Here is a 71,677-nt window from a genome sequence, read left to right as displayed (position 1 = left end):
TCCCGGCCGGCCCATCTTTCTCCGGTCGCCCAACTGGCCCTTTGACTTCGACGGGGCGTTGACCCCTCAAAATAGGGGTCCCCTGTTCTAACCACCGGATCACTTGCCTCCCCCCCGAGTCTAGTCGAAGGAGGCGAAGTCCGACTGACTGGACTGTCGATCTGACTGAGTAACGACCGCTATCTTAATCCGCTCAGCCAGACTTAGGGATGCTCATCCGTTCGGCGGTATCTTGTCCATGCCTTGTATTCTCTTGGAACCCATGCCCGCTTCTCTCCCCTGCTGCCCATCACGTGTGCTGCGCATGATAAGGGGCGCTCATTAAATGCGACCAGTGTTCTGCTGACACGTGGCGATCGTACGTTTGTCAGCGTATGGCGGTGGCGTCACTTCCGATTGGACAGCCGCCGTTTGAAATAAACGACTGGATGATGGCCTCGTTTTTCACGACCTGGATCGGACGGTGGAGGTTGCTCCCGGACTGCGATATAAGGCTCGCGACTCATTTTCCGCAGCACTGTTGCTTCATCCTCCTTCGTCTTCGCGCTGCTGTTGCTTTTGCTCCGGCGATCGTTATTCCTCGCCTGTTTGGCGCGCTCGCCCTCTTCCTCCTTTCCTTGATCTTTCTCGTACCCGTAAGCCTTCCTTTTTAGCTCCCCTTCTCCTGCATTGCTTTCTTTTACATTCGCGCGACATTTTCTTTTAGTTTTTCTGTCGATATCTCTTCTGTTTCGATCATGGCGAGTACTTCTACGCCCACAGTCGGAACTCCTAGTCTTTGGTATACGACTATGGAGAGCCGATTCGATGAAGAAGACGCCTTGCGTCTCATTCGGACGTATGAAATTCCGGCCGACCACGAGATAGTTGTAGCCACTCCTTCCGATCGGCCCAATGATCCGCCGCCCGACACCATTTGCTTCTTCCGTGATCAATTTTTGGCCGGGCTGCGCTTTCCTCCACATCCGTTCATCATCAAAATATGCAACCACTTTCGCCTCCCGCTCGGCCAATTAGTCCCGAACTCGATTAGGTTGCTGAGCGGGGTGATAGTCCTTTTCAAATTGAACGATATCCCCTTGGACCCCCAAATCTTCCACTATTTCTTCTACCCAAAACAATCCGAGTGGGGAACCTTCATATTTCAATCCAGGTCGGGTTTCATTCTATTTAGCAACATGTCGAGCTCCAATAAGCATTGGAAGGAGCACTTCTTTTTCATGCGCCTCCCCGAGCGGCCAGCCTTCCGAACGAAATGGCAGACGGCGGTGCCGAATCAACCGGGCCTTGGCAAATTCAAGAGCCATCCGATGTATCTTCATGCGGCAAACCAGCTGGTCGGCCAACGTTACGATATTGACAAGTTACTCCTTCTTGGAGTAATGTACATATTTGACTTGTCTCCCATTGAAGTCGATCTGCCTTGTAGCATGAGTAAGCGATTCTTATCCCCCCCTTTTCTTTTGTTCTAACTGATTTATTCTTTGTTTCTGCAGCTGAAGTTATGTGGCGTGCTAAGGCAACCGAAAAGCTCAAGCTGAAAGCCGCCAATATTGAGGCGGTAAAGGACAAAGAGGTAGCCGAACGGGGTTTGGTTCCGACCGGCGCTGCAACTGAAGGGAGCGAGGGAACTCAAGTTGCTCCTGAGGCATCGGCTGCCCGCGTCTCCACTGACGAGGCTGCGATCAATATCACAACCTCTGCCCAGGGCGAGGAGGAAGGCCGATCGGCTGACGAGACACCTTTGGTGACTCGAAAGCGTCGTCGGCTAGAGCAAGCCGCTCAACAGCCTTCACTAAGGGAACAGCTTGCCGAGCGGAGTGATGAGGCTCAAGCGATTTTGGAGGCGGTCTCCTCGGAGCACACTCCGACTCAACTTGACTTGCCGCCGACCATCCCTGAGGCGCAACCTTCCACCTCTCGGACTATACATCGCCTTAGGCGACTGGGCGACCGTCCGGTCCCGATCGGCGAGTCTTCTGGCCATACCGCTGCATCTCAAGATGATTCGAGCGGCCCGAGGGTGATTAAAACCGTCCTAAGATTTCCCTCAGAGGAATACCTTCAAGCCGCCGATCGGCCATCAGCTCCCGAACAGCAGATCACCCTCACCGGTCCGCTAGCCAAAGTTTGGGAGGACGCGCGCTTACGCGTCGCGCTCATGTCCCCCAGTCAGTTAGGGGACAGTAACCTGCAGCAGGCGACCGGGGTATGTCTTTCTGCTTTACTGATGCTTTTTGTTTTAGCTTTTAGCCTAACTGCCTTTGTTCGCAGAGTTGGGTAGAGCAGATTGTGGTCAGCAATCGACTGGCCGAGCTGGAGGAAGAAATGAAAAAACTCAAGCTTTCCGAGGCGAACCAGGGGCAATCCACGGCTGCTCTGGAGAAAAGTAAAAAGCTTCTGGAAGCCGAACGAAAACGCGCTTCCGATCTGGCAAACGAGGTCGCTCGGCTTGAAGCTGTGGTCAAACAACGGGATAAAGAGATCAAGACGGCGACCACTCGGAAGCGCAAGGCCATCGACGACATGAACCATATGAAGGTGGAGATCAGAGGGCTAGAGCAACGCATCAAGGATCTGGATGCCCTTCTGGCCACTGAGAAGGAGAGTCGCTCGGCCGATCTGCTCAAATTTGAAGGGGATTTAAAGGATCTCCAGGCTGTTAACGATGCTTCCCTAGCCGCGCTCAAAGAGTATCAGGATGGGGAGTCGGCTCGCTCTAACGAAGTGAGGAAGGCGTTTGTCCGCTCGGACGAATTCAGAGAGAAATTCACCGACAAAATTTTCCTCACTTTCGAAGAGGCGATCAAGGCGGCAGTGGATTACTTGAAGACTAAAAGCCACCTTCCCGCCGAGCTGACCATCCCTCCAGAGGATCTGGCTACCGTGATGGGCACCATTCCTGATGCTCTTTTTGATTTTGACGCGTGAGGAGGGTTTTTTATCAACTTTTTTATACCCTCACCGTTCGGCCAAACTTATTTCTGCTGTAACATCTTTTGTTTGCCCAGTGTTTGCCTTAAATAGATCATCTTTCCGTTCTCGCAACTTTTGTTTTGGCAAGAAATTTTTCTTTCGTCATGTTTGAAGTGTTCTTTAAAACTCCTTCGCTCGGCTTCGTACGTTAACATGAGCTCGAGCCGGTTGTTTTCAAAAAACGCCTTTCGCCATGCGATTGCACTGCCGCTCGACGCGCGAGCATTATTCTCTCACGCGCTCCCATCTTTAATTCGTATCAACCATCTTTTGCTTTGCTCCTTATCTCAAAGGGGTTTTTCATCTATTTTTGCTAAGCGAGCAGATCGGCCGTATGTTGGCCTTAAAGGATTGGATCTGTCGTCGATCAACTCTTACCGCCGGAATGTATTACTTGGATGGCTGTCTGCTCGGACGTTTATAGACGCCGGCTCGTCTCTCGATATTTAACGTCGGAGCTCGACGGTCTTCCGCTCGAACGTTTATAGACGCCGGCTCGTCTCTCGATATTTAACGTCGGAGCTCGACGGTCTTCCGCTCGGACGTTTATAGACGCCGGCTCGTCTCTCGATATTTAACGTCGGAGCTTGACGGTCTTCCGCTCGGACGTTTATAGAGGCCGTCTCTCGATATTTAACGTCGTAGCTCGACGGTCTTCCGCTCGGACGTTTATAGACGCCGACTCGTCTCTCGATATTTAACGTCGGAGCTCGACGGTCGGACATTTATAGACACCGCTCGTCTCTCGATATTTAACGTCGGAGCTCGGCGGTCTTCCGCCCGGACGTTTATAGCCGCTCTCTCGATATTAAACGTTCGAGCTCGACGGTCTTCCGCTCGGACGTTTATAGACGCCGGCTCGTCTCTCGATATTTAACGTCGGAGCTCGACGGTCTTCCGCTCGGACGTTTATAGACGCCGGCTCGTCTCTCGATATTTAACGTCGGAGCTCGACGGTCTTCCGCTCGGACGTTTATAGACGCCGGCTCGTCTCTCGATATTTAACGTCGGAGCTCGACGGCCTTAACGGCTAATCTTTAACACAGTCGCTCGGCGGGCATACTAGCCATCCTTTTAATTCATTTCTGCTTCCTGCATTACAAGGACATGGACGATTAGAATATACACAAAAATGAATTACATCAGTGCACCTTTCACCCAGCTCAATAAGGTTGGAGATGATTTGCGCTCCAAGGTCGGTCCAGCTGTCGTCCGTCTTCATCCTCCAAATAGTAAGCGCCCGAGCGGAGCTTTTCGATGATTTTGAAGGGACCCGCCCACGGAGCTTCAAGCTTGCCGACGTCGTCGACCGGCTTGACTTTCTTCCAGACAAGATCGCCGACCTGGAATGATCTGGGGATTACGCGGCGGTTGTAGTTTTGCTTCATCCGCTGCCGGTACGCCATCAGCCGAACGGACGCCTTGGCTCTTTCTTCTTCGACCAAATCCAGCTCCAGGTTCCTCCGCTCGGCGTTGTCCTCATCGTAATTTTGGATCCGAGCGGACTCGACGCCGACTTCAACAGTAATGACCGCTTCGCCGCCATACACCATGTGGAAAGGCGTGACGCCCGTCCCTTCCTTTGGAGTCGTTCGGATGGCCCATAAGACGCCCGACACTTCATCCACCCAACTTCCTCCCGAATGGTCGAGCCGAACGCGCAGAATACGAAGAATTTTCCGATTAGCTACTTCAGCTTGACCATTGCTTTGGGGGTATGCTACGGACGTGAAGTGTTGCTCGATGCCATAGCTTTGGCACCAATCTTCGAGCAACTTTCCAGTGAATTGTCGTCCGTTGTCGGAAACAAGTCGGCGAGGGATGCCAAACCGACAGATGATGTTCTGCCAGATGAACTTTTTGACCATCTGTTCGGTGATCTTGGCTAGCGGCTCGGCCTCCACCCACTTGGAAAAATAATCCACCGCTACTAACAGAAATTTCCGTTGCCCGGTCGCCATAGGAAATGGACCAACGATATCCATTCCCCACTGATCGAACGGACATGAGACTGTGGATGCCTTCATTTCCTCTGCCGGTCGGTGGTAGAAGTTATGGTACTTCTGGCACGAAAGGCACGTCGACACGGTCCGAGCGGCGTCCGCTTGTAAAGTTGGCCAAAAGTATCCAGCTAGCAGGATCTTCTTAGCTAGTGATCGTCCGCCCGGATGCCCTCCGCACGATCCTTGATGTACTTCTTGGAGGATGTAAGCCGAGTCCTCCGAGCTCACGCATTTCAACAGCGGGCGCGAGAAAGCCTTTTTGTAAAGCTGATCGCCGATGAGTGTGAACCGACCGGCTCTCCTCCTTAGCAGCTGGGCTTCATTCTCATTGGATGGTGTGGCGCCCGAGCGGAGGAACTCTATGATGGGTGTCCGCCAGTCGCTTGGAAACGTGAGGCCTTCCATCCGGTCGACGTGCGCCACCAACAATACTTGTTCAATTGGCTGCTGAATAGCGACAGACGTTATTGAGCTCGCGAGTTTGGCTAACTCATCGGCCGCTTGATTTTCTGCTCTGGGTATCTTCTGGACAATAACTTCTCTAAAATTGGCTTTAAGTTTCTCAAACGCTTCAGCGTAGAGCTTGAGCCGAGCGTTGTTAATTTCAAAAGTGCCAGAGAGCTGCTGCGCGGCCAACTGCGAATCTGAATGAAGCGTTACCCGACCGGCGCCAACATGCCGAGCTGCCTGCAAGCCTGCTATGAGGGCCTCATACTCTGCTTCATTGTTTGTAGCTTTATAATCCAGCCGGACAGATAAGTGCATCTTTTCTTCTTGAGGGGAGAGCAACAATATTCCGATCCCGCTTCCGAGCCGAGTGGACGACCCATCCACATATATTCTCCACATAGCTTCCGGCTCCGGCTTTTGCACGTCAGTCACAAAATCGGCCAAGGACTATGCTTTGATCGCCGAGCGAGGTTGGTATTGGATGTCAAATTCACTTAACTCCGTCGTCCATTTGATGAGCCGCCCGGATGCTTCTGGATTCAGTAATACATGCCCGAGCGGGCTATTGGTTTTGATAATGATGGTATGCGTCAGGAAGTACGGGCGAAGGCGCCGAGCGGCGAGGATCAGTGCAAAAGCCAGCTTTTCAAGCCGAGTGTAGCGAGATTCAGCATCTTTTAAAATATGACTAAGGAAATACACAGGCTCCTCTCCGCTCGCCCTCACTAGTGCCGAGCCGATTGCTTGCTCGGTGGAAGACAGGTAGATGCAAAGTGGCTCACCTACAGCCGGCTTGGCTAATACCGGGAGGGAATTCAGATATGCCTTCAAATCTTCGAATGCCCGATTACATTCTTCATCCCAGTGAAATTTAGTGGCCTTGCGCAAGATCTTGAAGAAAGGCAGGCTCCGGTCGGCGGTTTTGGATATGAATCTGGACAAAGCAGTTATCCGACCGGTCAAACGCTGCACTTCCCTCAGATTTCTCGGGGGCGGCATGTCTTGTAGGGCTTTTACTTTGCTGGGATTTGCTTCAATACCCCGCTCGGTCACTATGTACCCCAAGAAACGCCCTCCTTTTGCTCCGAACAGGCACTTCTGAGGATTTAGCTTGACTCCATATTTGCGTAGCGTTCAGAAAGTTTCTTCCATGTCCTTGAAGAGATTGCCCGCTCGGACGGACTTGATGAGAATGTCATCCACGTACACTTCCAGATTTCGCCCGATCTGCTCTCTGAATACTTTGTTCATCAAGCGCTGATATGTGGCCCCCGCATTCTTCAATCCGAACGACATCACATTATAGCAATAGGTGCCGTCGGCCGTCACGAAGCTGACTTTTTCTTGATCTTCGCGGGCGAGCGGCACTTGATGATATCCTTGGTAAGCATCAAGCATACATATTAATTCGCAGCCGGCCGTAGAGTCCACCAGCTGATCTATCCGGGGCAGAGGATAAAAGTCCTTCGGGCAAGCTTTGTTGAGATCCCGAAAATCTATGCATACTCTCCACTTGTTGCCCGGCTTGGAGACTAACACTACGTTAGCCAGCCAGCTCGGGAACTGCACCTCGCGTATATGGCCGGCCTCCAAAAGCTTCTCAACTTCCGCCCGGATGATGGCATTCTGCTCGGTGTTGAAATCTCTTTTTCTCTGCTTCACTGGCCGAGCGTCCGGCCGGACGTGGAGCTCATGCTGCGCTACACTTGGTGAAATTCCGAGCAGCTCATGGGTCGACGAGACAAAGACATCATGGTTTCTTTGGAGGCATTTGATCACTTCCTCCTTCTGGTTGGCCTCCAGATCGGACGCAATAAAGGTAGTGGCCTCCGATCGGGTTGGATGAATCTGCACTTCCTCCTTTTCTTCATAAATTAAAGAGGGTGGCTTTTCAGTTATGGCGTTTACCTCGATCCGGGGTGCCTTCCGAGCGGAGTTGGCTTTTGCTCGGATCATCTCGACGTAGCATCGTCGAGCCGCGAGTTGATCTCCTCGTACTTCACCCACTTTATCCTCCACGGGGAACTTGATCTTCTGATAGAAGGTGGAAACGGCTGCTCTGAACTCGCTGAGCGCCGGTCGTCCCAAAATGACGTTGTAGGACGAAGGAGAATCGACCACCACGAAGTTTGCTGTCTTCGTCCTCCTGAGCGGCTCTTCTCCCAATGAGATAGCCAGTTGGATCTGTCCGACCGGCTGAACTTCGTTACCCGTAAACCCGTATAGGGGGGTTGTCATGGGTAGCAGCTCGGCTTGATCAATTTGTAGCTGATCGAACGCCTTCTTGAATATGATGTTGACTGAGCTTCCTGTGTCAACAAATACGCGGTGAATAGTGTAATTGGCTATTACCGCTTTGATGAGGAGAGCGTCGTCATGTGGTACTTCAACTCCTTCCAAGTCCGAAGGTCCGAAACTGATTTCGAGTCCGCTCGCTCGCTCTTGGCTGCAGCCGACTGCATGGATTTGGAGCTGCCGGACGCTCGCCTTCCTTGCTCGGTTAGAGTCGCCTCCGGTCGGCCCGCCTGCTATGATATTGATCTCGCCCCGGGAAGCATTGCTTCTATTTTCTTCTTCCCGAGCGGACGATCGGGGGCGTTCCCTTGACATCCGGAGATTCTCCTGTCTCGGAGAGCGATGCCGCTCGGGAGTCTGTCGTTGTCTCCTGTCAGCTACCTTCCGCTCGGCTTCATGAGGCTTCTGTCGTCTGTCGGCTGATGGCGACCGACGACCGCCACCTCTAGGAGCGGGGTGGGTGATTAGTGGGAGGCTCCGACAATCCCTGGTGTTATGTGTGTCCGTCCGGTGAAAGGAGCAGAACATTGGAGTCCATCTCTTCCTTGTCCTTAGCCGCTCGGCTGCTACTTCTTGAACATGAGGTCTTGGATGAGCACGAATTGTTTCGGCCCGTGGTCCTCTGGGTGGCTGATGAATAGCGTGCGACTTCCGTTCGACAGGTGGAGCCCGCTCGGCTGGAGTTTCTTTTTTCCGGGCCGCTTGCGCTTCCTCCACGTTGATGTATTCGTTGGCCCGGTGTAGCATGTGATCGTAGTCTCGGGGCGGCTTCCGTATGAGCGATCGGAAGAAATCCCCGTCCACGAGGCCTTGTGTGAAGGCATTCATCATGGTCTCCGAGGTGGCCGTTGGAATATCCATGGCCACTTTGTTGAACCGCTGGATGTAAGCTCGGAGCGATTCGCGGGCTTCCTGTTTGATGGCAAACAGACTAACGCTAGTTTTCTAGTAGCGCCGACTGCTGGCGAAGTGGTGAAGGAAGGCCGTTCGTAAGTCTTTGAAGCTGGTGATGGATCCGTCCGGCAGTCTCCGAAACCACCGTTGAGCTGATCCTGAGAGAGTGGTAAGAAAAACCCGACACTTCACTCCATCTGTGTATTGATGCAGGGTTGCCGTGTTATCAAACTTGCCCAGATGATCATCTGGGTCAGTTGTCCCATTGTACTCGCCGATCGTCGGAGGTACGTAGTGCTTGGGCAGAGGGTCTCGTAGAATAGCCTCTGAAAATTGACGATTAATCCGCTCGGGCGATGAGTCCGTGCGGGGGGCTTTTCCTTTCTTGTCATCTCGTCTAGGCATTTCATCCGAAGAAGATCCCCGATCTCTATGAGTTGCTACGACTTCGGGGGTGCGGAATAGGGCTCGATGAAATGCAACGGTAGCCGGTTGTGCTTCCGCTCGACCACCAGACGCTGACGTTGCTTGCTGTTCCGGCCGCTCGGCTGCTGCTTTCTGTTTTTGCTCCACAAGCTTGGCAGCCCTCAATTCGACCAGAGCGTCGAGTTCCTCCGTCGAAAGCGTCGCCGTGTGTTGTCGTCCAGCCTCGTCCATTATTTCCGTTCGGATGCAGGAGCGTTCCCACAGACGGTGCCAAATTGATCCTGTCCGAATGCTGAATCAACGGACGCTGGGCACGTGGCGCTCCCGGCTGCTGACGTGGATCTTCGACTGGTTGCACGAACCTCCGGCGAACCTGCACAGAAGTCGGGCCGGGAAGGGGTTCCTGGCGACGACCCTCCGACGCTCAAGTCAGGCAAGCAAACAGTGGAGAAAGTGGCACCAGAGGTGTTGAACGCGTACCTCCGGCGAAGTATGCGACTCTTTATATAGAGCGGTGAAAGAGCTCCTGCACGTCCACCGAGGTGCATACGTGTCCGCAACCCATACCTCGGTATGTGTCTGTCAAAAAGCTTACCTGACGCCATACTGCTACATTCCGAGTATGTCCTTGATGGGACAACAGAACACCTCGTTGTCAGACTCGGAGCATGGCCCAGCCATAGGACTTGACGGCTGTCAGAAGGTGTTCTTGTCCATCTCTACCCACCACAGGTCGGGACGTCCGTCCGTCCGACTGGACGGGGAGTTCACGTGCCGGCCGGACGGACCTCATCTCACGCCCTGGCCGGACGGAACTCCCCTCCCGTCAGGACTGCCATTTACTTCGATATGCTGGGGAGAATTTCGGTAAGGTGCTATGTAAGGACTGTTAACAGTATATCACCTTCTCTTAAGTCTTTCGCTCGGCTCCTTGCTACTGTTCCACTGAGCGTCAGAACCCCGACTCCCGCCGGGGCACCTTTTACCGCCAGATATTCCTCGGTCGGCCGACCGGGAGGTCCCGGCCGGCCCATCTTTCTCCGGTCGCCCAACTAGCCCTTTGACTTCGGCGGGGCGTTGACCCCTCAAAATAGGGGTCCCCTGTTCTAACCACCGGATCAGATAGTAATTAGAACATGCATGGTTATCTTTCAATATCTCTATTTGTGTTTTTAATTTTTCATTTTCTAATATCAAATTATCAAACAATTCTAGTGGACATGCATGACTAATTAATTTTTTAAATTATTTTTTTTTCTAATTTGCACATATTTTTAGAGAGCACTTTGATAAACTCAAAAGATTTCTTAAGAGATAGTGTATGTACCTCACTTACCTCATGTTTTGATGCTTCCCCTTTGTCACTGCTTTCTTTAGAGGATCCTCTCCCTTCGTCGATGCTCATCTCTGAGGAACTTTCAATATCCCTCTGGTGCTCTGCCATCAAGGCTAGTCTGGCATAGGCTTCAATCTCGGACTCGGAGGATGATTCATCCCATGTGGCCTTCAAATTCTTGTGCTTTGATCTTGTTGGTTTTTTGCCCTCGTCATTCTCCTTTTTCTTTAGTTCTAGGTAGTTGTAATATCATATCTTTCTTTGCTCCGAAAGTGTTTCTTTACCTGTGACTTATTAAATTGATTAGTTTTAATAAATTTACCAAATTTTTTTTACCATTAGAGTCGCTTCGTCTTCATCAATTGATGCTTCAGACTTTGTATCATTCGTTCTTGTCTTTAAGACAATGTTCTGACTAGGCTCTCTTTTCATCTCTACACATCTAGATTCACGAAGTTCAAAGGTCAAAAAAAGATTTTCTAATGAACTAACTTCAAGGTCTTTAGATATATAAAATGAGTCGACTATAGAGGTCCATTCGGGCGTCCTAGGAAATGCATTTAAAGTATACTATAATGAATTTCGGTTCGTTATTTTTTCTTTGAGATTCATGAATCTAGTGATGAGTTCTTTGATCCTCAAGTGCAGATGTGCACTATTTCTCTTTCTTCCATTCGGAGGTTCATTAGTTGGTTCTGGAGCAGGTCCCATCTCGCAAGCTTTGCTTCGGAAGTTCCTTCATGAAGCTCCAAGAACTTCTCCTAAAGTTACCTTTGTTGATTTGTAATCTCTGATACGATTTACTTCTTGGGGTGAAAGTATGCTGAGTAGGTGAAACTCGGCTCATCCATTCATTATGAAGTCTGCTTGCTCCTTCTTGGTTCATTGGTATTCTTTCTTTTAATTTTCTTGTGGGTCTTTGGAAGCTACAAAACCATATTAAATTATCAAAAGAATTTCAAAATTAATTTTAAAAGATACCTCCATAACGTGAATTCTCCCTCGAACTTCGGTGAGTAGATGCTCGGTTCAGCCATTGTCTCGGTGCTTCAGTCGGTGGTTAGTCCTTCTAAGGTGTTCTGACTCTGATACCACTTGTTGGTGTAGCGGGGCCGACAAGAGGGGGGGGGGGTGAATTGCCTGTTAAAAATAAAGCAAACATATCTCATTCTTTCAACTCTAGTTAATAGCACAAGTATGCTAAACATAATAATAAAACTGAACAAAAAGTAAGAGGACAATCTACTTACTTAGTTATAACCTAGGTGGTTGTTAATCCAAGGCATTGAAGAAAGCTCCAATAGAAAAACTCCTTTGTTGAAGGTGGAGTAGCCTCTTACACACGTTTACAGCTCACAAAATGACTAGGAAGTAAATATAAGACTTATAGTCCAGTTGTTGTATTTTTTCTAAGTCCAGGGGTCTTTTTATAACCCTTGGAAAAACTTATCCGAGGCTGGAAGGCGCCTTTAATAGGGTAGAAGACACCTCCAGCATGGCAAATCCTATCCGTGTGAAGATAAGTTTATTTTCGCGACGGTCATTATTTGAAGGCATCTTCAACCCCTTGAAGGCGCCTTTCATAGAGGCATGAAGGCGCCTTCCTCCCGAAAGGCGCGAGGGCACCTTCAATACCATTGAAGGCGCCTTCAACATCTGCTACTGAGTTCCAAACTTCCCCTTTAGCTCTTCGTTGCTTCGCTTGCTTGGGTGATTTCGACCATCCGGAATAGTGCTCACCCGAATCCATTTTCTGACATTTTCCTCAAGCAGGCTTCCTCCCCGGCTTTTCATCCCTTAAATGTCGCGCATGTCTTTCTCGTTCACCAGTGTACTCTTCCGCAGCGCCTCGTCCCTCGGATGCACCGAATCTGTCGGCTCCTTTCCCATGCCATCTTTGTCACTAGCTGCGTCTTTCACTTGACTTCTTGTATTTCTAAACTCCTGCACACTTAGACACAGGGATTAAATATAACAGGACTTAACTGAACTTGGTTGACCACATCAAAACTACACAGGGTACTTACAACTTCAACACAAATTACAATAGTATTTACAGTGTGTATCAAAGTGATCATAGTGATGAGGATATATTGCAGCTTGCATATGAAAAATATCGTGAGGAAAATAATGTCACTACTTTTAATATTGAGCATGTGTAGAGAATCATCAAAGACTACTCAATGTTTACTCGACAATCCATTGATCACCTTATTGGCACGAAGAAGGCAAGGACCTCGGAGTCAGGGGTAAATAACATCACATCCAATAAAGATGCGAGTCTAGATATATATAGACCTAAATGAAAAAGACACTCGTCCAATGAGTCAGAAGACAACAAAAAGAAATGGGAAAGACACAACCAAATTGACCATGGAGGATATAACAACGAACTACAATAATATGTTTGCAAAGTTTATTGAATATACAAGCATAAAAAAGACCGAAGTTGAAGTCAAACAAAAATAACTCAAAATAGAGGAAGATAAAGCAAAAGAAATCTAAAGCTAACAATCACCAACTTAAGTTAAAGGAATATGCAACTCTTTCCAAGGATCACTTCACAAATACAGAGGAGCAACTTATCTTTCATGAACACTTATGTTAGGAGATTATGTAGAGTTAGAACATCTAAAATGTGGACTCAACCTTCAATTTTTAGTATTATTTCATTTTTAGTTAATGTAATGTTCAATTAATGTAATTCTCCTATCATTTAATGAAATTTTCATTGAAAAGTAACTATTGTAAAGTAGTCGTTAAAAATTAGCTGCTGGAAACTGACCGTTGCATGATAAAAACAATATACATAGACACCGTGTGTTATGCAATCCTTCATTCTAAAAATATAACATCGGCAAACATATATCCTTAATTCATTTCCTATATTTTATGGGATAATGGGGTAAGATATAAAGTCTATTTAGATTACCCAATTAAAGTGGAAGTTGATTAGGTATAATCTAAGGTTGGGCTATCAAACCCTAAGTTCATTTCTTCCGCTACTATTCATCTCTTTCACGCGACGCCAATGCGTTGCTCTTCGTCGCCGCCACGTGTTGACTGTCGCCCAATTAAAATCTCACCGTCGCCGCCCTCCTCAGATGCCTACGGTTATCTCGAAGGCTAGCCACCGCCCATCTTCTCTCGCACGCTGCGTGACCAATAACATCTAAGTTGCTGGTCCGATCTAGACGCCGATCGCTCCTCGCGAGTAACCGATGTCGGTGCGGCCTCCATCCAGGTGAGTAGACAATGTCGACAACTCTATCCGCTCCTCTCTTATGCGCACAGTAGTTGTCGTCGCCATTCCACTCGTCGCGCTCATCATCATCGCCTTATGCCGGCAAAGCTTTTGTTTGAGCATACCAACAGTCGCGTCTTCATTCGACAGCCATGCTAAGTGTGACACTTCATGAATATTGATAGCTTGCCATGCTTGCCTGCTGCTGCTACATTGCCACTGTTGTCATTGCGATAAAGCGTTTCTCCTACAATCAGTGCTTGTTATATACTTGCTATATGCCAGTTATGTATTTGTTCGTATAAGTTTAGATATACTATAAGTACTCTCGATTTACTGCCTATACCTAATTGAGCAGGTTAGAGAAGGGTTATGTAGTTGTGTATATTTTTTTTTAGCAGTTGATTATATTGACACTCTTACTTTTATAGTAAATATTTTACATAAGACCGCTTCATTTGATCTCCTTATATTTAGTATCATGCACTATTTTCTTATATCTACTGAGTATTTTGTACTCACTATCCCTTATTTTTTTTGACCTCCAGGTTAATAGTTAGAGGATGTGTTATGTTGCTCAGATGTCTTGGATGCTAATCCCACTCGAGTTTATTTCTTATTTTGGAGTTGATTTATTTTTTGGATCGTTGTCAATGTTTATTGTTTACTTTCCCTTGTCGAATTGTTGATGTTTTGTTATAATATTATAACTTTTATCAGGTGTAGTTTAGTATGATCACATGTACATGTATATATATACACAACAGTTTTTACAAATTTAGTGATTTTATATCACATTAGTATTTGTATTGACTTGAATTGATTTGATATCAATTATTTTTTATATTGTCACTAAAGGTACTATCCAATTTAACGGACAAGTATATCCTCAGGGCGTGTTTAAAGTAATAACTGTAGGACCGTGGCACATGAGAGACGGGAGTGTGAATTACGTGTATTTTAAAATATTTTCTTTTGAATTAAAATCAAGTGCGCAATGTAAATAATATAAACGAAAGAAAACACACAAAACATGATCGGTTACTTAGTTCGGAGCCTTTGGTGACTCTTACTTCAAGACCTAGGTCTCTTGGATCTATCGATAGATAATCTACTAAATTCTCTTCCGAAACTGCCAGAAGAGTAATCCGAATACAAATGATCGAAAAAAGTGTAACAATTCTACACTTTCTCTATTCAACTAGTAGTAAATGGAAGTTGAAGCTTGGAATTGTTGCTGCAGCGTCGTTGCGGTCGGGCGTAGTAGAGCAGTAGTGAAGCCACAGTGTGAAGATAAAGTCGCAGAATGATCGCTGGAGCTCATGTTTAAGTTTTATTGTGATTGTTGGTCGAAGACTCTTTTATAGCCATCTCCGGGTGCCTGGATCACCCCCAGACACTTGGATTGAGGTCTATCTGATCATGCTTCGTCGCTGACTTATCCATGTCCGGGTGTCCAGACCATTGACATGTTCGCGCTGTTAGGATATGTCTGATACAGTGTGCGCTAAAAATACGTTTCGTAAACATGCATAGCATAAGACTTAATAATAACTAAACTAATTTATTACATTACATACTGTTGGTGCAATATCCCTCAGGTCAAGGGTGACCTGGTTAACCAAGCTGAGTCTTGGTTAGGGTTTAGATGTTTGACAATAAGATATTGATTGAAGAAGAGTCAAGTAGGTCAAGGTTGACTGGATACTTGACTGGGAAGTCCTAACTGGAATGTCAGGCAGAAGGAAAGTCCTAGTGAGTGAAGCTAGGCAGAAGGAAACCCTAGTGAGTGAAGCTAGGTGAAAGTCCTGGTGAGTGAAGCCATGTGAAAGTCCTAGTGAGTGAAGCTAGGCAGAAGGAAATCCTGGTGAGTGAAGCCAGGTGAAAGTCCTAGTGAGTGAAGCTAGGCAGATGGAAAACCCTAGTGAGTGAAGCTAGGTGAAAGTCCTAGTGAGTGAAGCTAGGCAGAAGGAAATCCTGGTGAGTGAAGCCAGGTGAAAGTCCTAGTGAGTGAAGCTAGGCAGATGGAAAACCCTAGTGAGTGAAGCTAGGTGAAAGTCCTAGTGAGTGAAGCTAGGCGAAAACCCTAGTGAGTGAAGTTAGGTGAAAGTCCCGGTGAGTGAAGCCAGGCAAGGGAAAATCCGGATGGATCAAGGATGATCGGACATCCGGTGTTGGGAAGTCCAAGTAGGTCAAAGGATTGATTGGATACTTGGCAAGGAAGGAAGTCCAGATGGGTCAAGGTTGACCGGACATCTGTGGAAGTCAAGTAGGTCAATGGAGTGACCGGATACTTGGCACGACGAGTAAAAGTCCAAGTGGGTCAAAGGATTGACCGGACACTTGGTGGGGAGTCGCAGTCAAGGGAGTGACCAGATGCGAGGCATGATGTACCAACAGTCAAGGTTGACCGGATGTTGGTTAGGAGGTTTGGGACTTGGTTTTGGGCAAAATAGCGCCGGATCGATCCGTGGATCGATTCAGCCGTGGATCGATCGGTGGATCGATCCGCATTCTTCTCAGAAGCTCGGATCGATCCGTGGATCGATCCAGAGGTCCCGATCGATCAGCCGATCGATCGGGACGATGCTGCTTCGCGCGATAAGAGCTGGATCGATCCGTGGATCGATCCAGGCGCGTTTCCTGAGCATAGAGGCGCTTTGGATCGATCCGTGGATCGATCCAAAGCCTCCCCGATCGATTCGGAACATTCGAATCGATCGGGATCCGACCGTTGCGTCGGGTTTAAAGCCGCAGGCGAGCGTGGTCTTCGGCATCTCTTTACGAGCTCTTCTCAGATTCATTCCAGCTCCTCCACAGCTCTCTACAAGCACGTGATCGCCAGTTCTTGAAGGTTCTTGGAGGCTTTCCAAGTCAAGAGGCGGATCTATTGCAAGAGGAAGAAGTTAGGGTTAGGGTTTTTACTGCACATCTTGTAAGCTTTTGCTTAACTTGTATTTCCCTTTCTTCTTCTTGTATTGAGAGTGTTGTAGGGCTTTTCCGCCTTTGGTAGTTACCATAAAGGAGTGTTATTCATAGTGGAGGGTGTGTGCGTTGGTGTGGATCATTGGATTAGTCACCTCTTGTGAGGTGGATACCAAGTAAAATCCTAGTGTTAGCGTGTTTGTGTTTGTTTCTGTATTTTCCGCTGCACATCGAAGAAGAAACAAGCAACGCCAAGCAACGAAGCGCACCGAGCGACCCCCCCCTCTAGCTACTTTTGGTCCTAACAAGTGGTATCAGAGCGAGGCCGCTCTTCACCGGAATCATCGCCGGAAGGGTCAAGCGTAACAAGAAAAGCTAGAGGGTGAAGAAGTTGAAGCAATTTCTTCAAGTTCAAGATTTTATCAAGCTCAACTTCAAGATGCAATTCCAAGATGGACTTGGATTTGACACAAGGGTAGCTCCACCATACACATCGGCAAGCTTCGATTCTTGGAGATCAAGAATCGAAAATTTTCTTATGATGGAGATAGAGCAATGGTTTGCTCTAATGGAAGGCTTCAAAGCTCCAACGAACTCCAAGGGCAAGCTTCTAAAGAAAAGCAGATGGAGCTCGGAGCAAATTCAAAGGGGCGAGGCAAATGACAAAGTGACCAAGCTTTTGGTCAACTTATTGCCTAGCCACATCTTGGCTCAAGTTGGAGAATTCGAAGATGCCAAGGAGCTTTGGAGCAAATTGGCCAAGCTTCATGAAGAGATCCCCTCCACTGTACGAGATCAAGGAGAATCCAGAGAGGGTGACTCTTTGGAGCAAGACCAAGAGGAGGACTCCGAGGTTGAGAGATGTTCAACCTCCGAAGAAGAGGAAAACCAAGAAGCTTCATCCTCAAAGGAATGCAACGAAGGGAACAAGGAGAGAGCATACTCCTTGTTTCATATTCAAGATGATGAAGCCTCCACCTCTAGGATTGAGGGGGAGCAATCCTTGGTGACGCCGGATCAAGAAGAAGGAGAAGCTTCTACATCCGGGTCAAGAGACGAAGAGGAGGAAGAAGATTCTACCTCCACAAGTCAAGAAAAATCAAATGGAGGAGAATCAAGGTCCGATCAAGAGGAAGTCTCTACCTCCGGATCCAAAGGAAAAGATGCCACCCCTATAAGCGAAGGTAATAATATTTCAATTAAAAATAAAAATCATATAATATGTTTTGAGTGTAGGGAAAGCGGGCACTACAAGAGCAAGTGCCCTAAATTGGCCAAGAAGAAGGGCCAAGTGGCACAAAAGGGCAAGGTGAAACCCAAGGAGACCGTCCCTGGAACGAAGAAGAGCAAGGAGCATATAATATGCTTCTCTTGCAATCAAAAGGGGCATTACCGGAGTCAATGCCCTAAGGGGAAGAAGACGGTCAAGGCTCAAGGAGGAAGCTCATCTCAAGGGAGAGCCTCCAAGGTAAAAAGAAAGGTAACATTTATTGAGCCCACCCCTTTACATCATGGTAAAAAGCATGATAGTTCTAATTTTTATCATTTTAATGCTATTTACCATAAAAATAGAAAGCATGAGGGCTTTAAGGAAAAGCATGTGGCCCTACATGCCAAAACTACCCAACCTAAGGTTAGGAAGGTAGATAGACACTTGGGCGGGAACACTAAGGAAAATAGATACATGCCCAAGATCAAAAATGCTCATGGACCAAAACCTAAGGATTTAATGATAGAAAATCAAGTCTTGAGGTCAAGACTTGATAAAATGGAAAAGACCCTAAAAAGGATGGAAAATATCCTAAAAGGGCAAAATGAGCAATACCTAGGGCTAGGAGCACAAAGGTCATCCAATGGCCATAGAGGTTTGGGATACAAACCAAAGGTTAAGAAGGATGCTCCCTCTTATCATAGAGTTCCATACAGTTATGGAACAAACCCTAGGTCTAGTGGTCAAGTCAAAAATACTAGGGAGGTCATCCCTAAGAGTGTTTTTGCAATAAAAGTGACTAAGGCTTCTAAGAAGTCTAAGAAAGTCACCAACAAGGTCACAAGGGAGGCTATCCCTAGAGTTGACCTAGAAAAAGTGACCAAGGCTTATAAGAAGCCAAACAAGGTCACTAGGAAGGTATCTAGGGAAGTTATCCCTAGTGAATACCTAGAGCATCCAAGGAGCACCAATAGGTGTTGGGTTCCTAGGAGTATCTTCTCTACCCCATAGATGGGTTAGAGAGTGTCAACTCCGATTAGAAGGGTAGGTAACCCAACTTTGAGGAAATTGACACTCAAGGAGCATTTTCAAGGTTTTTGTTAACCTTTGAAAATGAAATGGAATTATTATTTACTCCTTGAAAGAGTAAAATGTGCCTAATGGTGGAAAATTGATTTTATCTTAAAATGGCACAAATTAGGAAAATCTTGAGAACTACCAAGTTGGGATTTTGGTATGTTCTTAGGAAATTTAAGGCAATCCGGGCCTTAAATTTAAAAGTGCTACTTTTGTGGAAAAATGAAATTTGCCAATATTTGAGGAATACACTTAATTTCAATTGGCATACATTAATCAAGGGAATTAGAAATGCCAATTTAGGCCTTGGGTATTTTCTTGAAGCACTTTAGGGCAATCTAGGTGTAAGTTGTAAGTTTAGCTAAGATTTTAAGGATGCTTAGATAGTTAATCTAGGTATATTTTATTTATGCTAAATCTTGTCATGATTGTTTGCCCATCATATGCCATGACATCATAACTATTTTGCATTCATATTTTATTATGAAAAATACAAAAATACCATGTCATGTCATGCATACATCATGTAGTTATAGGAATATTTCTTTTGAAAGTTATTTTATTTTGATGTATGCCATAACATTATCATGCATTAGTTTAATTCCTTGTAATTAAGGACAAAAGGCATTTAACAACAATTATTAACAAGTGACATCCTTGGTGGATGTCTAGTATATATCTAAAATGCCTAGATAGATATGCATGATCCCTAGAATACGACAAAACCAAAATCTTACATCTCACAAGGACTATAAGATGACGTGTATGTGTTTTAGTGCACATTAGATACAAGTGAGATGTTAGGAAGATGAACAAAACTCAAGATGTTGATTTAGTGTATTCTTTTGAGTTTTAGGTTCATCAAAACACATAGTTATGTGTTTTCCCATCATTGGGAAAGCTAATGTACAAGTCATGTGCATTAAGCCCAAGGAACATGGTGGGATATTGGTTTTGAAAATGTTTTCAAAATGATTTTGGAAAACATTGGTGAAGGCTATCTTTTGATAGTAATCACCATTGAATAGTTAGACACAAACTTGAAGAAAACAATACAGTTTTTGCAAGTTTTCAAGTTTGTGTCAATCTTTGAAAATATGATGTATTTTCATAGAAAACTATTTTTCCTTGATAGTATATACCCTAAACAAAGTCTACACAAAATTTCATGATTTTTGGATTTTTGTAGAATTTTCTGAAGTTGACTGAAATAGAATTTCAGCAACTATCAGAGCTCCGATCGATCCATGGATCGATTGGAGTGCCTGAATCGATCCGTGGATCGATTCAGAAGGCATTTCCCGCGAGCAGAAGCTCGCTGGATCGATCAGCCGATCGATCCAGGGTGTCTGAATCGATCAGTGGATCGATTCAGAGAGGTTCAATCGATTGGAACCCAACTCCAATCGATCCAAGTTGCTGATTTTGGCTGGGAAGACCTGATTTCAGCATCTTTGAACCAATTTTAGTCTAGGTAACCATTCCAAACCCATAAAATACATTTGTATACATAAAAAGGGTGTTTTCATGTGAAAACAAGGATGGATTGGTTAAGGAAGGCTAAGCTGAAGTTTAGGTTGAGGTTTGTTTCAAATTTTGAATATTTGAACCTCAAAACTTCTAAAATTGGTTTTCCTAATGGTTTAGGGATTCCAAGTCATTGTTGGTGCAATGACAGAAGTTACCACCATGTCTTTAGGGGGAGGGACTCTTTAAAGACATGAAAATTATTTTTCATGAACCTTGGAAGGTGGTTAACCTTCTGTTGTGAACTTGCTCAAGGTTGAGCATTTAAACTTGAAATGGGGATAAATGGGGAGTGGATATCCTCATCATTTCAAGTGGCAACTCAAGTGGTTGAAAATGCTCAAGGTTGGGTATTTGTCAACATTGAGGGAGAAGTTAAGGATAATGAAGGGTATGAGACCTTCAATATTGAGTTGATCACAATGAGTGAAATTGTGATCACGATGAGCAACTCTTCAGGGGGAGAGTCTTCAACAAATGGAGTTGTTGAAGTGTGCCCAAAATTGGAGCATAGGTTGATGTGTGTCCAAAGACGGGTTGATGTGTTTTATTAGTAGGGGGTTGATGTGTGCCAATAGGGGGAGAATGAAAGGAAGTAAGTTAGGTTTTCATTACCTAGAGGGAGTTTGCCCTCTTAGGGGGAGAATGAAAAGCTTAATTTATGGGTTCATTACCTAGTGGCATGAAGAAGGAGGCTATAGGATTAGCCTAACTTACATGTGGGATTGTAAGTGTTATTGTGGTATTGTCAAACATCAAAAAGGGGGAGATTGTTGGTGCAATATCCCTCAGGTCAAGGGTGACCTGGTTAACCAAGCTGAGTCTTGGTTAGGGTTTAGATGTTTGACAATAAGATATTGATTGAAGAAGAGTCAAGTAGGTCAAGGTTGACTGGATACTTGACTGGGAAGTCCTAACTGGAATGTCAGGCAGAAGGAAAGTCCTAGTGAGTGAAGCTAGGCAGAAGGAAACCCTAGTGAGTGAAGCTAGGTGAAAGTCCTGGTGAGTGAAGCCATGTGAAAGTCCTAGTGAGTGAAGCTAGGCAGAAGGAAATCCTGGTGAGTGAAGCCAGGTGAAAGTCCTAGTGAGTGAAGCTAGGCAGATGGAAAACCCTAGTGAGTGAAGCTAGGTGAAAGTCCTAGTGAGTGAAGCTAGGCAGAAGGAAATCCTGGTGAGTGAAGCCAGGTGAAAGTCCTAGTGAGTGAAGCTAGGCAGATGGAAAACCCTAGTGAGTGAAGCTAGGTGAAAGTCCTAGTGAGTGAAGCTAGGTGAAAACCCTAGTGAGTGAAGCTAGGTGAAAGTCCTGGTGAGTGAAGCCAGGCAAGGAAGGAAATCCAGATGGATCAAGGATGATCGGACATCTGGTGTTGGGAAGTCCAAGTAGGTCAAAGGATTGACTGGATACTTGGCAAGGAAGGAAGTCCAGATGGGTCAAGGTTGACCAGACATCTGGTGGAAGTCCAAGTAGGTCAATGGAGTGACCGGATACTTGGCACGACGAGTAAAAGTCCAAGTGGGTCAAAGGGATTGACCGGACACTTGGTGGGGAGTCCTGGCAGGTCAAGGGAGTGACCAGATGCGAGGCATGATGTACCAACAGGTCAAGGTTGACCGGATGTTGGTTAGGGAGGTTTGGGACTTGGTTTTGGGCAAAATAGCTTGGATCGATCCGTGGATCGATCAGCAGTGGATCGATCGCTGGATCGATCCGATTCTTCCGGTCAGAAGCTCGGATCGATCCGTGGATCGATCAGGTCCCGATCGATCGCCGATCGATCGGGACGATGCTGCTGCGGAAGAGCCGGATCGATCCGTGGATCGATCCAGCGCTTTCGCGATAGAGGCGCTTTGGATCGATCCGTGGATCGATCCAGCCTCCCGATCGATTCGAACATTCGAATCGATCGGGATCCGACCGCTGGCGCTGGTTAAAGCCGGCGAGCGTGGTCTTCGGCATCTCTTTACGAGCTCTTCTCAGATTCATTCCAGCTCCTCCACAGCTCTCTACAAGCACGTGATCGCCAGTTCTTGAAGGTTCTTGGAGGCTTTCCAAGTCAAGAGGCGGATCTATTGCAAGAGGAAGAAGTTAGGGTTAGGGTTTTTACTGCACATCTTGTAAGCTTTTGCTTAACTTGTATTTCCCTTTCTTCTTCTTGTATTGAGAGTGTTGTAGGGCTTTTCCGCCTTTGGTAGTTACCATAAAGGAGTGTTATTCATAGTGGAGGGTGTGTGCGTTGGTGTGGATCATTGGATTAGTCACCTCTTGTGAGGTGGATACCAAGTAAAATCCTAGTGTTAGCGTGTTTGTGTTTGTTTCTGTATTTTCCGCTGCACATCGAAGAAGAAACAAGCAACGCCAAGCAACGAAGCGCACCGAGCGAACGCGACGAGCTATTCACCCCCCCCCCCCTCTAGCTACTTTTGGTCCTAACAAGTGGTATCAGAGCGAGGCCGCTCTTCACCGGAATCATCGCCGGAAGGGTCAAGCGTAACAAGAAAAGCTAGAGGGTGAAGAAGTTGAAGCAATTTCTTCAAGTTCAAGATTTTATCAAGCTCAACTTCAAGATGCAATTCCAAGATGGACTTGGATTTGACACAAGGGTAGCTCCACCATACACATCGGCAAGCTTCGATTCTTGGAGATCAAGAATCGAAAATTTTCTTATGATGGAGATAGAGCAATGGTTTGCTCTAATGGAAGGCTTCAAAGCTCCAACGAACTCCAAGGGCAAGCTTCTAAAGAAAAGCAGATGGAGCTCGGAGCAAATTCAAAGGGGCGAGGCAAATGACAAAGTGACCAAGCTTTTGGTCAACTTATTGCCTAGCCACATCTTGGCTCAAGTTGGAGAATTCGAAGATGCCAAGGAGCTTTGGAGCAAATTGGCCAAGCTTCATGAAGAGATCCCCTCCACTGTACAAGATCAAGAAGAATCCAGAGAGGGTGACTCTTTGGAGCAAAACCAAGAGGAGGATTCCGAGGTTGAAAAATGCTCAACCTCCGAAGAAGAGGAAATCCAAGAAGCTTCATCCTCAAGGGAATGCAACGAAGGGAACAAGGAGAGAGCATACTCCTTGTTTCATATTCAAGATGATGAAGCCTCCACCTCTAGGATTGAGGGGAGCAATCCTTGGTGACGCCGGATCAAGAAGAAGGAGAAGCTTCTACATCCGGGTCAAGAGACGAAGAGGAGGAAGAAGATTCTACCTCCACAAGTCAAGAAAAATCAAATGGAGGAGAATCAAGGTCCGATCAAGAGGAAGTCTCTACCTCCGGATCCAAAGGAAAAGATGCCACCCCTATAAGCGAAGGTAATAATATTTCAATTAAAAATAAAAATCATATAATATGTTTTGAGTGTAGGGAAAGCGGGCACTACAAGAGCAAGTGCCCTAAATTGGCCAAGAAGAAGGGCCAAGTGGCACAAAAGGGCAAGGTGAAACCCAAGGAGACCGTCCCTGGAACGAAGAAGAGCAAGGAGCATATAATATGCTTCTCTTGCAATCAAAAGGGGCATTACCGGAGTCAATGCCCTAAGGGGAAGAAGACGGTCAAGGCTCAAGGAGGAAGCTCATCTCAAGGGAGAGCCTCCAAGGTAAAAAGAAAGGTAACATTTATTGAGCCCACCCCTTTACATCATGGTAAAAAGCATGATAGTTCTAATTTTTATCATTTTAATGCTATTTACCATAAAAATAGAAAGCATGAGGGCTTTAAGGAAAAGCATGTGGCCCTACATGCCAAAACTACCCAACCTAAGGTTAGGAAGGTAGATAGACACTTGGGCGGGAACACTAAGGAAAATAGATACATGCCCAAGATCAAAAATGCTCATGGACCAAAACCTAAGGATTTAATGATAGAAAATCAAGTCTTGAGGTCAAGACTTGATAAAATGGAAAAGACCCTAAAAAGGATGGAAAATATCCTAAAAGGGCAAAATGAGCAATACCTAGGGCTAGGAGCACAAAGGTCATCCAATGGCCATAGAGGTTTGGGATACAAACCAAAGGTTAAGAAGGATGCTCCCTCTTATCATAGAGTTCCATACAGTTATGGAACAAACCCTAGGTCTAGTGGTCAAGTCAAAAATACTAGGGAGGTCATCCCTAAGAGTGTTTTTGCAATAAAAGTGACTAAGGCTTCTAAGAAGTCTAAGAAAGTCACCAACAAGGTCACAAGGGAGGCTATCCCTAGAGTTGACCTAGAAAAAGTGACCAAGGCTTATAAGAAGCCAAACAAGGTCACTAGGAAGGTATCTAGGGAAGTTATCCCTAGTGAATACCTAGAGCATCCAAGGAGCACCAATAGGTGTTGGGTTCCTAGGAGTATCTTCTCTACCCCATAGATGGGTTAGAGAGTGTCAACTCCGATTAGAAGGGTAGGTAACCCAACTTTGAGGAAATTGACACTCAAGGAGCATTTTCAAGGTTTTTGTTAACCTTTGAAAATGAAATGGAATTATTATTTACTCCTTGAAAGAGTAAAATGTGCCTAATGGTGGAAAATTGATTTTATCTTAAAATGGCACAAATTAGGAAAATCTTGAGAACTACCAAGTTGGGATTTTGGTATGTTCTTAGGAAATTTAAGGCAATCCGGGCCTTAAATTTAAAAGTGCTACTTTTGTGGAAAAATGAAATTTGCCAATATTTGAGGAATACACTTAATTTCAATTGGCATACATTAATCAAGGGAATTAGAAATGCCAATTTAGGCCTTGGGTATTTTCTTGAAGCACTTTAGGGCAATCTAGGTGTAAGTTGTAAGTTTAGCTAAGATTTTAAGGATGCTTAGATAGTTAATCTAGGTATATTTTATTTATGCTAAATCTTGTCATGATTGTTTGCCCATCATATGCCATGACATCATAACTATTTTTGCATTCATATTTTATTATGAAAAATACAAAAATACCATGTCATGTCATGCATACATCATGTAGTTATAGGAATATTTCTTTTGAAAGTTATTTTATTTTGATGTATGCCATAACATTATCATGCATTAGTTTAATTCCTTGTAATTAAGGACAAAAGGCATTTAACAACAATTATTAACAAGTGACATCCTTGGTGGATGTCTAGTATATATCTAAAATGCCTAGATAGATATGCATGATCCCTAGAATACGACAAAACCAAAATCTTACATCTCACAAGGACTATAAGATGACGTGTATGTGTTTTAGTGCACATTAGATACAAGTGAGATGTTAGGAAGATGAACAAAACTCAAGATGTTGATTTAGTGTATTCTTTTGAGTTTTAGGTTCATCAAAACACATAGTTATGTGTTTTCCCATCATTGGGAAAGCTAATGTACAAGTCATGTGCATTAAGCCCAAGGAACATGGTGGGATATTGGTTTTGAAAATGTTTTCAAAATGATTTTGGAAAACATTGGTGAAGGCTATCTTTTGATAGTAATCACCATTGAATAGTTAGATACAAACTTGAAGAAAACAATACAGTTTTTGCAAGTTTTCAAGTTTGTGTCAATCTTTGAAAATATGATGTATTTTCATAGAAAACTATTTTTCCTTGATAGTATATACCCTAAACAAAGTCTACACAAAATTTCATGATTTTTGGATTTTTGTAGAATTTTCTAGGGGTTTCTGAAGTTGACTGAAATGGAATTTCAGCAACTATCAGAGCTCCGATCGATCCATGGATCGATTGGAGTGCCTGAATCGATCCGTGGATCGATTCAGAAGGCATTTCCCGCGAGCAGAAGCTCGCTGGATCGATCAGCCGATCGATCCAGGGTGTCTGAATCGATCAGTGGATCGATTCAGAGAGGTTCAATCGATTGGAACCCAACTCCAATCGATCCAAGTTGCTGATTTTGGCTGGGAAGGCCTGATTTCAGCATCTTTGAACCGATTTTAGTCTAGGTAACCATTCCAAACCCATAAAATACATTTGTATACATAAAAGGGTGTTTTCATGTGAAAACAAGGATGGATTGGTTAAGGAAGGCTAAGCTGAAGTTTAGGTTGAGGTTTGTTTCAAATTTTGAATATTTGAACCTCAAAACTTCTAAAATTGGTTTTCCTAATGGTTTAGGGATTCCAAGTCATTGTTGGTGCAATGACAGAAGTTACCACCATGTCTTTAGGGGGAGGGACTCTTTAAAGACATGAAAATTATTTTTCATGAACCTTGGAAGGTGGTTAACCTTCTGTTGTGAACTTGCTCAAGGTTGAGCATTTAAACTTGAAATGGGGATAAATGGGGAGTGGATATCCTCATCATTTCAAGTGGCAACTCAAGTGGTTGAAAATGCTCAAGGTTGGGTATTTGTCAACATTGAGGGAGAAGTTAAGGATAATGAAGGGTATGAGACCTTCAATATTGAGTTGATCACAATGAGTGAAATTGTGATCACGATGAGCAACTCTTCAGGGGGAGAGTCTTCAACAAATGGAGTTATTGAAGTGTGCCCAAAATTGGAGCATAGGTTGATGTGTGTCCAAAGACGGGTTGATGTGTTTTATTAGTAGGGGGTTGATGTGTGCCAATAGGGGGAGAATGAAAGGAAGTAAGTTAGGTTTTCATTACCTAGAGGGAGTTTGCCCTCTTAGGGGGAGAATGAAAAGCTTAATTTATGGGTTCATTACCTAGTGGCATGAAGAAGGAGGCTATAGGATTAGCCTAACTTACATGTGGGATTGTAAGTGTTATTGTGGTATTGTCAAACATCAAAAAGGGGGAGATTGTTGGTGCAATATCCCTCAGGTCAAGGGTGACCTGGTTAACCAAGCTGAGTCTTGGTTAGGGTTTAGATGTTTGACAATAAGATATTGATTGAAGAAGAGTCAAGTAGGTCAAGGTTGACTGGATACTTGACTGGGAAGTCCTAACTGGAATGTCAGGCAGAAGGAAAGTCCTAGTGAGTGAAGCTAGGCAGAAGGAAACCCTAGTGAGTGAAGCTAGGTGAAAGTCCTGGTGAGTGAAGCCATGTGAAAGTCCTAGTGAGTGAAGCTAGGCAGAAGGAAATCCTGGTGAGTGAAGCCAGGTGAAAGTCCTAGTGAGTGAAGCTAGGCAGATGGAAAACCCTAGTGAGTGAAGCTAGGTGAAAGTCCTAGTGAGTGAAGCTAGGCAGAAGGAAATCCTGGTGAGTGAAGCCAGGTGAAAGTCCTAGTGAGTGAAGCTAGGCAGATGGAAAACCCTAGTGAGTGAAGCTAGGTGAAAGTCCTAGTGAGTGAAGCTAGGCAGATGGAAAACCCTAGTGAGTGAAGTTAGGTGAAAGTCCTGGTGAGTGAAGCCAGGCAAGGAAGGAAATCCAGATGGATCAAGGATGATCGGACATCTGGTGTTGGGAAGTCCAAGTAGGTCAAAGGATTGACTGGATACTTGGCAAGGAAGGAAGTCCAGATGGGTCAAGGTTGACCAGACATCTGGTGGAAGTCCAAGTAGGTCAATGGAGTGACCGGATACTTGGCACGACGAGTAAAAGTCCAAGTGGGTCAAAGGGATTGACCGGACACTTGGTGGGGAGTCCTGGCAGGTCAAGGGAGTGACCAGATGCGAGGCATGATGTACCAACAGTCAAGGTTGACCGGATGTTGGTTAGGGAGGTTTGGGACTTGGTTTGGGCAAAATTTGGATCGATCCGTGGATCGATTCAGTGTGCGACGGTGGATCGATCAGAATCGTAGCAGGTCGGATCGATCCGTGGATCGATCAGGTCCCGGATTCGATCGCGGCTGTTTCGCGCGATAAGCGCCGGATCGATCCATGGATCGATCCAGCGCTTCTCGAGCATAGAGGCGCTTTGGATCGATCCGTGATCGATCCAGCCTCATCGATTCGAACATTCGAATCGATCGGGATCCGACCGCTGCGTTGGTTAAAGCCGCAGCGAGCGTGGTCTTCGGCATCTCTTTACGAGCTCTTCTCAGATTCATTCCAGCTCCTCCACAGCTCTCTACAAGCACGTGATCGCCAGTTCTTGAAGGTTCTTGGAGGCTTTCCAAGTCAAGAGGCGGATCTATTGCAAGAGGAAGAAGTTAGGGTTAGGGTTTTTACTGCACATCTTGTAAGCTTTTGCTTAACTTGTATTTCCCTTTCTTCTTCTTGTATTGAGAGTGTTGTAGGGTTTCTCCGCCTTTGGTAGTTACCATAAAGGAGTGTTATTCATAGTGGAGGGTGTGTGCGTTGGTGTGGATCCTTGGATTAGTCACCTCTTGTGAGGTGGATACCAAGTAAAATCCTAGTGTTAGCGTGTTTGTGTTTGTTTCTGTATTTTCCGCTGCACATCGAAGAAGAAACAAGCAACGCCAAGCAACGAAGCGCACCGAGCGAACGCGACGAGCTATTCACCCCCCCTCTAGCTACTTTTGGTCCTAACACATACATCACACGTATGCAAGATATAATCAAGTAGACAAAATCATAAAATAAAATGAAATTGAATAATAATTATTCTAGGTATATCTTATGGATGACCTGTAGTAAGAAGGGCATCAACCTTTTGCGATGCTATCGAATTTCACATCTATTCGTATCTACGCCGAGCTCTTCAAGACAACTCCAAAAGAACAAGCTTCACCTTTGGAAGGTACTAACCACGAGCGAAAGAGAAAGATCAAGAAGAGGAAGAAGAAGAAAAAGGAAGATCTTCTTCCTTTGGGTGGCTCACGGCAACAAGAGGAGAACCTCTTGTTGTGGTTGGCTGCAAGAGTGAGGGAGAGGGAGAGAGAGGTATTGGGTTTAGGTTTCCAAAACCTAATCAAGCCAATAATGAATTACATATTAATTATCTCTTAACCATATTAATATATAGTCCTATTTAATAAGTTAGATTAGAAAGTCCAAATCCAAACCATTATTCCTTAACTAAAAACTAGCCCATTAACCCTTAGTTTGGTTCATAACTAAATCAAGTTGGTTCATGGCTAAACAAATATGATCCAACTCTTTCATAAGAGATGTGACCCATCCACGCTTTCGTTCCAACAAGTATTTTCATATTTATCTATGGTCCAATTAAACATTTATCTCTTGATCTGAGAATCCTATTCTCTAACTTGTTTTACGTCTTTAAGAGACTTGTAGTACGTGTGATCAATAGGTTTCCAGCTTATCTCGGCTGTCCATAATTAACTACTTAATTATGGAATGATCATGAGTAACACCTAGTAGTACATCATGATTCCCAATTAACTAAAAATCATAGTTGATCTCAGAACTAATTCTGAACCCTTCAGTAGGTACAGTGAGTCGTGCCTTATTCCTTTCACTTGTCTTATACCTACTTGGTTCAGGACATGGTCTGTGTCTGCCCCCACTAGGCTGACTACGTCGCACCTAGTCCTAGTAATACTTCCTTATTCTACGGATTCAAATTACTTGTACATGTGTACAAGAGTCTCATACTCTTAACATGTGATGTTTTTGCCAAAGACTTTGAGTAATAATCCTGACAGGTGGATATAAGGTATACGTCTCCTCGTAAGGAGCGGTGAATCCTCTGTGGGCTATCCAAACACCTTCAAACACTTTGACTTATACTCAATCATCTCGGGTCTACACCTCCAAGAGATGTTTGCTTAAGATGTCAAAGTATAAGTCTCCATGACCAAGATGACTTATATACCTCAAGTCGAAGGAAACTTCTATTCGAACTGTAGCAAGAACTTCACAGACAAATCCATATATGTAGAGAATCATATAAAGTCTTATAGCAAGTCATTCCAATGAACTAGTTACCATAACTAGTATCCACGTTTAACTCTCTACATCCCAATATCTCCAGCTAGTGAGAAACAGTTACTTGACAGAACCAAGGAGTATAACCCGTGCTAGTCTTATATAATTGATGATGTTCGAATGCACCAATTCAACGACTAGGGAAATTTCAATACATTCATAATTGCACATGTAGAGATGGTTATAAGTTATGATCCAATCACAGATTCTCTCATATTATGAATTGTATTGCGGATATTCAGTAAATGCGTTTAAGACTATTCAAATATATAATATGTACTCAAATAGTGAATCTATATTTATCAAATAAATAGTAAAACCATAAGTCGATTGCCTTAGGACATCCCTTAAAGTCTAACAAGCGCTTTGTTGAAGTTCTCGGGCGCCTGGATTACTGACGTGTCATCACCTCGTCAAAGCTCTATCTATGAAAAATCATCCATCTTCGGGAGCTTGGACCTATCCAGGCGCTTGGACTCTGACATGTGATGACCCATCAACATGCGCGAACTCATCTGCTTAGGTGCCTAGGTTCAAGCCAATCCAGGCGCTTGGACTTTGACATGTGATGACCAATCAACATGCGTTAACTCATCTGCTCGGGTGCCTAGGTTCAAGCCAATCCAGACACTTGGATCCTTCTTAAGTGCTTGGAGACCCTTTTTTTAGACATCTGATTTCCCGCATCACAAGATTAGTACAACAAAGTATAATCTACAAAATAAAGTTAGCATAATATAAAATAGAATAATTATTAATTAGATCTTGTCTTAGTAAGGACCATGATCTAGTCATGGTCTCAGTTTAGACTTCCAAAATGACTCTAAGTTGGACCAGCGCCTATAGTCCCTCTAGGACTTATTCTCACTGATCACTCTCTTCGAGTGACTTATATTTACTTACCATTTATAATCATTTGACTTGCCTCTTGACCCACTAGGTTTTCTTGTCGTAATCACACATTTAGACTTCAGCTAATTGTCTGGAATCAAACATCTCGACTGGACTTTCTGTCAGAATTGCACATTTGGATTTCATGCCAGTTATCAGATTCTCAGACCCAACTTAAATCCATTTGTTATTCATCAAAATCTGAGTTTGACTATTGGTGCTAACTATGCTAACAATAATGAGATGTGGTGAATAAGAAGGTTTATCCAAAGAAATTGTGAAGTTGAGCATATGAGACTCGTCAATGATATTTCTCCACAAATTGATACGATAATGAAGGTGATGAACCCGTACAACTTGTCTAAAGCTCAAATCGAAGATTTTATGATTATCTTCGGAGAAATTCCGAACCATGTGACAATCAAGTGCATTACCAATTTCGTGCCAACTTAGTTGAGCATATTTGGAAACAACATAATAACAATTCGTGAATTAGTATTATTTTAACGAATTTGGATTGAGAGTTCGATAACATCTAAACGAACGAACTCAAACCCATAAAAAAAGAAACTAAGTTAAATTTGAATAATTATTTCAACTACTTGATTCATTTTAGGTCTTTCTTTGACCAAGTAGTGGGGTCTAAACGAACGAACTCAAACCTATAAAAAAGAAATTAAGTTAAATTTGAATAATTATTTCAACTACTTGATTCATTTTAGGTGTTTCTTTGACCAAGTAATGGGGTCAAAATTTATAGTTTAAGTGAGTAAGTGGGGTCAAAATTATGTCGATTATTTTATTTAACAAATTTGAACACCATAAATTTTGACCCCACTTACTCATTTACCACCCGAATCATATTATATTACGACTTTTTCAAATCAAATATATAAGTTTCTATTAGAAAAGTATAGTTCTTATGTTTCTAACGTAATTATGAAGTTTATGTCCACTTAATTAGTTTATGTCCACTTAATTAGTCTTAGTTGACAGAATCAAAGAATAGTATTTGTAAGACCGAATATAATGAATTTGGGTTCATAAAAGACATTTAAATTCAATTTTTTAATAAAATTTATTTTATAAAAAAGACATTTTCTCGATTAATCGATTGAATAAACGGGTACAGTGACGTCCAGAAGATTGTTTAAGTTGGTCATCGTGGACCCCACAGTTCTAACTGCTGGTCAAGTCAACGAAAGGAGGTTGCTCGGCCGCGTGCCGTGTCGGATTCGTTACCTTCGTTGCCACGTCAGTCAATTCCGAAGGATGGCATAGCCGTGATTCGGTCGTCTTCTGTGGGGGCGTTTGGGGAATTCCATGGCCACGTTTTCAACCCCGCGACGTTCTTTCCTCTTGTTCCGACGGCCCCACCACCACTTCAATTTAACGCCGCCGCTCCCTCGGCCGTCTCCCTCCAACCAACTCCGCTTCTTCCTCTTCCTCGTGCTCCTCTTCGTCTCCTCGTCGGCGCTGGAGCCATCGTCCGACCCCCTTCGCTCCTGCTCCTGTCGAGTAGCTGAAGCGGCGCCCATGCTCGGATCCTCTGTCAGCGCCCTCTTCCCCTCGTACTGGGAGATTCAAGTTTCATTCGCCACGGCGCTGGTGGTCATCGCTCTCTTCACCCTTTTGGAGAGGCTTTTAATGGCCTGCGATGGAGGCGAGGATGACCGGCCGTCCTCCGGCGAAGAACCCTCCTTGGCTGTCGGGGAACCGTCCCTGCGTCCGGCGGACGTCAAAGAGAAGGTTAGATGAAACAAACTGATTTTTAGGGTTTTTTCCCTTTATCTTAATTGTGAGTTTGGAATTTGGACTCTGTTCACACGGCTGTTGGGCGTATTAGTTTGTTTTTTTAGAACGATCGCTTAGAATAGCCTTTTACAATTTTTAAATAATATGCCCCTTCAAATCTATAAATGTCTCATAAATGCCACTGATTTAAACTTAACTCGTATTAATGATGTTTGGCTATAATTCGGTTTCTTTTATCACATTCTCTATTCACTTTGCATTTCATTTTCGTAGTCTTTTTTTTTCCTTGTTCATCTGACATTCAAAAAAAAAAAATTACATAAAAAATATTTCAGAAGATTTAATATAATACTGATTGCGATCAAATTCAAAGGTACTTAGTATGCTGATGAATTCTAAAGGGCAATATTGGCAATTACAATTATTAAGAGAGATTTACATATATGCAAGATTTAGGATGCTAGTTTGTAAAATTAAATTTTGAAGTGGTTGTGATGAAAATTAACTAAACACACTTCTTACAAGTATTTGCATTTTGTAAATATTAACTGATGCAAATAGATAAAATAACAACAAGCCATGAGTCTTAACTATTCAGAGTTGGCCAACCTGCTATTGAACTCTAATGCTATATCACTATTAATATCCATATCAACTATTTGATTTGGTTGTAATGAAAATTATAATATTAAATAAAATAGAATTAGTGCATCTTTGGAGATACCTTGAAGGCTCTTGGGCTAGATTTAAGGATTTGGTTGATGCAAGAGAGAGAAGTTGAATCACCCATGAGTTATCTAGGTTGTGTCTAAATTAGATAACACTTCTGCATAATCTTGGCTAGATATGAGATTGTTCAATTTTAAATACAAACAATAGTCTCAAAGAAATGCCAGGAAACAATTTCTTGGTTTTGAAGGTAGACAATTATCCTATGAAATTCATACATGAATTGATCCATATAGCCAAGTCAAACTATTGGGGGATTATGGTATCTTCTTAGTGTAGTTCTTTCTGTTGTGTACTCATAGGACATGATATGGTTCTTAGATCCTAATAATCTTCATAATACCTTCAAATATTTTCTGCTTCTCTTTTTGCTTAGTTGAATTACTTTTAGGTTAAGTTTTTTTCATTTTGTTTACGAGGTAGGTGTTTTAAGTAATTTTGTTTTTTGAGTTTATCATGATGACACTTTCAGGGCTAACTTTTCATTCCTTTGTCGCTTCATATGTTTGCAAAAGAGAAAATTTCTTTGGTTTAATCAGTTGCTTTGGTGCAGTATCTTTGGTTTACTTGACATGCACTTGCCCACTTATTTTGTAGATGAGCATGATCAAACTCGATACTCAAGTTACTTCCACATATGTTGTTAAGGTATTTTGTTAAGGATGAAATCATTCTTTTCCAGTTTTCTAATAAATTGCTTTCTTCCATTTGACCTATTATGGATATTTTTATTCCGCTCTATGCAGTATTATTTCCTTTTGTTTTTATATGGATGCTTATATAATTCAGATAGAACTATTGGCTGCAAAGAATCTTATTGGTGCAAACTTGAATGGAACTTCCGATCCTTATGCAATAATTACATGTGGAGAGCAAAAGCTATTTAGGTGTGTGTACTCTTTATAATTTTGAAACTTAACATTTCATTTTTAAATTATCTTGAGATTTGTTTGGGTATGTAGATGTAATGAACATAATATATACATGAAAAATCATGAGCTATACTGAAGGAAAAATTCTTAAAATAATGTATTTATCAAATAGGAATCAGAAAGTTCTGAAGAAACATATTTATTGTCTTTCTCTGATTGATATCATCTGGATTTGGATTATGTTCCCATATACTGGATGACTTACATCCTTCAGCTGCATAGCTTGTGGTTACATTGCTTTCTCAATGAGTATGGATCTTAAATTCTTACCCTCTCATCGAAATTTGATACCCTAAAAGAAACAAGAAAGCTATCATGTAATTCATGTTTATACCAAATCGTGTATATGCTCAGTTCAGTTACACAGAACCAGAAATTCTTGATTTCTTTGATTTTGCCTGATTAGTGATGGTGTTTAGCCATCTTTACAAGTAATTTCTGATTTTGGAAGGATTTCTAGAAATCCTTGTCTTTAATTGTTAAGCCTAGAGTTAAATTGGTTTAACTCTAGCCCTGTCCTTGTATATGTTGTCTGTAAGATCCCCATAAAGAAAATCATTCTTCAGATTTAGTTTGGAAACTGACCACTGTAATATGGCTGCTAAATGATAAAAAATCACACTAAAGCAGCCTTAGCTATAGGAGAATTAGTGTCAAAGTAATTTACTATATAAATTTGAATGTATCCTTTAGTTACCAATCAGATCTCAGCTAAACTGCAATGACTTCACGTGAGGCTTTCATAGTCTTAACCACTTTGTTAGAACGAAGAGAAACGAGCTCCCAAGTATTATTAAAATTCAAGCATGCCATCTTATCATCCATGGCTTGTTGCCATTCAAGATATCCATAGTGCTTTTTTATATTTATGTTTTATTCCTAGTTTAGGGCTGTGGACCTTTGATACTACATACTTATAGTTACAAGCAGACTAAAGTTGAATGTTAACAAAAGTTGTTTGCTTTTTGATTGTTTTCTTTTAATCAGTGTTAGAAAATAATTTGTTCTGCTGCTCTTGTATTATGATTGTCTTTTTCATGAGTACATTCTCAATGTATCATTTCATGTAGTTCCATGGTTCCTGGTACAAGAAATCCAATATGGGGAGAAGAATTTAACTTTTTTGCCGATAGGCTTCCTGTTCAGGTTATTGTTCTTTTTAATTTATTTTTTAAGTTTTATACTTTGTGTTAGTGCAAAAATTGAAAATCATTATGAATTCTAATAGGTACCTTTAAAAGCCTTTCTTATTTTTTAAAACTATAGCTTGTTGTTGTTGTTATCAAGATTTAAAGTATGTTTTTTTGGCTAAAGTTCCAATTTCAAGCTGAAATGGTATAGTTTTGGATTTGTTGTGTCGGTTTTGTATTGTGCTGTTACAATTTATTTCCACTTAGCTTGGTTACTTGTGAATATAAGCCTATAACCATTACAATTAGAAAGTTAGAATTAACATTTTTAAACAATAACTAATAAAAATATAATAAGCATCTTAGAAAGTTAGGTCAACTCTGTACTTTTCCAAATCTAAATTAAATATAGATATATCTTTTTTCTAATCTAGTTCTGCACTTTGTTTCTTTGTTGCTGCTGCTTCCCCTCTTTCCCTTCTCTCTCTTTTTAGTGTTTCATTTCCTTCCCATGACCAATAGATGAAGTTGACCAATGACTCGCAGGTAGTGAATCTTCTTGTCTAGTTGGTTTTGGATGGCATCAATACCTCCAGAATTGTGTTGACTACATAGTGATATTTACATGTGCCAACATAGTAGCAATAGTGGTTGGAAATTGGAACAATATGTTTTGCCATGCGGATCAACATTGATTGACTCTTGAATCTATGAATGTTGTACCTTTTTGCTCAATTTATCTCACATTCCCTTATGGATTGCATATAACCATTGTGGTTTCCCACATAGAGGATAGACATTGTTCTAAATGATGGTTGAGACAACCACCTAGGCGCCTCCTAGGTGGGAGGCGGACATCAACCACACTATCTTTGCTTGAGGCGGTGCTTTAGGTGTAACCCACCTCCTTCCGTCACCACCGAGCCTAAAACCGCCGTCGTTTCGCCACCGTGACATGTTTGAACGCGTCGCCGAGGCCTGATGACAAGTTCAGACGCGTCGCATGAGTTCGGAAGCGTTGCCCGAACCAAGTGACGAGTTTGGACGCATTGCCCTAGCCCAGCTACTCGTCTGGATGCATCACCCTGGCCCATCAACGCCTTTGGGCGTGTCGCGGTCCCGACGACGCATCATACTTGTCGCTCGCCGAAATAGGGTATGTGGGTAGGTTGTAAGTTAGGGTTTAATTAAATAACTGTAGGTTAATAATTTTAATTAACTCATAGCTATAATTGAGATAATTTAAATAGACTTTATTAAAGCCTAATAAAATTATCGCATTACACACACACACACATTTTTTTTAAAAAATATTAAAATTAAAATTTTAATTTTTAATTAATATATTTTATTAAAAGTAAATATTATAAACAATAATGATTATTTATAATATTATGTATAAAAAATAGTAAAAAAAATTCAATCACCTAGGCACTGCCTAGGCGGTAGGCGGTCGCTGACCTCCCCGCCACCGCCTACCGCCTTTTACAACATTGAGGATAGGATATTTAAAACCTTTTTGTGTCGCTCAATATGGATGGTATTCATTGATATGAGAGATGACCAATATGTGAACCATTTGTTTGCTCAATTCACTAGGAATGCTGCTACTCTCAATGTCTGGTTCAGGGATCATATTCTCCTTTCAGCCCTCTTCAGCCACTACCTTTCTGGTGATCTTCATGCCTTCATTTCCAAGAGAAATGTTCAAAGTAAAACCTAAAATCTCGTGTCATAGGAACCCCACGAGTTAGGCCTTTATATAGAAAAGAAGATATACACCAAAAGACACAAATACCCTTTTACTTATTCTAACACTCCCCCTCAAGCTTGAGAATATAGATCATATATACCAAGCTTGTTACATATGTAGTCAATTCGGGGACCTCTAAGTGATTTAGTGAATATATCTGCTAGCTGATCATTTGAGTTGACAAAACTAGTAGATATTTCTCCAGATATGACTTTCTCTCTGACAAAGTGATAGTCAACTTCAATATGCTTTGTTCTCTCATGGAAGACTGGATTTGAGGCAATATGCATAGCGGCTTGGTTGTCACATATGAGTGACATTTGTGTAACCTCTCCAAACCTTAGTTCCTGAAGCAACTGTTTTAACCATATAAGTTCTTGACTAGCAATAGCCATAGCTCGATATTCTGCCTCTGCACTGGATCTTGCCACAACATTTTGTTTTTTGCTTTTCCAAGAAATAAGGTTACCTCCGACAAATATACAAAATCCAGAAGTGGACCTTCTATCAGAGGGAGATCCTGCCCAATCTGCATCAGAATATCCTACGACTTTAGTATGTCCTTTGTCTTCATATAAAAGACCCTTTCCTGGTGCACCCCTGATATATCGAACAATGCGAGTCACTGCATCCCAATGTTCTTTGCATGGAGAGCTAAGAAATTGACTTACTATACTCACTGCAAATGAGATATCCGGACGAGTGACAGTAAGGTAGCTTAGTTTCCCTACCAATCGCCTGTACCGTTCAAGATCTGAAAGAGGCTCCCCCTGATTTGGTAGGAGCTTGACATTAGGATCCATGGGATTGTCGACTGTCTTTGAGTTTAACATTCCTGTTTCTTCCAGAATATCCATTGCATACTTCCTTTGGGATATAATGATCCCATCTTTAGACTGTGCCACTTCTATCCCTAGAAAATATTTGAGTTTGCCGAGATCTTTTGTCTGGAAATGTTTGAAAAGATGTTGTTTTACTTGTGAAATTCCAAGATGATCATTACCTGTGATGACAATATCATCAACATAAACCACTACATAGATGCAACCAGTAGATGAGTGGCGATAAAAAACAGAATGATCAGCCTCGCTTCGAGTCATGCCAAACTGTTGAATTATGGTACTAAATCTACTGAACCATGCTCTAGGTGACTGCTTGAGACCATATAAAGATTTTCGCAAGCAACATACAAGACCAGAAGACTCCCCCTGAGCAACAAAACACGGAGGTTGCTCCATGTAGACTTCCTCGAGCAGGTCACCATGTAAGAATGCATTTTTGATGTCCAACTGATGAAGGGGCCAATGGCGAATTGCAACAATAGACAGAAAAAGACGCATAGAAGACATCTTGGCAACAGGAGAAAAGGTGTCGCCATAATCCAATCCAAATACCTGAGTATAGCCTTTAGCGATAAGACGAGCCTTAAGCCGATCAACCGTGCCGTCTACACCAACTTTCACCGTAAACACCCATCGACAACCAACCACTGACTTCCCAGGAGGTAGATGAACGAGGTCCCAAGTCCCACTGCTCTGTAGGGCACTCATTTCATCAAGCATAGCCTGTTTCCATCCTGGATGGGCAAAGACATCACCTGCAGTCTTTGGAACAGAAACAGACGACAGGGAAGACAGATAATAATAATAGGATGGGGAAAGATGATGATAGCTTAAAGAAATATAGTGAGGAGAAGGATTACGAGTGGAACGCATACCCTTTCGAAGTGCAATAGGAACATCAGAGTCAGGAGATGGGACCAGAGGAAACGACGAAGGACTTGGCTCCACAGATGTGCCCACAGCAGTGTCAGTGTTGGTCGGCGGCAAAGCAGAACGAGGACGACGCTGATAAACCTGCAAAGGAGGAGACGAAGCCGGAGGTGATAGAGGCGCCTCCGGAGGATAAAAGATAGTCATCGGTGCAGGTGGAGAGGGAGAAACCTCGGTCTTTGAAGCGGAAGGACCAAAAAAAGAAACCGACTCAAAGAATGTGACGTCAGCAGAGATGAAGTACTGACGAAGAGTAGGGGAATAACACTTGTACCCTTTCTGAGACCGTGGGTACCCAAGGAAGACACACTTATGAGACCGAGGAGAGAGTTTGTCAATGCCGGGATCAAGAGCATGAGCAAAACAAATAGAACCAAAGACCCGAGGTGGTAGAGGATGAAGGGACTGATGTGGATAAAGCACCTGATGAGGTATTTTACCCTGGAGAGTGGATGAAGGCATGCGATTGATGAGATAACACGCAGTAAGTACTGTATCACCCCAAAACTGATGAGGGACATGAGAATGGAGAAGAAGAGTCCGAGTGGTTTCAAGGAGATGACGATTCTTGCGTTCTACAACCCCATTCTGTTGAGGGGTATGAGGGCAAGACGTGCGATGCAGCACACCATGAGATGTCAAGAAGGTACGAAACTGAGTAGATAAATACTCGCGTGCATTATCACTTTGCAAAGTTCGAAGGGAAGTACCAAATTGAGTTTTTATTTCAAGGAAAAAGGATTTAAAAATAGAAAACAATTCTGAACGATCCTTCATTAGATATAACCATGTACAACGGGAAAAATCGTCTATAAAAGTAACAAAATACCTTGACCCCATTGTAGAAGAAACACGACTCGGACCCCAAACATCAGAATGAACCAAAGAAAAAGGAGACATAGCCCGACTCTCAATACGAGGAGAAAAAGAACTACGAACATGCTTACCTAATTGACACGACACACAAGATAAAGAGTCTAAGTGAGAAAGACTAGGATGTAACTGTTTCAACTTATTAAGACCTGGATGTCCCAACTGAGCATGAATAAGAAGTGGAGATGCCGTCGCCGAACCAACAAAAGAGGGTTGGTGAAGTCGATATAGGCCATGAGATTCACATCCGAAGCCAATCATCCTCCCCGTACTCCGGTCCTGTAAGGAAACAGACGTGTTAGTAAAAGAAATGACACAATCAAGAGATCGAGTAAGTTGACTTATCGACAATAAATTAAAAGGAGCGCCGGGAACATAAAGAACATTATGAACTGAAAGAGATGAAGAAGGATGAACAATACCAATATCCCGGGATTGAGTTTGGGAACCATTGGCCATGGTGACCATTGGTAAATTACCAGAAGTAGTGAGAGAGGAAAAAAGGGATTTATTACCAGTGATATGATCGGTGGCCTCAGAATCAAGACTCCAAGCAATGGTAGCAGTGGAATCCGAAGCCTGCCGATCCTCAAACCATTTTAGAAAGTCATTATAGGAAGGTAGTGGGGTCGGCTCCAGTGTTAATTGTGAAGCAGAAGCTGCGGAAGCAACGGAACTCTGAACAATCTGAGCAGTGCGAGGAGGTCGACCATGTAAACTCCAACACTTATCAATCGTGTGTCCCGGTCGGTGGCAATGATCACACCAAGGACGCCCTTTGCCACCCTTGCGAGGTGGAGGTCTGTTGTTGTGTCGAGAGACCAAAGCCGACGAGTCAACGGGTACTAAAGGAGGCATCATCAAGACTTTGGCCGAGACACGGAGGAGAGTCGCCCAGGTATTGTCCATGGTAGCTTATGTGGGGCTGCCCAGGATCTGATCACGAATATGAGAATAATCTATGGGCAGACCATATAAAGCCAAAGACATAAAAAATTTCTTCCGATTTTCAAGCTCTTCAACAGGATCGGCCGCAGGTGGGAGCAGTTCATTGAAGTCACAAAGAAGGCTAGAAACTGAACCCAGATAATTTGAATCCTTAATCTGATTGGCGCTGAGGATAGTCATGAGATCTTCACAAACTTGATAGAGTCGCCAAGAGGTGTTTGTAAAGAGTTGTTGAGCTTGTGTCCAAACAGCTTTGCAGGTTTTGTGAGTACGGAAGACATTCCTAAGAGATGAATGGATGGTGGCTCGGATAATACAACACAACTGAGCGTCAACCTTCTTCCACAGAGGACGATCGACGTCTTGAACATCTTCTTCAGTTTGAGTGAGATGTGTCTCATATCCCTGTCCAACAAGCCAAAGTTCAATGTGAGATGCCCAGGAGATATAATTTTTACCATCCAACTGCTCGGAAGATAGGGGTGCAGTAATATGGTTGGTAAAGATTGAGATATCTGGTTTTGGGGCGCCAGATGTAGCCATGAATAGATAAACTGAGCTTCTGCTGGATTGCTTCTTCTGGTGTCGAGCCTTTTTGCTGGTGAAGGGCAGGGTTGGAGCTTGTAAGGAAGAATAAGGCACGTAGAAGGGATTTTCGAGCCTTGTTGTAGATCCTTCACCTCTGCCCTTCCTCCTCCTTTGTGCAACAGAAAACCAACAACGGCAGAGGCTTCTCTCTCGCGAGGGATCAGGTCAAAGCGCCGCAACAGAAAACCAACAACGGCAGAGGCTTCTCTCTCGCGAGGGATCAGGTCAAAGCGCAGGGCGATCGAACGCAGAGACAGGAGAAGGATTGGGGTTCGTGCTCAATCCTTGGTCGCGAACCTCGAAGAGGAGGGCGAAGAGATCAAGGGAGAAGCAACGATGATATGGTGGAGACAAGGCAGAGCTCGGTGTCCACGAAACGGGCGTCCCCCTTCCGGACCCTCCTCGTGACTCCCCCTTCTTTGAAACGACCGAAGCAGAGGAAGCGGTCGTCGCCCCCTTCGCGCTGGAGAAGCCGACTGCGGAAGAGAAAGGCCGACGAGCGCTGGAAAAGCCGGCCCCCTTCGCGCTGGAGAAGCCGGCTGCGGAAGAGAAAGGCCGACGAGGCGCGAGCTTGAGGAGGAGAAAGGCCGACGAGGCGCGAGCTTGACCAGAAAGATGTGCGGCAGAAAAACGGCGCGGGGTAGAGGAAAGACGGCGCGGGGTAAGGAAAGAAATTAGGGTTTTTTAACTTGGCTTTGATACCATGTTCAAAGTAAAACCTAAAATCTCGTGTCATAGGAACCCCACGAGTTAGACCTTTATATAGAAAAGAAGATATACACCAAAAGACACAAATACCCTTTTACTTATTCTAATAAGAAACATTAACCTTCCCTGATGCTGGTCAGTGGATCTGCAACCAACTTCAGAGCAAGATTCACTATTTGCAACATTACAACCTGTAGCTCAGGCATCATCATCCTTTACTTTTGGCCTCTACAAGAGCTAGTCTCACCAACATTGATTGTGTCCCAACTTCATAGTCATCCTCATCTTCTTCCAGCCATCTCTATCCTCACTGGGCTTTCTTCCAATTCATTTTCTATATTCCAATGCCATTGTAGCTGCTCCAATATTGACATTGAATTTACTACTTCCCTCCTGTGTGCCTAAGTTGTGCAACAATGAATCTTCAATGCAATAGTTCACCTTTTGAGAGGTCAAAAGGGTGGGCTTGGCTTGACGCCTTGAACCTTGATGTCCAAAACATAGCTTGCTTAGGAAAATTGCGATGATGATTACTTAGAGATACTACAGACGCTGGTGCATCTTAGACCTATCTTCCTATTTTTCTTACCTCACACAGCTTGGTTTGATTTGGAATTGGCTGTCAGAATATTCCATTGTTTAGGGTATTTGGTTGGCAAAAAATCTTTTTTTCTGGTCAGTCTCAATTACTATATTGGCATTGATGGTTCTCACCTTTTTAGGGCTAGTCTCATCTGCCACTTGGCAATGATGGAGTGCTCAACTGTTTTTGGAATTAGTCTTTGTTGGCCATTTCTCTGGGTCACCACCTTTCTTGGCTTCTTCAATTGTCCGCCTCTCCATTTGGCACAAGCAGTCCATATTCAACTTTCTGCCAATAGCTTGAGGCAAGCATCTTAGACCTACCATGACATCTTGCTTGATACTCTTATGTCCATAGAGTATCTTGTGAATCCTCTTGTCAGAACCAGTGAATACATTATTAAATGGAGACAAACGATGTGGATTCCTACTCTGTTAATTCGGCTTCTGAACTTATTATTCACATAGGGGTCATTGTAGATTGGTCAGTCAAAGTGGAATACGAAATCCCTTCCAGAATGAAATTTTTTTGTTTTCTCTCTGCAATTTTCAAGAATCTAAAAGAAAGTTTACAGTATATTGACTGGCACTGTAGTTTTTTGTTGTGGAAGAATTCACATACTAGCTCCGACCGAAGTGAACTAACATTGATATTGCATGTGTAATTGTCTAATGCATATTGATTTGTATTTCTCATGGACAGTCTTTGGTATAGATCTCTTTAAGCATTAAGCTGTAATTGTATGTGTAAGATCTATCCAGAAATGAGAACACACTCTAATACTCATATGACCACTTGGAGTTCTTAACTAAGTTTTTCCCCTTTTGTGCGCAATGGCTGTTGGGTTATTTTTATGTGCTCAGAATTCAGTGGATCACTATCTAATTTTGGTTCATCTGTACCATATTTCAAACTTTATAATTATTTGTATATTCAGTAATAAATATATTAATTTTTTTCCCCTTTTATGTGCAATGGCTGTTGGGTTATTTTTGTGTGCTGAGAATTCAGTGGATCACTTTCTAATTTTGGTTGATCTGTAGCAAATTTCAACCTTTATAATTAGTTGTATATTCAGCAATGCACTATATCTGTTTAATCAATGTTATTATTAGCCGTTCTCTTAATTTCTAATTATGGTTGATCTGTATGGGATGTAAGTATACAGCCCTGTTTTTCACTTGTATTAGATAATCATTACACTTTTCTTCACTCTGCTTCTGCCACTGTTGTAGTTCTTTAGGATTGTAATATTATGCTTTGCCCTCATGAACATAAAAAAGGCGAAGCCCAGTTGGTTTCTTTTTGCAAAATGATATGATAGGCATTGTCATTTTGTACTCAGTGAAACTGTTTTGATGTCTATGCATCTAATGATCCCTGCAGATTAATGTAACAATATATGACTGGGATATAATTTGGAAAAGCACTGTTCTTGGTTCTGTCACTATTCCAGTTGAAAACGAAGGCCATACTGGTGCAATTTGGTATACCCTGGATAGCACATCAGGACAGGTAATGTTCTATCTTTCGTCTTTGTAAATGCTCGATATTGTTTATTATCAGTGTATCGACAGGCAACAGCTTCAAATAATTTTCTCCCCAGGTTTGTCTCCATATCAAAACCCAAAAGCTGTCACCACATTCTTCCAGGTTATTTATTCCTTTATGCTATCTTTCCCTATCTTTGGTTTTATTTTCCTCTGTTCATAGTTCTGGAAAATGCAAGAATCTTTACTTATGCTACTTTTGGCTTTCTGTAGCTTGGGCATTCTATCAATATGTCATTTTGTTTTACCCATCAACGAAGGCTTGACACTAGCATTTGAACTTATCCCTTGAAAACACATGTAACGTCATATGTAGGTTGGGTAGAACTATAGTGATAATAAGATTGGCTTGGCTAGAAACAATAAGATTGTAAAAAAAAAATCACCGTAAAATATAGTTACATATTTAATAAATGAAAAATGTGTTACATATTTAATAAATGCAAAATGCAGTTACATATTTAATGAACGAAATTACTTGTTCATAGTTCAAGCCTAGAGCAAGACTTCAATGAGTAGCTGCAATCTCCTCCTCCTCCTCCTCCTTCATGCTAGTCCCACAACTTCTGCGACATCTTCAAATTTCTTATTTCTTGTTGAAGACATATGCTGTATTCATGAATCTTTTTAGTAACACTCAAATAATTCACCTTTCACAATTAAATCCATATATGTGCATGACACTTAATGTTAACCACCTTCTCTTGAAATAATGTCATTATTTGGAAATAATGTGAATCACAGAGTAATTACAGTTATTGTGATATTTGAAAGCTTAGAATTGATGTTATATAATACTATCCTATCCAGAAGTTTTTTCTGCCAAAAAATTTATGGTGTGCCAAAACATCTATGGTATGACGCACATTGCTATAGACAAATTTAATCATGTCCAATACAAATGACTAGGCAAATATAATTTGCTCCATTAATCATACTATGCTGTTAATAGAATCTCTTATTATATTATATGGGATGGACTATGTCAAGTTAGGATTCCTACATATCTTACATTTCCTAATCAAATCTTCACTATCAAAAATTCATCAAAGCAATTTGCAATATGAACCTCAATTTGACAACCTTGAACATTGCTTATTCAAATGCGGCTAACTTGATGATCTTTAGGCTAACGCTAAAGTCGTTCCTATAGCTATCTAGATATGAAAGATATATTATCTTACCTGCCCGAAAATGATCTTCAGAGCATTAAATGGTTATCCTGGAGTTGATGCCCGAAGAAGATTGTCTTTGGATCAAGGGCCTACCTTAGTCCATCAAAAACCAGGACCCTTGCAGACCATATTTGATCTTCCTCCTGATGAGGTAACCTTTATTTGATTAAATTCATTAAATACCCCAGTGATTCATCCAGACTCTTGTGCTATTAAAATGAGTTACTAATTATTATTCTTTTTCGATCAGGTTGTTGATCATAGTTATTCTTGTGCCCTTGAAAGGTCTTTCCTGTACCATGGGCGCATGTATGTGTCTACATGGCACATTTGTTTCCACTCAAATGTATTTTCTAAGCAAATGAAGGTTAGGTTATTTATTCTATAAATTTTATACCATTCTTTGTACACAATTTGTTTCTGCCATGTTTTATAGGTTTGTCTGGTAGATAACATGAATTTGGCCATTTTTATCAAGATATCTGGTTGATTTTATTTAGTGACAAACTTGTGTCTTGATTTCTTCATATAGTTATTTGAATTTGGAAATAATAATATAATGACTAGATAAGTTGGAAGTAATAGTCCTTTTTTGTGGTGGCACAGACTGTCCATTGTGTTTTTTTTCCTGCAATATAGAATGTTTAGTAATAAAACTATTATTTCTCATGAGGTGCTATATTTATTTAATTTTGCATTTCACCTCTTAATGCTGGAGATTTTTTTTCCCTTTTACGTGTTGTTAATAAGTGGACTTATTGTGGTCTGCAGTCTCAAGCAAGGTAACCAATACAACTGTTTTTTCTCTTCATAGAAAATTACGTCCAAGGTTCTGCTCATTATGATACTGAAATGTGTGCAGAAATATGTGTGACTTTTAACTCAGTTATCATTTTCTCCCAAAACTATTAATTTTATAGATGTATAGGTTAGGTCATCTCCCAAATGTTAGAATATATAGTTTAGTCTCAGAAGCCACATATATTATTTATTTTTTGTATCCTATATATGGATGCAATATTCTATTCTGTTGAATAATATTCCTTCATTATTCCTTAGTACAAATCAGTAGATCTATGGTTGTTTCCTCTCCCGTCTACACCTTTCATCCTCCCTTATGATCAACACCATCATCACTCATGTTTTTCTCACTTTCAATGAGATTTGCCTTTCCCATAAACAAGTGGAGTTCGGTAGCATCTCCTCTGTAACAGACAACACATACAGCCCTGAGATGAGCCTCTCTTGTTGCTAGATACATAGGCAGCCTAGCACAACACAATCCCATCTCTTTCTGGTTGTCTCCTTTGCTTGTCGACCTTTCTTCTTGTTTTTGAACCATTGTTTCCTCCTCTCCTACTCATCTATCAATAGATTTTTAGCTCACTAAGATTATTCAAGGATGTCTTAGGATAATTATATTGGTTTGCCAAGTTCACTGATAGCCTAAAGTACTCTGGAAATTTTGTTAATTATTATGAAAATATATCTTTGATTTATTTTCTGCAACTTTATTTCACAGCACCAGGAGTCAATGTTAAGGTGATAACATGTATGACGAATTATAGTGCTTTTGTTTCAAGTTGGTGTTTCGGAATTTTAGAAATTGGTTATTAGACAATCAAGGAGGAAACATATTGTGGCCAAATAAGGATATGTTTATACTAAAATCAAGATAAGCATTGTATATTTTTTGAAAAACCAGAATCTGATTGTAACTGATTTTTGTTTTTTTATTGAAATAGTTTCAATTTCCAAGACTAATTCATTTAAACAATCATATATGTTGGAATCTATCCATGTTGGGTCTAGATTGTAGTTACATCCTTTGGTGTGCAGACTGTCCTATATGATTCATATTTATATTATTAATATTTACGATAATTTTTTCGATTAGAAATATTGAGGCATTTTGATGGCCACCTCTTGCCAATTTGCTTTGGATGGTTAGATCCTATATTTTACTTTAATATTGGACAATCTTGTTATAACAAATAGAAACATTCAACTTGTTAATATAGCTTGGAGATGTTATCGAAGTTTCAATACATCATGCTTTTAGAAGTTTTATATGCTCATTTACTAAATCATAATTCAATTTCATTGGTAGGTCATCATTTCTTTTGGAGACATTGAAGAGGTACTTGATATTCTTTTTTAATCGTAGTTTGTATATGTGTTCAATTGCCTTTTCTATTAGTAATGCAGATACGGCGAAGCCAACATGCAGTCATCAACCCTGCAATTACGATTGTCCTCAAAGTGGGTGCTGGTGGACAAGGGGTACCACCTTTAGGAAGTCCAGATGGTTGGTACCAAATATAGGGGCATCGATTCTTCTGTCTTTCCTCCATAAATATTTCATGCCTTGGACTTTTGGTTCACACAAGAGTCATTTCTTTATAATTGCATATGATAATGAGTGATGACTATTAAGTTTGAGAGATTGAGTATTTTTTTTTCTACTCTTTTGATCTTTTCATATGAATATATAGTTTTCTTGGTGATTTTTCCACAAAAGACTGATGGAATATTTACCTTATGCTATTTTATACATCTTGTAAATGAATAAGAGGAACAATTGCCACTAGTGGTTCATTTCTAGCTCTATACTTAAGTTTAAGGAATCAGTGGTAGTTCCATTTTTTTATCCCATGTGTTTAATTGTCTTAACATTGGTGAGAGAATTATTTTTTAGATATAACTGTACCTTGCATGCTTCACAAATCTTATAATCAGAGGTGGTAATGGTATATAGTAGATCAGACACGTTATTAGGATTTCTAATTTCTATGGAGGAATTTTGTTAGCACCAAAATTAAAGTCTGTTGCAACCCAGGGTATTGATTCCTGATAAGAATAGGACTGTGTCAGTGCCGTATTGGTGTGACGATGTGGTGTTGATGGTATTGATTAGGAGGAAGGAGGAACCAAGAAGGCAACATCCACCCCAATTGACAGAACTTAAAGGTTCCTCCTCGTAAACTACTTATCCAGTTGAACGTTTGTAGCTCCCAGGTTTTAGCAATGGCTTATTGAATTGCATACAAAAACTCTTCTTATCACTTGATGTTTGAATTACAAATGTTACTGGGAATCATATATAAGTTAGAACTTATGGATTAGAAAATTATGTTAATGAATCATGATTGCAGATAGATTGATGATGACTGTAGCTCTAGATAGCAATTTAAAATATGTATTACATTTCCATTTTCTGTTAACTCACTCATTGTTTATTTGGGTGAAATATTAATGTTATCATGATAATTCATTGTCTATTAATTAGTCATTCAGTTCTGATTTCTTTTACCTTTTCTGATTGACTGTTTACCATGCTATATACTATTCCTCATATTTAAGATAAAATTCTTTCAGAACCTCCAATTATACTTGTGTCAATGGGTTATACTTCTTTATTGATCAAATTTAAATCTAACCACCAGCCATTTCTACCACTTAGGGAGAGTCAAATACATGTTTGCATCATTTTGGAACAGAAATCATACGATACGAGCTTTAGAACGTGCAGTTAAGAACTTTCATGCAACAATAGAAGCTGAGAAGAAGGTACTTTCTATTTTTTGTGGATTTGGTGCTGATACAACTTTTGTCCATGAAGACCAGGATAACCTTCACTTTCATTTGCTGGTTTGTGTTTGTTAGATTTTACTGAATGATAACTAATTCCTGTTAGTATAAGCTATCAAGAAAGAGCTCTGTCTCTTTTTGTATGCTTAGTACTTCTCTGGATGTGATTGCCAGATTGGACTATCTTGGCGCAAATCCAATACAGAAATATCAATCTAGGATATCAAAAATAAGGCATAAAGCATACTTATATTAACTGGTGCCATACTGCCAATTTAATACTAGAAGTTTTCCTAAATACATATTGCATGATTTATTTTGAAATTATTATGATAGATATGATAGATAATAACAACAAATTCAATTATTTAACACATAGTTTCAGAAGAAACTAAATTCTCCATAATATCACAATATTTTTCATCTAAATGATTTTATTAGTATATGTTTCAAAAATAATTTTTTTTTTATTAATACACGGTCATTTAGAATATATTATCGTAATATAGATCAACCATTTGGTGAAATAATCTTAAATAAACTATCGTCAATTAACTTAAATATGTTTTTTATATTATTTAAATAAACATTGATCATTTGGTCAAAGAAATCCATGTAAAATATTATAACTAATTAGGATTTATCAACCAAATAAATTTGAAGAAAAAGATTACATGTGATAGAAATAGATAGACTATCATTTTATTTATTTATTATGTAGCTACAAAATTATATGATAATTGTTAAAAGTAATATTGGATAAAAAATCCTTTAAAATTACTAGACTATAAATCATCCAAAGAAATAATAATTTAAAATATATTCTAATATGTTGGAAACTGAATTATGAGTTTTATCATGATAGATATATAAGTGTTATTGATTATCTTAATTTTATCAAAGTAATATATATTAGGCAATTTTAAAATGATCTCCACAATTGATTATTGTCTTGCCAAAGGCCCTATTTCATTTTATGCCTTGCTGTGGCTTCTCTTTCCTGAACACCCTCAACCCCCAAAAAATAAGACAATAAAATTAAAAAAATCTAAAAACGATTGATTGAATACTCAAAATAAAAATAAAAAAACTTAAAGACAAGGTAATGTATTCTTATGAGTATTTAAAATCCTGACTTAATTTTCAATAATCATATAACATGTTTTAGCATTCATCAAATTTTGACCAAAAACTTGATGAGTGCCAAAACAAGGAAAAAATGTTTAAAAGGGGGAAATAACGCATCTTATTGGTATTTAAAATTTGGCATATGTGTTAATAATTATATGAGGTGTTTTGACACTCAATCAAGATTCAGCCAAAACTTTATCTAGTGTCAAGTGTCAAAATAGAGGTACTACATAAATAAGCTGCCCAGTGGCTCTTTTGGAATGAAATTTCTGAGCCAAATGCTAAACTTGTATGCTTGTGAGATGGTTATGCACATTCAACCATATTTTAACACTAAAAATTGGTCAAAACTTAGCCATATATTATTTTTTCATACTTCATATTTGATGTTAGAGGTGCATCTAATATTTCTGATGTCTATTATGATATATTTTATGGCCCATGTTATTGTTAGGACCAAAAACATTAAGATATCTCCACAATGATATGATATTAGTCACTTTGGAGTTTGGGCCTAAGCCCTCATGGTTTTGTTTTTGGGCTCCATCCAAAAGGCTTCATACCAATGGAGATATCTTTCTCTTATAAATCTATGGTCTTTCCCATGTGTTTTCAATATGGGACTATGTTACAACCTTGCAACTAGGACTTCCTGTCCCTTGGTCCAACCAACCTACTAGGACTTCCTTGCCTAGTGTCTGGTTCTCTTGATCTGGACATGAGAGTCCACACTTCCTTTATTCGAGGTCAATATTCTACTCACATGGCTTGATTAGACCATAGCTCTTGTGCAACAGTTAGACCTTCTAGCAGTCTTGACTTAATACCAATTGTTAGGACTAAAAGAATTAAGATATCTCCACAATGGTATGATATTGCTCACTTTGGACCTAAACCCTCGTGGTTTTGTTTTTGAGCACAACCCAAAATGCCTTATACTAATGGAGATATCTTTCTCTTATAAATCTATGATCTTTCCTATGTGTTTTCAATGTGAGACTATATTTACAACCTTGCAACCCCAACAGTTATGACTTTGTACATCCATATTTCTTAGGACAAAACTTGATTGAGTGCTAAAATATATTATTTAATTCTTGAAAATCATGTTAGGGTTCTAAATAAATAAGACACATAAATGTTTAATTCTTGAAAGTAATAATCTACTTTAAAGGCCTTCAATTGCTTACATATTTTCTTTGAAATTGATATCCTAATATTTTACTGATCGAAAATAAAATTTTAAAACATTAGTTTTGGAATTTAAAATGAAATTTTCAATATTACATAAAATTTAATTTTTCAAAGAGAGAAAAAAATATAAAGCTCAACCTGGGTTGGATGCTTGGACTTGATAGAACAGTCATCAGCAACAATCTGAACTCCAATAAAATCTGAATGTGATTTAGCAGTTTTGCATACAAGTGTGAGTTTCTTCAACTCTTCCGTGAAAGAATAGCTCTAAACAATTAATTTAGATGAAGCTTGACCGTTGTGAACTCATGATATATTTTTCATACTTGTTCTTACATAAAAACTGTAGGGAATTCTAAAGTCAGATTCTAATTGTTTTTTCTCTTTCTACGAATTGTTGCTTCTAGCACTCTGTCTTGCTATTTTGCAAACTTCATTGATTGTTTTTAATAATATCTTATATTTTTATTCTTTCCTTTTCTTTCTAGTTGAATGCAATGCCCCTAACAATATTGGCACTACTATTCATATGATAGGAATGGGCACAATCTGCATTACGGGCACACAGCAGCTCTATAAGAGGTAGTCCGAGACACATTAACATTCCAAAAGAGAGTGTTGTTGAGACTGGAAAGTTTCAAACTTTCATCAAGGAAGAAGTTCTAGTTGGCATTTTGAATGTATATCTTCTACTCTTCCTCCATTGACTAATCTTTTCAAAAAATGAAAAGTAACTCAGTAACTTCCCTTACTGATTTATACCAGGAAACTTTCCCTTGCACTGCAGAGAAGTTCTTTTCCCTCTTACTGAGTGATGACTCAAAGTTTATTGATGAATATCGGTCAGCACGTAGAGATACCAATCTGAATGTGAGTGTCCCATCCCTGTAACTTATAATTCTATTTAATTATAAGCTTTTTTTCCGTTCTCGCCATAAAAAATGGAATCTTTTAATAAGAGTTTTACAAGAGATGAGAAAAAATAAAATAGAAAATGATAATTGAAAACCATAAAATTTAAATTATCATTGATATTGCTTGATTATGATCATTTAATATTCTATTGTAGTCATATTGATAAAATTATTTCCTGTATTCTGGCCTAGTTGCTATTTCTGCAAGCATGGGATATAAGATATCTATGCCCAAAGTTAATATTAGATGATGTGTGATCACTTTTTTTTCTCTTCTAAAATATTAATCTAAATTTAATTTCCAATTTTTCATGATCTCATTTTGTCATTCTTAGAGAGATTTATTTCTTGTCTATTATTTTTCTTTCAAAATGTAACAAGCTTTCTTTTTGTAGTTTGGTCAGTGGCATGTTGCTGATGAATACAATGGTCAAGTCAGAGAAATAACCTTTAGATCGTTATGCCATAGTCCTATGTGTCCTCCAGACACAGCCATGACAGAGTGGCAACATGCTGTTCTTTCCTCTGACAAGAGAATTCTGGTATGTATGATTCCGTAAACTTTGGATTCTTTTGACAGTAACTTGACTTCTCTCTTGTGTCGTTCAATGCAATCTTTTCTTGAATATTTTAAATTATCAGGTCTTCGAGACAGTCCAACAGGCACATGATGTCCCATTTGGTTCTTGCTTTGAGGTGTGTACTTACACTCAGAAATTTAGTAGAATTGGTTCGTAGAGAAAGAATTCTTTTGTTTAATGGAGGCCATCCTATTTTCTACTTAAGCTCAGACATAGTTTGTTACCTTCAACCTGCAAATGTTGATGATGGAAGTCATCTTATTTGCTATTGGGTTTTCTGAAATTTAACAAGTGATGCATGTCTTCTCTTCCATGAATTGGACACCAACAGTCTTCCTATTGGGTTTCCTCCAGCAGAAAGTCAAAATTTTAATTGTCAAGGTCTTTTGAGGGAAACCACTGTAGCAAAAATCATTTAAAAGTTGTGAAACGATAAAGTAGCAATGGTGAAAAGGGACCTAAAAACATTAAACAGAAGAGAGTAAACTGTAGAAACAGAAAGAAATATCAACTATTCAACCATACCCATTATCCAATGCCATTATCGGATTGTCATTCGTCAGGTGCGCCAGATGAGATCTATGACTTCTATGAATGCCTTTTCTACATTTGGTTGGGCCCACGCAGAATGAGGCAATTTACCAGTGAAGCAAAGTGAAAAGTTGATTTTGCACGTGTAGCATTATGCCTTGTAGCAGCTATGAGTTAGTGTTTTCTTTTGAAGCAGCACAGAATGCCAGGGATCCATAGTGAGAGATATTGGTAGACCATCAAGTCTCTAGTGATAAGCCAATCTAGCAAAGCTAGCCAGCCAGTAGATATGATACTTCAATGTAATGTTACATGTCCTATACATGGATTAAAATTTGTTGTCGTCCTGCCTAGAACGGCCGAAATATACTGTTCTGTTCAATGGTTGACACAAGGCACAGGGGTTAAGAGGTTAGTGTCTGAACAGTAGCGTTGGTAATGAGTAGGATTGCCATTCTGAGTAGTACCTGCAATACCAAACTTTGTCTTGGTTAGCACTGACGAAAACCAAAATTTGTCTGGATCCAACCTGTAAAGTGAGGAATGATTTTTCCAGTAACAGGAAGAGGGAAGAGGAGATTAAGAGCTTATAAATAGACTTGAGTTAAAGAGGAGAAAGTATACGAAGGAGCTTCAAGCAGTGAAAGCAAGTAGATCTACAGCGGAATTGAGTGACATCGGAGTTGACAGAGGATTTAGGTAATGTGCCAGAGTGAGATTGGAGGTGTGATTGGCTTGTTGGTTTCTTGATTTGGTAATCAGGAGTCATGAATGGTGCAGCAGCAACAACCGGCTGACATGGAACCAAATTTTAAATGAGAAAAAAAGTTATATTCCACCTCCCAAGATATACGTATATACAACATTAATATGATAGCCATTATAGGGGATAGGATATAGATGCAATTATCTCATATATATATGTTCTTTACACTCATATACAGAAATTAACTTTATTTAATCAAGGATATATTAGTAATATCATAGGATTCAAACAAATGACCTCTTCCTTTAATCGCACATTAAGTGGACTACTTGACCACATGTCTCTGTAGTTTTGTTAGAAAAGATCAGTCCTTAACACAATTGATCAATGCTACACGTTCCACTGGTGTTCTCTTATGCTCATTGTATTTCTCTTTTGGTGCCACTCTTTATGCTCCTGCATGGGCAGGTGAATATGACTGGACTGGTGTAATTTCCAGGTGAAAAACTTCCTCTAATAGCATGCTAAGTTGACTAGTTGACCACATATCCCTAAAGTTTTCTCAGAGATGGATCATTAATGTTGACCACATTTGTATGCTCATCCGTGTCCACATACACTGGCTTTATTCTCTTTTGCTGGCGAAATAATTTTAGTGCATGTTCGCTTGGACAAGCTCATCAAAGAAATATGCTTATTGATGGAGGTAGCTCTCCATATATGATATAACCCGCTACTACCATCAACTACTGGTATTGAATGTGATACTGCGACCTTCCCACTACTGGCATTGAATGTGTAACATCATTGATTCCAAAAGCTTCCACCGATGATGGTTCTTGCATTCTCATCAGAGGAGACTGAAGAAGTGGGTGGAGAAAGTAGAAATATTGCCAATTTATTGAAACTAGGTGTAGATGACGTAGAAACATAGGAGAATAGTATGGATAAATATTATTTATTTAACGTGTGAAAATTGAATTTTGTAAAGCTGTATAGTTAACTAAGATATTAAATGACATAATTTACTGTTAAATTGGATTGTTCACACGGTTATACTTGAGCATGAGCTGAGTATTGGCACATATCTGCTTTGAGATGGTACTCTTCAGGCTGATACTAAAATTAGCATAATATTGAAACTTTAAATCTTGGATTATCACCATTTGATCTAATGTTGGCAACAATCTTATGAAAAATCAAAATGTTCATTTTAGCTTTGTTTGATCTAATATTAGCATCTAATTCCTGTGGTCGACTGTTCATTTCCTTAGACAAAATGTGTTGATGCTGGTGATTTATTTGCCGTGCTGTTTTGTGCTACGGTTAATGCAATCTTTTTTTTGTTTTTATTTGGATGCAAATTAGTCCTGTTGAATAGTGTTTAGTTTTATTAAATGAATGGCGGAGGTGTTTAGTTTTGTAACTATAAAATTAGTTATTCAATTTCTAGAATACTCTTTTTTTTTAAAAAAGACACTTGCTATTAAAAATTGAAATTAAATATTGAGTCGTTTTATTTATTTATTTGTTTCATCACATATGTGCTATTGATATATAGACTTTTCTCTACAAGCAAATAACGATTCATGTTTTTTCAACTTTTAAGATTGTGTTTTTTTAAGAATTCAAAATTAAAAAATATTTTTATTCAATTTTTTCTTTTCATCCAAAATGAAAATCTGAAAAATTTTGTTTCCCCAAACAGAGCCTATGTTTGAATTCTTGATTGTTTGCTTATAGTATTGCATATAGCTCAGAAATGTTTTGTTATTTCAGGTACACTGCAAGTGGACATTGACAACAATCTCAGAGTCATCCTGTCAATTGGAGATACAAGTTGGTAAGTTGATAATTCACAAATATCATTTCGTTGCTTATCTTTCTACCTTCCTCTTGCAATTTTCTCTTGCTTCATGCAAAACTATAAATTAATGAGAACAAGCTAAAACTTTTGGTTTCTTGTATAGGTGCACATTTCAAGAAATGGTGCATCATGCAGTCCAAGATAAAGTCGGGAGCGGTTGATGAGGCATGTTCTCGTATCATGGTTTTTAGTTTCATTTTCAATGTGATTATTTTAATAATTACTCGTTCAACCTGCACAAACTGTATGCATCCGTCACATCTGTATATTAAGATAAGAGGTTTTAGAGTGAATGGGCAAAAAAAAACATTATGATAGAAATCTGAAATAAAAAGGAACTAACAAACTAAAAACGAACAGATGTGACAATAAGCCTCAAACTATATATTCCTTGAATAGCTTTTTGCTTCTTGCACAATGCACATGTGGTGAGGCTTCATCACTGGTGCTGCCAATAATTTTGTACATTTTTAGTGGAGGCAGCCAACATCCCCTCTTTAGTTTGAATTTGTTGTGCATTTATGATACATACCTGGCGTTGCAAACATCCAATGGTTGTATATCATTGCCCGTACGTGATAAAAATATCTGGTCGTCATTTAAGACTGTCCTATTGGAGGGATTTGAATGTCCTTCCAACAGATTTGATGTCGGAGAGAGAAGAATATAACACCTTGTTTATATTGCAATTGCCGTTTAATGCTCCTACATATAATTAATATAGCATAGGGAAAGAAACTTTATGATATCTTTTACTAGTAGTTGGATAGAAATAACAAGGCTCTATCTTTGTATGTTCACTATGTATATTACTTTGCCGACTCTAGCTTCTCGTTGCTAAGCTTCCTACTGTCTTATTTGCTACAACATAACTGTATTTTTTTCATTTTCCTATTTTAACATAGTCATTCTTTGATCAGTACAAGAAAGAAGCAGCGCATATGTTGGCGATTGCGCGGGTATATCTTGTCAAAGTGAAGGGTTCTAGTCCAGATAAAGGTGATGCATCACAAGTCTAAACTTAGACGGTTGCAGCTCTGCCTACTTGAAGTAAACGCCTCTCCTCAGTAAGATTTTGTGCACATCTCTTTGCAGTAAGTTATCACCACTCAAAACACATTTTAGCTGTAGCATGTTCAGCAATCTATGCATTTAATTTTTTAAAAATATAAACTATCTTGAAAGTTTTTCTTATGTGCGCTCATACCATACCTAGTTTTGTATCACCTCCCTTAATCAAAATAGAAGAACATTTTTGATTTTTTGTGCACATCTCTTGTAGCATGTTCATACCATACTTGCTGCCATTTGTAACTGTCATATAGCTGATACAACGTGTATAAGTCCTGCTGTTGTGATATGGATAAGTTAGCAGTTATTGTATCTGAAATTTCGATATAGTTGAAACTTCAGATCAAATGTGTGTGAAATGAGGATTCAACGGTTAGTCACTACTTTGTGAACTGGTGATCTTTGTATTGAAGCTACCATGGTTTAAAAGAAGAAGATGACGGTGAACTTAACTCATCGAACCCAGCAGCATTGGACCCTCTCTCCCTGTTGGAAGCATCGCCTCACAAGTCCATCTCGTCTGGAGGCTTAGCCATCGTGTCTTGGTGAAACGGCTTGTTGTTTACTTGGTCCTTTGTATCTATCTCATTGTGGCTCGCAAAAGCCAAAAGCCTCACCCTTACCCTCACCTTGTCTTCAATATTTTGTCACAGCATGCAACATGTCAAACTTCTTCACTCGAACAGAATCGAGTACGGATTATGGTTTGCTAGATCAACACATGCCCAACCTAAAACACACACACGTGAAAACGAAGCGACAAATAAAATAGAATGAGGTCAACGAGTCATGGATTTGTATCAACAATCAATAGGATTGAAGCATTCACACCAATTTCTCTATCCAAAATGTATAATTTAGAATAAAAAAATTACTTTATTAAATTTAGATATCCACTTTTCAATACATCATATATCAGTTTCCCTATTTCTTCTCTCTCTTCTATAATGTTTAGAGAATGGAATCTATTCCCTAAATTTAGAGAAGTACTATTCATAAATACATAATTTAGGGAATGAATAGGGTAGCTGATGCAAAGATTTTTTAACTATCTTATCTAAAATTTAAAATAAAATCTTTAAATAGGGTATCTGATGTAGATGCTCTAAGAGTATCAAATGAATTAAGACATTAAAATGATGGTTACGTTTGACTTTATTATTATTATTTTTTAATGAATTTAAGTTTGGTTAAAACTTGACTTTAGTTTATTTAGAGGTTAATTTTATATTGACGAATATTATTTAAGAATATAATAAATTATTTAAATTTATTTATTTAATTGATTATATTAAATGAATATAAATAAATATTTATAATGGAATATCAAATGGTCAACGAGGTTTGACTCGATTATCAGTTACCACCCTATCAATCAATCATCGCTTGCTGACTAGGAATGTTTCGAAAAGGTAAAGTAAATACAAAGCATAAATAAAATTGATCTTACAGAGTGGGCAGCGCTGTCACCACGTGTCCTTGCTCTTCTTCCACCTAATTTAAAACCCCAAACCGAAAATAAAAATAAAATATAAAAAGCCTATCGGAACACGCCAGATGGTAGTTGTGTCCGATGGCGAAGTCCAAGAGCAGTCCAAATACGGACGCCACTCGCCACAGCACATGGAATGATCCCCGTAAGTTCACCTCCACAGTAGCTAACTATTCCACGCATGTCGATTCCTACAGTCCACAGAACCGTCTCGTGCGGTAATCTCACCTACTCAACGAGAATCGACTATAGTCAATCGAGTTCCGACATATTTAATACCTGCATCTCTCTCTCGATTTATTGATAAAATAAATAGATCATTAATTGGAAAATAAAAATCACGTTAATTTCTCTTAGAATTCTAAACATTTTAATAATAACTATTTAGAAAAATAAAAACGTTGTTTTATTTTTATTTTTATTAATAATAATAAGAGTAATAATTCAGTTTCAGATAACCTTCTATTCGTTTCAGTCTTCAGATTTATTATTATGCAGCTCTCTGCACATGAACACAGATAGAAGGGAGATGCCCATCTCTCTCTCTCTCTCTCTCTTAAAGAGGTCACTGCTTCGCCGCTGTTCCCGCTTGCTCGTTAGGGGATGTGATCGATCATTGTGATTCGGATTCTTCGTTGTTCGGCAGGGGAGGGCAGTCTGCTGCTTCCGCTCGAAAAAGATCCTTGTTCCTTTCGTCCTGTCACGGTGTGTGTCTGTATGACCTCCCCTTCAATCACTGTGCCTCCAGAGATCTCGGCTTTTCTCCAGCCGAAAACCTAGAGAGTAATCGGAAAGAAAGGAGGCGCCTTCGGCTGCGCTTGCGAGGTCTCCACCAGAGTTCAAAGGTCGGTCGTTTTTTTCCTCCCCTTTTCCTGATCAGTGAAGTGAAAGAAAAGTGGGTTTCCCCCTTTTTCTTCTCTTCTTCTTCTTCTTCTTCTTCTTCTTCTTTAATGTCTATTGACTTGTGGGGATTTGTTGTTGCCGTAGGAAACTTTCTACTCTCCGCATCCGGTAACTCGATCTCACTCGCGATCAACCGCCGGTAAGGGGGTTTGCTTGGTCAGCTTTCTCGTCGATCAGATTTAGTGGATCCGAACAGCAGTGACCTAGAAAGGGTGATCTGCTGAACCTCAAATCCACACTTCTGTTTTAGTTTTTTGTGGGAGCATCTGTTAGTTAAAGAAGTCAAGATTGAGCAAAACGATTTCCTTCGTTTAACAACACGAAACAAAAAAACTAAAAAAAATTCTTTATGTAAATGGAATCTCCATATTCCCTAAGCTTGATCATTTTTAAATACGATTGGATAAGATTAACCTAGAAGCTAGGTGCGATTTCTATTGATATTACGATGTCAAATTATTGTGTATTAAAGTTCTTTCAATTTTTTTTTTCCTTGGTAGAGTAATGTGCTTTGGAACTACAGCAGATGGCTTCGTTAGTCCCCGGAGTCCTTATCAAACTCTTGCAGCATATGAATACTGATGTGAAGATTGCTGGAGAGCATCGTTCGACCCTCCTCCAGGTTGTGAGTATTGTCCCTGCACTCGCTGGAAGTGATCTCTTCACCAGCCAAGGCTTTTATCTCAAGGTCTCTGATTCTTCTCATGCGACATTTGTTTCCCTGCCCGATGAGAATAATGATCTTATCTCAAGTGACAAGATCCAGCTTGGTCAATTCATCTACGTTGACCGCCTTGAGGCTGGCTCTCCATGTCCCATTCTTAAGGGAGTGAAGCCACTTCCTGGTCGCCATCCTTGCATTGGGAATCCTGAGGATCTTGTTGCTACCAGTTCTCTTGGTTTTCTTAATACAGAGAAACCGAAGCCATCCAACGACTCAAAAAGTAATACTAACACGTCTTCAGACAATGAAAAGGCCAAATTGGGGATCTCTAAGTTGACTATCAAAACACAGGAGGTGGAAAAGAAAAGGAATTCTTTTAGTAAGTCAAGCACCTCTCTTCCAAAACTAGCTTCAGCTGGCAAATTGGACAAGGACTCCCCAAGTGTGGGATCAAAATCAATGAACTCAAGGTCAATACCTTCATCTCCGAGTAGTGTCTATTCCTTGCCTGCATCTTTTGAAAAATTCTCTAGTGAGATTAAGAAGCATGCAAAAGCTAAAGGAGTAGAGAAGCCAGCATCATCACGGGTGAGTCTGTTTGAGAAAGCAGCTACTATGCTGAAAGCAACATCTGGCAGGAAGTCTACTTCTGGTAATTTCTTGGGAAATTTGGTGCCAACCATTGAATTGGGACCCAAGGCTTTGAGAAAGAGCTGGGAAGGGAATCTGGACACGAAGGGAAGAGATCATTCTATCTCAAAAACTGCCAAACCTACTACAAAATCCGAATCTAGAAGCACTTCTGTGAGTTCAATATCTAACTTCATCTAAATTGGTCATCTATTTGTTTATCTCATATCAAGATTTATAGCTTTTGTTACCAATATTCCTGTGCTCGTGTTATTGGTAGGAAATTTGGTGTTGATTTATCATAAGATCTCAATTTCATTAAACAGGTAGTCTTCGTTATGAAACTTTGTTCGATTAGGCAATGAAATGGTAAAAGCAAGTCTTTCAAATGCAATTTAGACAAGATATAAGAATGTGCATAGCCTGTGTTAATGTTTTGTGAAAATATCAATAGCAATAGGTGCCCTGCTTCAACAGTCGACCTGAAACATTAATAAGAGAAGATATGTCAAAGGAATAAAGCATCAATACGTTCACCATTGCATGACACAAAAAAACATGCCTCTGTTAAGTTGCTTCTATATCAGCAAATTTATAATGGAATAGATAGACTAAGAAGAATTATAATTCATTTTGGTATCTTAGCATATAGGTTCTGGTTTGCAGGCTCCTCCACAGAAATCATCAAAAAACGAAAAATCATTGCTTAAGGAGGATGTTAAGATTCATACTCCGACAAAAGTCATTGCAAATGTTCCTGCTGAGGATCCTGATAAAACTGCTAAACAGAGGCCTTCTGTTTTGAAGAGGTCTTCTGAAACAAGTACCAGTCTAAGTCTTGGTAACTTGGTGAAGGTTGCTCCTACTAACAGAACATGGACAGATGGTAGTGTTTCATGGCAATCACTTCCATCATCTCTAGCGAAACAAGGGAAGGTATAGTAAAAAGCCACTGCTATTTTACTTATTTTCATCATCTTCCTTCTACGAATGATTAAGATAGTTATCTAGTGTGTTTCACTTTCTCAAAAACTTTTGCCTAGGATACCTGTGGTGCTTGCGTCTAATACTCCATCAGGACAAGTTAATATACATCGATCCTTGTGGCATAAAGACTTATGGTCGATTTCTTACTGATTGTTTAAAACAGTATTGACTCGGACCAATCCTCCGTGTTTCATCGGTCTCCTAATCGTTCAGCCTGATTTGTTCGCTAGATCAACCTAATACATCAACCAGTTGTTTTGCATCATGTCCACTTGAAGCATCTATTTCTGCATATGGTTGTGGTTTCTGAGACTGTCAATGGTTTATTGAAATTCTTTTAGGAGCTTCTGAAGCACAGGGATGCGGCACAACGGGTTGCTGTGGATGCTATCCAAGAAGCTTCTGCGGCTGAGAGCTTGATTCGTTGCTTGAGGTAACTACTCGGAAAAGTTAATGCCCATAGTATAGATGAATTTATCACTGCATAATCTGAAATTACTATGATCTACTTTACTTGGAGATAGAAACTATTTTGATATTTTGGGGTTCCAGAATTAGCAGTTTGGAATATTGAAATATATTTTTTTTAAATTTAAAAATGTTTATATGGTAAATACAGGACATTAGAAATATGCTGAAATTTGAAGTTCGCAAGTTTAACTTGGTTCCACCATGCAGCATGTACGCAGAGATGAGTGCTAATGCCAAGGAGGACAACCCGCAGCCGGCGGTGGAGCAGTTCCTCGCCTTCAACTCCTCCCTCTCCCGTGCTATCTCCGTCGCCGACTCCATTTCCAAGTGCATCTCCCATTCCACTGCAGGAACCTCCTCGGGTGCATCGCCGGTGGTCTCCGGCCCAATCGCGGAAGAAGCGCTGAAAGTTTCCGCCAACAACCGCCGCCGCGCATCCTCCTGGGTCAGCGCTGCCCTCGCCACCGACCTGTCCCCCTTCTCGCTCTACACCCACAAGCACCCCTCGACGGCCTCACTGGCTACGGCGGTCGTGCTCGAGGGTCCGTCGAGGACCGCCGCCTCAACGGCGGAGACCTCCAAGGCCGTATCGGCACCTCAGTCAAAATCAAGATCGTCCCCGCCGTTGGTGTCTGCTGGCAAGGGGAAGGCACGGGGGCTTGTGATGTCGTCGCCGCCGCCGCCGCTGCCGGAGTGGGAGCGCGGCGGAGGACTGGAGGAAGGGACGGAGCTGGCGCGGGCGCTGAGGGAGGAAGCGCAGTCGTGGTTCGTGGCGTTCGCGGAACGGTTCCTCGACGCTGACGCGATCGCGCCTGGGCCAACCGCCGGCGAACAGGTGGCCTCGATGCTGTCCCAACTCAAGAAGGTGAACGACTGGTTGGAGGCGATCGACAGCCGGCAGAGGGAAGGTTGTGCGGCCGCGTCGGAAGGGGACGCAGCGGACGGCGAGTTACCCCGAGGCAGCACCAGCGGCGTGCCGCCCGAGACGATCGAGCGGCTGAGGAAGAAGATCTACGAGTACATCCTCACCCACGTCGAGTCCGCCGCCATCGCGCTCGGCGGCGGAGTCCCGACCGCCGCGTCACCTGTCGTTGGGCGTCCCAGCCGGAAGTGATGCACGATCCAGGTCCGCAGACGGAGCAGGTTAAAACCGTGGTTTCCCAAATACGAGTTCACGTGTCGGTATGTTATTGCATTACAATGCTATTGTGTGGTTGAATTTCCAGAAGGCCGTCCATTCTTTCCTCTGCTCTGATTGGAAGGGTAATTGACTAACTATATGTGTTTAACTCTTCTTTATTTTTTTTTTCTCATATTCTGCGGAACTAATTGTACTTTTTTTTGGGTGGATTTTGATGATGAAGAATTCGGATCAAGTTCTGTTGACATGACAAATACTATTGTGCAATTCCCATTTAGATGTTGATTGAATGTTTCGGGTTTAGTTGAGTTAATTATCAGACAGTAGATTGTAAAATTGAACCAAGTCAATCTCAATAGACCAAGGAATTAACTCTTCATATGATGGCTAGTTTCATATGAGAGCTGTTAAGTTGATAGATTTCACCTTTTATATAATATTATAATATTAGATTGATTGAGTTATCCGTCTAAGTTTTTTTCAGACAGACAAATGAAATTACAATGGTTAATTTAATTTGAGAATTTTTAGAGCATTTATGATAGAACTGATAATCTTTTCATTTTTATCCTTCCATAAATGACTTGTACGTGGCGACGAAGGATGGGTTAATTTCATCATGATCCTTCCATAAACTTCATCTGCTAAACGAAATAAAGGACACTTGGCTCTGAAACATAAATTGCTTGGTTAATCAAATTAATGCACTCACTGTTTCTTTGATTTCAAGTTACATAAAGTTCATACACCATACATATCATTAATCCCTGAAACAATAACTAATGGTTTATGTATTCGTTTTTTTTTACTTAAAAAAATAAGGGTTTTGACATTATGTTACCTTCAACCAATTCCATAGTCATCGAAATGACATGGCATTGTGATCGAGGAAGAAGAGCCACTCTCCCATCTAGTCGAGTCGAGGTACCATCACCTGCTAAGTGGTGTTTTTAGACCTCGTCTGCTTGATCTCACATTTGTGTCTACTGTACTGAATTGTCAACTATGAGAAGTTTCTCTGGATGGAAAGGTCCATTTTCGCTGTGAACAATGCGGCTTTGCCATCTTAGACTATCTGTTAACTGCTTTACTTTGACAATAACATCAATGTGATCACGAACTATAGCAGCACCTCCAGGGCGAAGGATGCGATCCATTTCAAGTACGATGCTGATCAATTCACATCTGGAAACAAGAATTTATAGTTATATTGAAGAATCTCCACTATGCAAAAGTTAAACAAAGCATAAGGATAATTGTAGATCCAAAATATTCAATTCCAAGTTGTTCAAAGCAGGCTCGAATCAAGATCCAAAATGTTGCCAACGAAATAATATTATGTAGCTTATATGAGGAAGTCAAAGGATAAAATGGCTATCATGAAGATTATTGGTTTTCCATAAGAAAATATTGGCAAAATACATCAAAGGACAACGAAGACTCCTAAAAACTTCATGTGTAGGATCACTCGATCAAAATAAAATCCACACAATATTGGCATTCCATAGTTTCTTTTAATAGTATATATTTCAAAGTTCACCTGCAGTTTCCAGCTTTATATCATTTAAGATTTGGATTTTATTGTCTCTCATTTCAGACTATCACAACAACCAACACAGTTTAGTTGCGGGTATATGTTCAATCATTTTAGGGAGGTACAATCATCATTGAAACTTTTATAAGTTCAAACATCTTTAGTTTCACCATTATTATCGTCGTTGTCATCATCGACTAATTGTCAAGCTGTGTATATCCCAACTACTTGGAGTCAACTACCTCCTAAACCAACTATTCAATTTCACATGTTTCAAAATTTCAACTCACTCATATGATCTGTAGCAGGACTTATTTCAGGTAATAATTAATAATTCCAACTAATAGGACAATCTTAGTAGAACTATCAATCGACTGATTGTTAATTTAGTTAATCATTATGACATAAAAGATCATTCTTTAAAAGTTCATTTCCTCCATTCCCATATTGTTGGTTTTCAGGTATTTCAAACCCACTTTTGCGGTCTCCATCAAATAAGACAAGCCATATAAATGCTTTGTCTAGTACAATGCACACATTCATGTTCATAGTTATACATAAAAAGATACATTTGGGAAATTATCAATTTAAGTTGATCAAGGGGATTAATGATAAGGATTTAAAACAGAGTAGTCAATATAATGAAGAAGAAAGCTTACTTGTCCATGTACATACTGAACACTCCATTAGCATGGATCAGATCATATGTGCGAGGATAAGTGGAGAAAGCTTCACACCTGAAAACAGGATATTTATGTGTTTCATACTATTTGAAAGTTAAATAGTACTTATAAGGAACTTCTCTTATTTTCTTTGTTTTTGGGAACCCATTTATGGATGCATACAAGTAGGCACTAGGACTCAACATACAGTTAGAATGAAGGGTCGGTTTAAACTACTGTATGGTAAATAGTAAGGTGGGCCATGAGGCTGCCATGAATGTGTATGAAGAGTTATCGTCGCCATAATGAAGATAGCTCCCATTATTTTGACTGAACTACTGCTTGCACTTTAAAAATCCTGATTCAAACTGTCTCTTAATGATTTTCTAGTAATGTGATTTAAGTACTCATAGCTTCATTCACGAAACCATAATTTTCATTTAATACAAAATAACTTGGTTAAATTTTAGGAGTATCATACCAGTCCATGTATGTTCCTATAAGTCCACGTTCATATACGATGCCAAGTGTGTCGTTCTTATTATCAACAGGAACGACATTCATAACCCAAACAGGAAATTTGGACACAGCAGCAGCAAAGCCTCCAAGGCCAGCATTCATGTCCATGATATTCCTATATTTACCCCTGGGCAGATTACTGAGATAGGCCTCATAATGCAAGACCCTTTCACTCCATAGTTTGTTTTCGTGATTGAAGTTCTCAATGGTGATCCTTTCAATGCTCCTAGCAAGTAACCTTGGTGGTGTAGCATTTAACCTCTTAGGCCAATTTACAAGATTTCCGCCACTTGTATGCTCTAGTACCTCCAGCTTGGGTAAAGGAGAAATGCATGTGTCCATCTTCTCATACCTGCCATGCAATAGACCATTATTGCTAATTACAACTCAACTAATAATTCTTCATAGTAAAGATAAGGGCACCATAAGCACAAGAGAGGCAAACATCTGATCTAAACATGTGGGAAGTTAAGATGCTAGAAAATTTCAAAATGATAATTAGTTTCATTCAAACTGATGGGTCCTATGCTTCACATGGAAAGATGTTATCTGAATGATTTGTACTTTTAATATGCAATTTAAAGCGTAAGATTAACTGGAACTATTACATTTTTATTGTAACTAGCCTATGTGAAAAAAAGAAGCCATCCAACAAATGCACTTCCTAAGAACCAACTCAAAATAAAGGCTCACAAACATTAATCGATGCACAAAGCACCAAATTGCTGTCATCATTTTGCCTGTTTACAGTGAATGGTGGCTTTGATCCTGAGTGTGGGGCACGTGCTTAACATTGGAAATCTAGCTAGTACAGTGGGACAGTTCCAAATGGCAACATAAATCTCAGAATTGAATTCTGAAAAAAGAGTATGTTGATTTAAAACTAGCGGTATCTAGAACATAATATTTGACCTCTCATAAAGTTTATCAGCCTCCAAAAAGATCAAGAGATGGCAAGGATGGCACAAAACATATTAAAAAAAGTCTAGTCTAACTGAGATTGAAATTGCATATTTGGCAGGTAATAAAAGAATTAAGATCAAACAGTTGGTGGTACTATATTATGATTACTGAAATCTCTGAGAGATGATAACAAGTGGATTAACTTCAAGTCAAGGCACACTATTAATTCAAGAAAAAAGCTCACCAAGCAGAATCAGGGTCAGTTCTTAAACAGAAAGGTGGAGAATTAAGAGTCTTTGATTTTTTCATGCAATGCAAAAGGTTAGTAGGCTTTTGCCACACGGCCATGGCGCTTTTTTCTGAAACCTTCTTCCAACAAAGCCGTTTAGCTAAATCTTCTATAGCTTTCTGCTCTTCTGCAACTTCTTGTCGTTTCCTTCCCCAACCTTTATACATGTTCTTCCAGTTTATTGGTGGCCCAGACAAAACCCAATAGCCACCAGGTCTAAGAACCCTATCTATTTCCAGCAAGTACAGGCCATCTGGCAATCAAATAAATTAAAAATTAGAAAAGTTCCATCAAGTGTCTCTTACAGGTTTCCATGATGGCCTCAATTATGTTTTCTTTTAAGAATAATGCACAAGGACTACGCATTAGATAACTAGAATTACAGAGTTAGATAGGCAAATCCAAGAAGTCAGCAAGAGCATAAAACAATTCAAACTTTATCTAATATATTTAATTTCTTGTTCATCCTCTTCTTCATGCTATAGATTCAATGCGGACATTGACAATAAAAAAACATTGGATGCTATGGTTTGTCATTAGATGGTTAGAAATTAAAATTAGAACGTTTTGAGTCCATTAACAAACTGAAAGAATCAATCCAATTGTCCAAATTCTTCTCTAAAAGCAACACATAAATGCTCAAAAAGGCTAGTATTTCATTACAATTAACATGAGTATTTTTATCCACTTGAAATATTTTGATACTTAAAAAGTACATATAATTTTCTTTATCTAAGTTTCACATCAGCCTCAGCCTAGTGCATGATAGGTGGTTCACAAAATTGCTCTAAATTGAGTTAAATGCATTAGCATATCGAGCTTGTTGGTAGTCAATCATTTTGGGTCTCATACCACTTGAAGTATGAGTGGTGTGCCTTATTAGATTATCTCATAATAAAAGAGAAGAGACATTGAGGATAGGAGAATCAGAAAATTTATAAAGAGCAGTCTCTCAAAAAATAGATTGAAGCCTCTCATATAAACGTTTACAATAAACTCAGTGTAATGAGACACAAACAAAATAAATTAAGTTCAATTAATAAAGTAAATCACCAAATCCTCAGATTGTCTTATTTTATTTAAATCACATCTACTTTATTCTGGTCACATAGTCTAGTCTATCCATAAACCCACGCGTGAATAATTTTCTATCTACTCTATAGTCTACAGTTACTATCAAATCTCTTTGAGGAGCCATTTCTTATTTCTTTGATGCCCTTCTATCCACTCTATCCTCAGCTATTTCTTTTTTTTCAGAATATTATGAACTAGAAAACAACTTTAATCCTTCACTGAATATTCTCAATGCTCTTTTTTTTTTCATAGAACCACTAAAATCAATCAATGTATTATGCATGCCAATTTAGTAACTTGGGATCAACCCTCTTTTTTAAATGGAAAAAACTTACTTTCATGCAAATAAGTTAATAGAATAAATTTGAAGGGAAGAAAGGGTGACTTTGTAATAGAGAGTTGAAGCATAAAAACAATGTATCTGTTGACCTATCCCAATGAACTCATAACATGGATGTCAGAAAAGGCACTTACTATAGCCAGTCCATGTAATAAGACATCTTGCACAGTGAGCCATATCAAAGGATCTCGATGGAAATGGGAGCCGATGAATACTTAAAACACCAAGCATTGCTGGAATTCCACGTTCAAGGGCAAATTGAACTTGAGCTTCATGTACATCTCTTGGTGCAACTGACATGGTCAAGATATCATAGTCCAAAAGATGTCCACCAAAGCTTGCAACCTGCAAAGACAAATAAACTATGAACAAATAAGGCTATTCTTACTTTCTTACAACACACCTAGTGCAGCAAATAAGAAGAAATGGAGATATAAGAAAAAAAAACAGAATCAGTGCAAATGTCTAACAATGACATGGCACAATCTGGAAAGAAATTAATAACCTGAAATATTACCTGTTCATTATGCTTCGAGTATTTTAGATAAATAAGACAGGTATCAGAAAGTAGGAAATGAATATTATGCAAGGAGGAATTATATACACAAAATATAATTTGATGACATTATATTATTGTGCATGGAATTTTTTTAATGGATTTTCTCCTTCCCGATTTGGAGACACTATTTCTTTCTTTTATTTTGTACACTATTTCATTAGACTATTATCTATTGGCCTAGTTCATGCTGCATCATGACTTAACTGATTTATGTGGATAACATAAACTATACAAGTTTCTGTTGACCTCTTTTGTGCAACTAGATGAGACTAAAGAGATGCAAGGCTCACATTCCCATCCTAATCCATAGTCCACTTACAGTCCTCACGAATCTTTCCTAGTCAACTCCAAACTCCTATGTGAATTTTAGGAATATCTGTGATGAGAGGTTTGAACTATGGCATTCGATGAAATACCAAAAAACTCGACCTATTTTAAATCGAACACGACAGTTTGATATCACACTCTACAACTAGTAATTCACAGAACAATATTCATATCCAACTGAAGATGAACAATAACTCACCCCGCAGCCAATATCCAGAACGGTCCTAATTTCCCCACTCCTCAACGGAACCTGCTTGGCCATCTCTGTAACATACCACTTGACCCCATTGATAAAGGAAGTGCCACCCCCAGGAAAGACCAGCCAGTCCCCCTCCACCCTGACCCAGTTCTGTTCCTTCTTGGCCACGCTCAGCTTGGGAAAGGGCACGTTGGCGAACCAGGCGCGGTCACGACTAGCTGGCCAGGGGAGGGGCGCGCGGTAGCCAGGCGGAAGCGGTACGCGGCAGCGAGGCGGGCGGTCGCGGGGGTCAGGGCAGTGGCGCTCGCGGTGCTGGAGATCGCGGGTAGGGAATAGTCGCTCGCGCTGGGGATCGTGGCAGGGACAGTAGTGAGTGAAGTTGGCGGGGCAGAAGGGGAGCGGCGGCAGCGGGGGCTGGTCAACTGGGAAGGCGGCGGCGGCGGAGTGGAGGGGGAGGAAGCCAAGTTGGCCGTCGGAGGAGGCGGAGGAGGGGGAGGGGAGGAGGAGCGGGTGGCAGTCCCCCGGGGTGGGGGAGAGTTGGGGAGCGATGGAGGGGCGGTTATTGGAGTAGATGCCGAGGAGGTAGGAGGCGACGCAGAGGGCGACGCCGGCGAAGGCGAGAGCGAGCGTCCGGCGATTAGGGCTCGGGAGGAGCAGAGTCAAGAGAGCGAGCAAAGCAGTCGCCGTCCTCGACATCTTCGCTGTACTACTCCGATCAATTTCGATTTTAATTAAGTCACATTTGAAGAAAGGAGAGAGAACAAGACAAGGACGACAGCGTGGAAATTAACGAATTACTCTGGAGGAAAAAAAAAAGAAAAAAGAAAAAAGAAAAAAGAAAAAAGAAAAAAGAAAAAAGAAAAAAGAAAAATCAGATAAGAAGAAGAACGGGAATGGAAGTGGAAACGGTTACGGGCGGGGAAATTGGTACGGGTTCACAATGTGACCTAAATCGATCCGTATCGGGAAAATCCGAAAAGATAATTTAAGCCCAAGTTAATTTACTAGAACGGAACGAGAGGGGAAAAACAGAGAGACAGACAGAAGAGAGAGAGAGATATTTCATTTACTAGAAATTTTATAACTGTCTAAATGGCAAACTATAATTTAAATTTGTTATATTGTAATCTGTCAGCAAATGTTCTAAGTTTGTGCTTTTCTTAAATGTGCATTTGGCATTTCACTTGGCAGAGTTGTTATATATTGTTGGTGATTTTTTTAAAATGGAAAATAATGAAAGAAATAAAAAATTTGAACAGTTGTGTTATATATTAGTATTTTTTTTTTGATGTTTGAATAAAAGATTATGACCTATAAAAGACATGTCTTTTCATAAATAATGTTTCAAATAATATAAAATATCACTTTATACAAACAATCGATCAACCATCCTTTTGATAACAAAAACTTTTCATCTCTTAAAATTATTTGTTTTTCAAAGTGTTGTTTATATATTGTTATATTATAATAACAATATACAAACATTAAATTATCGAATTTGGGTATTTTTCAAGCTGTTCTTTAAAAATAATATTATTAAGAAATCTATTATATCATGAAGAAACATTTGCTTAGTTTGAGTGCATCATCATAGTGGGAGGAATAGTTAAGAAAAATGAGTGTACGCGTCTTGGATTTGTTCTTTAGATTATTGAAGGATTTAGGGAGTTGCTCGATGGTGACAATTCCTTGACAACAGCATATTTGAAGCAAAATCTTGCAACAATTGAAAGCAACAACAATTTTCTTGATCGAAGCAAGCAGTATCAACCATCTTTCCTATCAACAATCTTAAGAAACTATTTATCATTTCTCAAAAAAATTCGCTTCGTAACTTTGCTATAGATTTTGTCAAGTTAGAAAGGTTCAATGGAGAAGACTTTTGGTGTTGGCAAAAGAAATTGCATTTCCTACTCACTTTACTAAATAT

General features: G+C 40.6%; 3 protein-coding genes across 4 annotated transcripts; 2 read left to right on the top strand and 1 right to left on the bottom strand.

Annotated features, from left to right (window-relative positions):
- Positions 1 to 32,277: 32,277 nt before the first annotated feature.
- On the top strand, positions 32,278 to 57,771 carry LOC121984752 (BAG-associated GRAM protein 1-like). Its single transcript, XM_042537878.1, has 18 exons — positions 32,278 to 32,720; positions 34,053 to 34,103; positions 34,245 to 34,342; positions 35,458 to 35,533; positions 44,129 to 44,257; positions 44,349 to 44,395; positions 45,498 to 45,618; positions 45,718 to 45,834; positions 47,578 to 47,607; positions 47,676 to 47,775; positions 48,931 to 49,037; positions 51,920 to 52,063; positions 52,149 to 52,253; positions 52,693 to 52,839; positions 52,940 to 52,993; positions 55,895 to 55,958; positions 56,086 to 56,147; positions 56,903 to 57,771. Exons 1-18 carry the CDS (start codon positions 32,295 to 32,297, stop codon positions 56,999 to 57,001), a joined length of 1,977 nt encoding a protein of 658 aa, XP_042393812.1. The 5' UTR covers positions 32,278 to 32,294; the 3' UTR covers positions 57,002 to 57,771.
- A 1,256-nt stretch (positions 57,772 to 59,027) lies between these two features.
- Positions 59,028 to 63,586, top strand: LOC121984750. 2 transcript variants are annotated; one of them, XM_042537876.1, is made up of 6 exons: positions 59,028 to 59,390; positions 59,533 to 59,587; positions 59,949 to 60,916; positions 61,409 to 61,678; positions 62,071 to 62,162; positions 62,408 to 63,586. In XM_042537876.1, the coding sequence occupies exons 3-6, from the start codon at positions 59,975 to 59,977 to the stop codon at positions 63,312 to 63,314; spliced, it is 2,211 nt and encodes a 736-aa protein (XP_042393810.1). In that variant the 5' UTR covers positions 59,028 to 59,390; positions 59,533 to 59,587; positions 59,949 to 59,974; the 3' UTR covers positions 63,315 to 63,586. The 2 variants fall into 2 exon arrangements, with proteins under 2 accessions (XP_042393810.1, XP_042393809.1); XM_042537875.1 differs by having other exon boundaries at positions 59,533 to 59,660.
- A 595-nt stretch (positions 63,587 to 64,181) lies between these two features.
- Positions 64,182 to 70,485, bottom strand: LOC121984751 (probable methyltransferase PMT19). The gene is made up of 6 exons (XM_042537877.1): positions 69,748 to 70,485; positions 68,797 to 69,007; positions 67,204 to 67,501; positions 66,019 to 66,408; positions 65,535 to 65,612; positions 64,182 to 64,526 (listed from the first exon to the last, which is right to left on the bottom strand). The coding sequence occupies exons 1-6, from the start codon at positions 70,441 to 70,443 to the stop codon at positions 64,325 to 64,327; spliced, it is 1,875 nt and encodes a 624-aa protein (XP_042393811.1). The 5' UTR covers positions 70,444 to 70,485; the 3' UTR covers positions 64,182 to 64,324.
- Between the last annotated feature and the right edge of the window lie 1,192 nt (positions 70,486 to 71,677).

The sequence above is a fragment of the Zingiber officinale genome, chromosome 5B (assembly GCF_018446385.1).
Source record: "Zingiber officinale cultivar Zhangliang chromosome 5B, Zo_v1.1, whole genome shotgun sequence".
Taxonomy (NCBI): Eukaryota; Viridiplantae; Streptophyta; class Magnoliopsida; order Zingiberales; family Zingiberaceae; genus Zingiber; species Zingiber officinale.
The sequence above is the reverse complement of the archived record's forward strand: the minus strand, read 5'-3'. Positions and strand labels throughout refer to the sequence as shown.

What these genes read in the sequence shown, in the direction of transcription:
- LOC121984752 (XM_042537878.1), top strand. Translation starts at nt 32,295, where the DNA reads ATGGCCACGTTTTCAACCCCGCGACGTTCTTTCCTCTTGTTCCGACGG. An exon ending in CTTCCACATATGTTGTTAAG is followed by an intron (nt 34,104 to 34,244) that starts GTATTTTGTTAA and finishes TATATAATTCAG; the next exon opens with ATAGAACTATTGGCTGCAAA. An exon ending in GGAGAGCAAAAGCTATTTAG is followed by an intron (nt 34,343 to 35,457) that starts GTGTGTGTACTC and finishes CATTTCATGTAG; the next exon opens with TTCCATGGTTCCTGGTACAA.
- LOC121984750 (XM_042537876.1), top strand. Translation starts at nt 59,975, where the DNA reads ATGGCTTCGTTAGTCCCCGGAGTCCTTATCAAACTCTTGCAGCATATG. An exon ending in CCGAATCTAGAAGCACTTCT is followed by an intron (nt 60,917 to 61,408) that starts GTGAGTTCAATA and finishes TCTGGTTTGCAG; the next exon opens with GCTCCTCCACAGAAATCATC. An exon ending in AGCTTGATTCGTTGCTTGAG is followed by an intron (nt 62,163 to 62,407) that starts GTAACTACTCGG and finishes TCCACCATGCAG; the next exon opens with CATGTACGCAGAGATGAGTG.
- LOC121984751 (XM_042537877.1), bottom strand. Translation starts at nt 70,443, where the DNA reads ATGTCGAGGACGGCGACTGCTTTGCTCGCTCTCTTGACTCTGCTCCTC. An exon ending in ACTGACCCTGATTCTGCTTG is followed by an intron (nt 66,409 to 67,203) that starts GTGAGCTTTTTT and finishes ATTGCATGGCAG; the next exon opens with GTATGAGAAGATGGACACAT. An exon ending in TTCAGTATGTACATGGACAA is followed by an intron (nt 64,527 to 65,534) that starts GTAAGCTTTCTT and finishes TCTTGTTTCCAG; the next exon opens with ATGTGAATTGATCAGCATCG.